Source organism: Schistocerca americana, chromosome 2 (assembly GCF_021461395.2).
Source record: "Schistocerca americana isolate TAMUIC-IGC-003095 chromosome 2, iqSchAmer2.1, whole genome shotgun sequence".
Taxonomy (NCBI): Eukaryota; Metazoa; Arthropoda; class Insecta; order Orthoptera; family Acrididae; genus Schistocerca; species Schistocerca americana.
In genome coordinates, this window is record NC_060120.1 from 525,168,024 (window position 1) to 525,240,112 (window position 72,089).

At 41.6% G+C, this 72,089-nt stretch overlaps 1 long non-coding RNA gene across 1 annotated transcript; it reads right to left on the reverse strand.

The window, feature by feature from the left end:
* Window positions 1-56,022: 56,022 nt before the first annotated feature.
* LOC124595165 lies at window positions 56,023-56,901 on the reverse strand. Its single transcript, XR_006978182.1, has 4 exons — window positions 56,839-56,901; window positions 56,631-56,738; window positions 56,251-56,540; window positions 56,023-56,163 (listed from the first exon to the last, which is right to left on the reverse strand). It is a non-coding gene; the product is annotated as an uncharacterized LOC124595165 (long non-coding RNA).
* Window positions 56,902-72,089: the final 15,188 nt, after the last annotated feature.

Genomic DNA, 72,089 nt, shown 5'->3' on the forward strand with positions numbered 1-72,089 from the left:
AACACAAGGTCCGTCGACAAGTGCAGTAGCAGCAACACTCTTCACTGGAATGCGGTTCTTCTTGTCGCCTGCTGTTGTGGCGAACTCGATGTTCTCGATGGTTTTATACACTGTCTGTTTGAAGGGCGACGAATTCTGCTGTAAGGCATCGTGGCGGCGTTCAATGCAGTTGCCTGTGCAGCAGCAGCAGCGCGAATGAGCCTCTGCGCGGCTCTCGCTCGCCACTGAAACATGTACTGCATGTAAATCAGTTACTTATTGTCTACAATACTGTAGAAGTGCAGCACTATATGAACAACTATACTAACTACAGCGTGTTATGACAATGATGACTTGATTGAAAAACAATTGTAAATTTCTTCGTATATCCATAATTGAAACGGACGACCTGGAACGTCAGCTGGTATAACATGTATTAAAAATGACGGGGAACACGCCTATCTCACCACTGACTACTAGTGTTAGACACATACGGTTACTGTCAACGAGTATGGGTCTGAAGATGATGTTGTAACAACATCGAAACTAGTTGTCAATAAAACCAACACCGTAATACAGCTGGAGGAATTACGTCACTTTTAACATAAATTGTAAATTTAGCTGAATCTATTTTATTTTGAGTATTTCTTTCACTTACGACTTTCTCGGAAGTTAAGATAAGCCTTGTTGACGGTTAACAACTTGGCTGAATAAAATTTGTTTGACTAGACCGCTCTAATGTTATAATTTAATTACTATGCCGATTACACAAGTTTGCATTGACTAGACCACTCTGATGTTCCAAGATACTTACTGTTGCGCTGGCATGCCGACTATACAACTATAATATGCTGGCTGGATATTTACTTTGCCATGAGTTACTTGCGGAACGATGTAATACTTGTCACGAAATTCAGTATTGGCACCAGCCTCTTGCTTAGCAAGCTGCTTGAATAAACTTGATCCATATTGCTTTCTCCATTAATTCCAAAAATTTCCTTGCGACCATGTACTGTGCCCATACACGAGCTGACTCACTTATATTTTGCCTTCACACAAATTATAACACCTTTTCCGGCACAATCTTCAATTGACACACATCTGTACCACAGCACAGATGCTTCGCAACTCCTTTCTGTCCACGCTCTACAGCCAACGATTTTATTGTTACCTGAAACATGTTCTTCGTGTTTCGTACACAAGTTTCCTGACGTCGCCAGTTTATTTACCTTTACGTTTTGAAATAATTATTCCTTGTTTACTCTTTCACCCCACATTACATTTTTATACACACCAACTACTGGCACAATTCTTAAATACATATAATTAAAATATATGGCTTTAAACCAGTGAATTGAAGTATCTGGAAAATGCGTGAGGCACTGGGTTGTAATTTACAAGCCGCCTGAACCCCCGCGAGCCTTAAGTCAAGTCAAAACATACAACTCTACGGTTTCAATAACTTTTGGTGACTGAATAGCTCGCCAGCATTTGCGCCATATTACATTTGAACGAATAAATGAAATGAATCTACTAGGGATGAAGAAGATAACAGAATCTGTTACATATTTTGTCGTTCATTTCCTGCTTCTTCATGAAAATTCTCTAGGAAAGTTATGTGTAACAAAAGCTATGATCTGATTTTGTTATTAAAATTTACTCTAAATCTGTAATTCTTATGCTCGTTAATTCGGATATGTAATTTCCGTTCTGTCTGTCGTAGTCGCAGAAAAACGTGGTGGTCTCGTGTTGGGATACTGTACGTCTTCAGGTGTTTTACATAAATGTCACAAATATCCAGTATCCTCTTTCTGCAACTCCCCTGAATGTAATTACATTGGTTTTCATTTACGTCGTAGCCACTACGAATCATAGATGGACACTACGAGACAATAGAGTACCATCACCATCCAGTGGAAGTATATTACCAAGCGGCAGAGTCGTTCTACGAGTCAGTAGGATTTCACTACAGTTCAGTATTTTCACGCTAGCGGCTGGTAGAGTCACGTTAGTAGACAGTAGTATTGCAATGATAGTTGGTAGAGTTACACTAACGCCCAGTAGTGGGAACAGAGAGCTGTAATTATGTTCATTGATTTTTGCAGCATTGGTAGCAGTGGCGGAGGTCCACGGGCAACCTCGAGAGTCTACCACCGCTAACATCTTGAATGAGGAACTAAGCACCGGCAATATCACGGCTGAGAATAGATTTCTGGGAAGGTCGTCCTACACGGAAGATGACGATGATACCATTTGTGTCGCAGCAGACAACAAGTTCTACTTGTATGCTAATTCCCTGAAGCTGTATTCTTGCTACAACCAGCTACCGAAAGGTAGGTTACTTTATATAAAACTGTTTTCTGTGCAGTATTAACAAGATAACATCAGACTGCTTAGCATCATATTGCTCGAAGGGCTCCACAGTGAATGTGAAAATAAGAGTGAATTCAAATCATAAAGGAAAAGTGGTTACTCCTACCTCACTGCTCAATGAAAGATTCTCGCTTTACGAAATTGCTACTCTTCGTGATTCTCCACCACAACTATTCTGAGCCATATTCTGCCCATTTTGATCTCCAATTTCCTATAATTTGTGATCCCCTTAAATCAAATACATTTTTTAACCTTCGAAAGTTTTAAATCCGAATTATTGTATGACGATTACGTTGTGTAACGTGACATGAAATTCGCTGTGGACTACAGTTTCAATATTTTACGAAGAGATATTTTAACATTCGCCGTAAGTTACCACGAGTGTCGTGATACATAGCGTGTGGTTAATTTTCACAGTGAATGTGTTGGCAGCATTGTACGTACACCTATAGACAGTAAAATACTGTGAAGCAATAGGCGGGGCACACTTTCCGTTGTATCCTGTGGAAGGCCGTCAGTGGAATTAATGTATATAAACAATGATATTAACACTTTAGGAACAAACAGAAAGAGGCGTACAAGATTAGAAAAGTTCAAAGATTACCGACCCATTGACTTTACCTAGTCGGAGACGTCATCTTGCCATCCAGTTAATGCACACACTCATACGAAGCCTAGGGACAGACATCTCCAATGTACCACCAAACCAAAATATATGCTTCCTACAGACAACGGTACAAAGTTTTACTAATCAACAGTGAAAGCATTATAAAACCATCCCGAGTTCGAGGAATTTCTAAATAGCAGCATGTCTCACATCTTGTTTGGGAGCCAGTGAAGGCTGAAACCAGAACGTGGTAATAGCAAGTTACTTAGGCCAGATCAAAATATGGACGTAGAAGGAATGTGAACTATCGTAGTCGTAGTACTGGTTGAGATTTCCATTTGGTTAGAAATTTTGTCTCCAGCTTGTTGGTCAGCACGAAAGTAACTATTACGTGTAATATGATAATGGCTTTCAGATTCACCTTAGAAGTAACTTGAGCAGAATGCTTTAGCTCAAATGTACGCGTCCTTCAAAGTTGTTTCGTGTATTTAACCACCCAAGCAGTCTTAAGAATACCAGATACCTTAATAAATAATTCTAAAATGTTTCTTTAACGGTGTCGTAGAACAGGTATTACTGAATTAGCAAGTAGCAGATGCAAACAAACACATGTGAGCACTCACGGAGCTTTACCATCGTTTTAACTTTCATGACGTAGTAATAATGAGTGTGAAGGTGGATATGCTCATTGGCTTTCGTGGGCGCTATCGGAAACAGGCGGAAGTCTGTCAGTCAACAAGTACAGTGGGAAAAAAAATAAATAAATAAATAAAAAAAAAAAATGTTGTGTGGCCAGGGCCTCCCGTCGGGCAGATTGTTCGCCTCGTGCAAGTCTCTCGACTTCACGCCACTTCGGTGACTTGCGCGTCGATGGGGATGAAATGATGATGATTAGGACAACACAACACCCAGTCCCTGAGAGGAGAAAACCTCCGACACCACGGCCGGGAATCGAACCCAGGTTCGTAGGATTGACATTCTGTCACGCTGACCACTCAGCTACCGGGGGCGGACAGTACAGTCGTCACTAACGGAAATGAATCGAATGTCGAGGCTTTCAGGTTAGCTGTACAGATACTGTCAAGTGGTTCAGCATGTCCTTATGAAGTATCACGACGAAAGCTAACGATGTGCTTACCGAAGCGCCCTTAGTCCCAGGTGCAATAATGGTTGACTACTAAACTTGTGGTCACGCAGAGCTGAAATCAGTTAACTTCGACAGAGATCGTAGAGAGTGAATAATCCTTCCAACTGTAGCAAACTTAGAATCGTCTAGAGCAGGTAAAAGTTAAAGGACTCACCTTTCATATCGTTGGGTCTCTTTCAAAGCCAGTAATAATTTGGTCATCTTGCGCTCCTCATCCATTTATAGAGGTACAGTAAGCATTCGGTGTTATTATAATTTTCAGAATCAAATTGAACAACAGGTTAACACAAATACCAAAGATCGCGTTTAATATATGCTGATATCAAATCAGCTCTGGACATAGCATCAGTCGGTGCATAAACTGACACGATGAGAGATGTGATCATGTTGATTTTAAAGAGCTCATTTGCAATGTTATCACTGCCCTTGGTAAATTTATCTGCATTTTTTTGTCTTTGTTCATTATACCTCATATAATAATGGCGCGTTACGAGGGCCTCCCGTCGGGTAGACGGCTCGCCTGGTGCAAGTCTTTGGATTTGACGCCACTTCGGTGACTTCCGCGTCGATGGGGATAAAATGATGATGATTAGGACAATTTTTTTTTTAATTTTTTTTTTTAATACAGAGGTCCACCGCCTCTCTGACCGAACAAGCTGAGCTACCGTGCCGGCACCACTTAGCTACCGGGGGCGGACATTACACCTCATCACTCCACCACATTTTTACTTGAATGATCAATTTTGCTTAGTGCAGATCGACCTTCTTTGGAAGTTCCCAGACTTCCGTAATTTTTTGTATGTTTTGTACTTATTGGTGTTATTTTCGTGTCGACGAGGAGAGTATCCATCTTAGCCATTTAAAGGCCTCAAGTGTACGATCCAAACCATGAGAACCTTATCCTATAAAGAACACTGATACATTATCAAACTGATTTTGTATTACTGTAAAAATGTTGTGTACCCTGCCGTTACTAGTTGAGTCAACGATGGAAGGAATCGAGTTTTGACTTGCCATGTAGGGACACATTATCACATGAGCACGCGCACACACACACACACACACACACACACACACACACACACACACACACACACACACACTTCTTTATTTCATATGACAAAACTTCTGTATTTCACATCATAAATATTATGTACACATGTGTTAAGTAATTGATTTTTACAGAAACTGTACAACTTTCTCATGAAACTACCGTCTGTACGGCCTCGTCATTTTATGTTCATCAGATCTCGTCTCACACTTACGTTTGTACACATTCGTCTCATCATTATATGTGGTCTCTCACATAGTGTAACTGTCCCCTGTCTCTAAATATTCATCAGTCCGTAACTGACACACATAGGACACAAGGCAGTACTATTCCCCTTCTATGTGGCTACCATTGCCCCAAGGTGCTACCATACAACTACGCGGTCACCATTTTCCCACAATGTACGCGGCCGGTGTGGCCGTGCGGTTTTAGGTGCCTCAGTCTGGAACCGCGTGATCACTACGGTCGCAGGTTCGAATCCTGCCTCGGGCATGGATGTGTGTGATGTCTTTAGGTTAGTTAGGTTTTAGTAGTTCTAAGTTCTAGATGACTGACGACCACAGATGTTAAGTTCCATAGCGCTCAGAGTCATTTGAACCATTTTTGAACCCACAATGTAGAAGAATCTAGCCTTGATGTTATGTCGCTGATATCACGCATCTGGCAGTCGTGTACCATCTTCCCATTGACATGGTGCTACTGCGTAACTGAGAGAAAAATATTACATCACCTAAACTATCTTTAGAGAAATCCAAAGAGGGAAAGAGGGAAAGAAGGAATTGGTACGGATGGAGCGCATTCCTCCGCAAGAAGCCCTCAGCACTTTTCTGGTTCTTTCGACAGCCGTTTCGCATTTCCGGGCCAAATATTTAGTGTGCGCCTTACAGGTTACGTTGCGCCCGATCAAGAGTCGCACGTATTTGACCACTAAATTCGAAGGTAGTTGTTACAGGACAAGCGCTATTTCCTCTGGAAGATACGTTTTGTGAATCGGAAACAATACGGCCTTTGATTCTGATGTGAATATAATTCGTTACTAGTTAGCCCCAGCTGGAATGCGAACGTAATTTAGACCTGACGCAAGCGGCGCTCTTCAACAGAAATGGGTAACTGGATACAAATGGAATTCAGTTGCACAACAGGTTTTACAGCGTCCACGATATTATTAAACGTTGCAGGTGATATTCGGGCATATTCTTTGAATAGTAAGGTTTGACACTTCAGTTGTCCGTATAAAGGGGAAATTTTCTGCGAATATATTTTTCCAAATGCGAAATTCTGTTTTCACAAGTTTGTCGTCGACGATGTTTCTGCAGTATGCGTTTTTAATTTAAAATCTCTTTGGTTCATTGAACTGGCTGGGCAACCGTGCAGGCGGCGGAATACGGCGGCTGAACACCATACGTAGGACAGAGTAATCGCAAGGCACCGCTTCTCGTTGGATCGTTCCAATGTTAGGGTGGTCTCGTGCCGGGCCGCTTTTCCATCAGATCGCTCACGGTTACTGGGGACACGTTGTGCTCACCACTCCCAATTTACAAACTCAGGGATCGCCAGATCAAATGTTCAAATGTGTGTGAATTCTGAAAGGACCTAAACTCCTGAGGTCATTGGTGCCTAGACTTACACACTACTTCAAATAACTAATGCTAGGAACATAACACACACCCATGCCCGAGGGAGGACTCGACCCTCCGGCGGGAGGGACCACGAAATCTGTCACATGGCGCCTCTAACCGCGCGGCCGCTCCATGCAGCCTTGCCAGATCAGTTCCCAGTAAATGAAACTGAGGTCCCTGCGGTTATCGCCATTTCACAAGTCACGGGGTACATGTGTTGCTTACTGAATGCTTCACACACCAGGAGCATTACCCTCCTAGAGGAACTTGGTTGTAGTGACATCCTGAAACTTTCGCAATGCGCCATACGTCAGGTTTACTCGCATGGTCCGTCTTCCAACTGTCTGCTGTCGTGCTAGTAAGGATATGAAAGCGGTAACATAACATGCTTGTCAGCAGTTACGATGATTACGATATTATTACGGCACTCGTAACAACATTCACCGCCTATTAAGCATGTCTTGGTAAAATGTAGCACAGAAAAAAATACTGACGGAACACCACATTCTCACTGACATACGACCATACCACAATCTTGTCACAGTGCTGATAGTGAAATTCACGCTCTGTAAAAAAGCGAAGACTTACTGTTGTCTTATCACCAGTAAATTGAAATTGCTATGCTATTTTCATAATTCCTGCCATTATTAAAACGTATTTCCTTTCGTTGCAGTTTACGTGGTGAAACAAAAGAGTCAGTGTAAACCGTACCTGTCAGACTGCCCCAGGAACTAGGAGTATTGCAAGTCTGATGGCTCAGCTTCAAGGGACTGACTCGTCTGCGAGTGAGTGAAGACTAAATGGCTGGCCTGCTGACTGAAGACATCTCATGTTTCCAGAGAAGCCCATAAACTGCAAGAGCGTTATTACTTACCTTTTTACTCAAACATGACCGGGGGAATCTACTCATCCTCTTCTATAAAGTTCCTGATTACTGCTGATTACTGCACGACATGCAAAAATAAATTTCATTACTGTAAAGATTAGTATTTAAAAACATTGCGTTTGTCTTATTTTACCTTTCTGTTGTTTCTGTAATAGCTGCATGCTACGCAATAAAATTGTAGTTTCTTTACGTCAGGTGTTATACACTCCTGGAAATTGAAATAAGAACACCGTGAATTCATTGCCCCAGGAAGGGGAAACTTTATTGACACATTCCTGGGGTCAGATACATCACATGATCACACTGACAGAACCACAGGCACATAGACACAGGCAACAGAGCATGCACAATGTCGGCACTAGTACAGTGTATATCCACCTTTCGCAGCAATGCAGGCTGCTATTCTCCCATGGAGACGATCGTAGAGATGCTGGATGTAGTCCTGTGGAACGGCTTGCCATGCCATTTCCACCTGGCGCCTCAGTTGGACCAGCGTTCGTGCTGGACGTGCAGACCGCGTGAGACGACGCTTCATCCAGTCCCAAACATGCTCAATGGGGGACAGATCCGGAGATCTTGCTGGCCAGGGTAGTTGACTTACACCTTCTAGAGCACGTTGGGTGGCACGGGATACATGCGGACGTGCATTGTCCTGTTGGAACAGCAAGTTCCCTTGCCGGTCTAGGAATGGTAGAACGATGGGTTCGATGACGGTTTGGATGTACCGTGCACTATTCAGTGTCCCCTCGACGATCACCAATGGTGTACGGCCAGTGTAGGAGATCGCTCCCCACACCATGATGCCGGGTGTTGGCCCTGTGTGCCTCGGTCGTATGCAGTCCTGATTGTGGCGCTCACCTGCACGGCGCCAAACACGCATACGACCATCATTGGCACCAAGGCAGAAGCGACTCTCATCGCTGAAGACGACACGTCTCCATTCGTCCCTCCATTCACGCCTGTCGCGACACCACTGGAGGCGGGCTGCACGATGTTGGGGCGTGAGCGGAAAACGGCCTAACGGTGTGCGGGACTGTAGCCCAGCTTCATGGAGACGGTTGCGAATGGTCCTCGCCGATACCCCAGGAGCAACAGTGTCCCTAATTTGCTGGAAAGTGGCGGTGCGGTCCCCTACGGCACTGCGTAGGATCCTACGGTCTTGGCGTGCATCCATGCATCGCTGCGGTCCGGTCCCAGGTCGACGGGCACGTGCACCTTCCGCCGACCACTGGCGACAACATCGATGTACTGTGGAGACCTCACGCCCCACGTGTTGAGCAATTCGGCGGTACGTCCACCCGGCCTCCCGCATGCCCACTATACGCCCTCGCTCAAAGTCCGTCAACTGCACATACGGTTCACGTCCACGCTGTCGCGGCATGCTACCAGTGTTAAAGACTGCGATGGAGCTCCGTATGCCACGGCAAACTGGCTGACACTGACGGCAGCGGTGCACAAATGCTGCGCAGCTAGCGCCATCGACGGCCAACAACGCGGTTCCTGGTGTGTCCGCTGTGCCGTGCGTGTGATCATTGCTTGTACAGCCCTCTCGCAGTGTCCGGAGCAAGTATGGTGGGTCTGACACACCGGTGTCAATGTGTTCTTTTTTCCATTTCCAGGAGTGTATTTACACTGCACAAGATATTTCTCTGTCTATAGCTTCACGTAAATACTGGCAAATACTGGCTTATTACTAATAACATCCAATGCATTTCATCCATTATTCACTCCTATAATCCCAATATCCAGTTCCAACCTTAACACGCTGACTGCCACGAGGACACCGGCGGCCACAGCAAAGACCGACGACTGACGTCACGGCTTGGCCATACCTGGCCTAGAAAATACGTGAAACATCCATAATCCAGAGGAATCGGTGTCATATTTCACGGTTTTGTATGGTTTTTGTATGGATTTATTGCAAGGTATTGTGCAAGATAAACCGTGAAATATCACGCCAAGATGCGGTTTCACATTATCGATGTAATAAAAGTAAACGTATACCGTCTCAGTTAGTAGTCCCTATAGATTGAAACTTAAAAACAGGGGGGCGTGCTGAAACGCAATGCCTTCGAACCTTTATATGTGGAAATTTTTAAAACTTTTTAAATAAAGCAAACTTTAATAGCTTTCTACATGAACATCAACAAAAGCAAAACAAGGATAATGGAATGCAGTCGAATTAAATCAGGTGATGCTGAGGGAATTAGATCAGGAAATGAGACTCTTAAAGTAGCAAATGAGTTCTGCTATTTGGGAAGCAAAATAACTGATGATTGTTGAAGTAGGGAGGATATAAAATGCAGACTGGCTATGGCAAGGAAAGCGTTTCTCAAATAGAGAAATTTGTTAACATCGAGTATACATTTGTCATGAAGTCCCTTTTGAAAGTATTTGGATGGAGTGTAGCCATGAATGGAAGTGAGACGTGGATGATAGCAAGTTTAGAGAAGAAGAGAATATATCCTTTAGAAATGTGGTGCTACAGAAAGATGAAGAAGATTAGATGGGTAGATCACTTAACTAATGAGGAGGTACCGAACAGAAATGGGGGGAAGAGGACTTTGTGGCATAACTTGACTAGAATAAGCAACTGGCTGGCAGGACACGTTCTGAGGCAAAAGGGATCACCAGTTTAGTATTTGGGGGAAGAGTGGAGCATGAAAATCGTAGAGGGGGACCAAGAGATGAATGCACTAAGCACATACTGAAGGATGTAGGCTGCATTTGTTATTCGGAGAGGCAAGCACAGAATAGCGTAACATGGAGAGCTGCATCAAATCAGTTTCTGGACTGAAGACCACAACGACAACGACTTTCTACACCCTTATTCTTCATGGCTTATTTCGCATCACAGTCACCATGGTGACAAAGAACTTTATCCTAACGAGGGAACAGTTTGTTGATACCGCCAGAGTAGAAGGTTTGACTTTGTTGAAGGGGCCGCAACATTACTTATGCTGGCACTGCTTCATCGCTTCAGTCCAGAACCGTGCTGCTGATAAGGTAGCAGGTTCGAATCCTGCCTTGGGCGTGAATGTGTGTGATGTTTTTAGGTTAGTTAGGTTTAAGTAGTTCTAAGTCTAGTGGACTGATGACCTCAGATGTTAAATCCCATAGTGCTTAGTGTCATTTGAACCATTTTTGAACCCACGATGTAGAAGAATCTAGCCTTGATATTATGAACTGCTCCATCACTATCCAACTGAAATAATCGAAAGTTTACTTCAAGTTTTGGGACCAGATGAAGGGATGATGGGGCCAAGTCGGGACTGTATGGAAGATGATCTGTGACCTCGTACACAACGTGTGGGGTTGTTACACATGTCGCAGCGCTCTTGTGTGCCCAGCCGTTGTCATGATGAAGGAAAGGTAGCTCCATGTCTGGAAGAACTCTTCGAATTCGTGGTTTCAGTTTCTTGAAGGAACACAGCAAGCTGTTTCTCGCGCTCTGTCATAGTTATGTTACACAGTGCCATGTTACAAGCTACATACGTAGCCGTCGATCGGCAGAGGATTGCAATTGCGTTATCGAAGCCTGAAAGTCGACAGAGTAATATGCACCACATATAATACTGTGACCTGTATTGGGAACACAATGCAGAATTCAGAGGCATAATATTTATTACGAATAGTTTTTAGCACGTCCTCGTACATCCCGTAATATCAGGTGAAAAACCATTTCGTACAAATAACTGTTAATTCCATTGGATGAAGTGATTTTTCGATTGATAGCCACTGGCTTTTGAATTTTAGTTATTAACGGCATTTATTCGATGAAAAGATACGCTTTTAACCTGCCTAGTACCACTAAAGTCATTATGATTCCATAAGCAACTCGAAACGGATCTCCCTTATTTTCGGGAGTGTTATTTTTAAACCATATGACATTCTCCCTCTGAGTAAGTTTTATCCAGCGAAGTTCAGTTCAGTTTTATATTTGCAGCACAACGAAATCTATGTCAAGTGTTTGCACTGAGGGACAATACGACCGCTGTCTGAATTTCCTTTCGTTCTTTGAATTTAGCATTTGTGCAGGTAGAATGATGCTTTATGCTGGAACAGTTGTAACGTTTTTCCATGTTTTTTTCATTAAAGTACTGTTAATTTATCCCTTGTAAATTACTTAGGGCTTTTATAATCCCAGGGGTGTTTTGTGAAACAAAAGATCTTGGTAATAGGGGGGGGGGGGGTCAAGTAGATAAGCCAAAGCAAGGAACAAAAAACAATAATAAAATGGGAAATACAAGTGATTATATTTTCGTTAACATAATCTTATAACCAACGAATAGGAACGAATAACGACAGAGAGTTGAAATTACGCATGTGTAGCATTAACGGAATCGTATACGAGGGATGAACAATATAGTGAATCACGCTAACAAGATACAATGTATTAACAGAATTTGTTTACCGTGTAAGTAAAGCAGTCGTCATTGTGGTTCTACTCTCAGCATTACAGATAATGATTTCTTTTCTTTCTTTTTCTTTCAAATTACCAAGTTATGTTTTAAATTTTGTTTCGGAGGGAAATCTGGTTATTTGTCACTGATATATGAATGTGGGGATAAGATTATCGTTGAATTCGGAACTGGTTGGTGCTTTTCTTTAAGCGTACCTCAACACTGAGTATCGGCGTAATTTACAATATTATCACATACAACAGTAATTTTTTCTTACGGAACAGTATTTAACAGTACACAATATGGATCGTCGTCGATGTTGCTCTTGCTACTCATGAGTTTTTATTTTATATATCACCCTGAATTAGTTTCTTATTTTGCCTCCCAATTTTGTGAAGGTCCACAGGAAACTAGAGAAAATCTGTCCAATCTCATGAGACGTTTAATCTATTACATTAATATTGTTCACACGTATGCCAGTTAGATGCTCTATTATTAACCACTGATTTACGCTTCGGTGGTGGTTACAGAAAAAGCTTTTTTTAATTTTGATATATTACGATTCAAATGGCTTTGAGCACTATGGGACTCAACTGCTGTGGTCATAAGTCCCCTAGAACTTAGAACTACTTAAACCCAACTAACCTAAGGACATCACACACATCCATGCCCGAGGCAGGATTCGAACCTGCGACCGTACTGATATATTACGTTTTGGTACAGTTCATTCAATTATTCTTGAAGTGGAGGCACATGAATTTACGAGTATAAGAATTTATGGGAATATCATAAGCATTATGTTTAAATCTCTTTGTTGAAATGCATCCAGTTTTGGTGACACGTTCCACTGTCGTCACATAGCTATGTACATAAATGGGACTCCACCGTCAGTCATCAAAGAAAAAAAGCAAGATGTAAAATTAATGGTGTCAAATAGTCTTATGTCAATAAACGGCAAGATACACCGAGACAGGTTACGAAGTCATTATCAGTTAGATGAAGTAAGCCATACATTAACCGTAATTTATTCTTTTCAGTAAAACATTAAATGTAAACCCTAAATTGACTAAAAAACACATCTGTTGCTTGATAGGAGTAGCCAACAACATACACGACGAAGAAGAAACTGTCACACGTCACTGTCAAGATGTGATTCCTTGTCCCACTTCAAGACAAACGTGTGTCTAGCTATCCTCAGTCCGACTCCTAAGTTTACAGAAATGAGATTTAGAAAATGCGGCTCTGGTAATGCTTTTACTGCACATAGGGTGGCTAAGAACAAGTACACTACTGGCCATTAAAATTGCTACATCAAGAAGAAATGCAGATGATAAACGGGCATTCATTGGGCAAATATATTATACTAGAACTGACATGTGATTACATTTTCACGCAATTTGGTTGCATAGATCCTGAGAAATCAGTACCCAGAACAACCACCTCAGGCCGTAATAACGGCTTCGATACGCTTAGGTATTGAGTTAAACAGAGCTTGGATGGCGCGTACAGGTACAGCTGCCCATGCAGCTTCAATACGATGCCACAGTTCATCAAGAGTAGTGACTGGCGTATTGTGACGAGCCTGTTGCTCGGCCACCACTGACCAGACGTTTTCTATGGGTAAGAGATCTGGAGAATGTGCTGGCCAGTGCAGCAGTCGAACATTTTCTGCATCCAGAAATGCCCGTACAGGACCTGCAACATGCGGTCCTGCATTATCCTGCTGAAATGTAGGGTTTTGCAGGGATCGAATGAAGGGTAGAGCCACGGGTCGTAACATATCTGAAATGTAACGTCCACTGTTCAAAGTGCCATCAAATCGAACAAAAGGTGACCGAGACGTGTAATCAATGGCACCCCATACTATCACGCCGGGTGATACGCCAGTATGGCGATGACGAATACACGCTTCCAATGTGCGTTCACCGCGATGTCGCCAAACACGGATGCGACCTGGATTCATCAGAAAAATGCCATTTTGCCATTCGTGAAACCAGGTTCGTGTTGAGTACACCATCGCAGGCGCTCCTCTCTGTGATGCAGCGTCAAGGGTAACCGCAGCCATGGTCTTCGAGCTGATAGTCCATGCTGCTGCAAACGTCGTCGAACTGTTTGTGCAGATGGTTGTTGTCTTGCAAACGTCCCCATCTGTTGACTCAGGAATCGAGACGTGGCTGCACGATCCGTTACAGCCATGCGGATAAGATGGCTGTCATCTCGACTGCTAGTGATACGAGGAGGTTGGGATCCAGCACGGCGTTCCGTATTACCATCCTGAACCCACTGATTCCGCATTCTGCTAACAGTCATTGGATCTCGACCAACACGAGCAGCAATGTAGCGATATGATAAACCGCAATCGCGATAGGCTACAATCCGATCTTTATCTAAGTCGGAAACGTGATGGTATGCATTACACGAGGCATCACAACAACGTTTCACCAGGCAACGCCGGTCAACTGCTGTTTGTGTATGAGAAATCAGTTGGAATCTTTCCTCATGTCAGCACGTAGTAGGTGTCGCCACAGGCGCCAACCTTGTGTGATTTCTCTGAAAAGCTAATTTGCATATCACAGCATCTTCTTCCTGTAGGTTAAATTTCGCGTCTGTAGCACGTCATCTTCGTGGTGTAGCAGTTTTAACGGCCAGTAGTGTAGCATTAATTCTGCGCTGTGGTGGAGCTGTCCCGTTAGCACAGTAAGACTAGAAAATGCTGTGGGGATCGAAGATTCAGACTCAATGATATTTCAAATTGCGTTTGCGCCAAACATTCTTTTCAGTTAAAGCATCAAACAGTGTCTAGTCGACGCCTCCAATTGTGCTATGTTGTGTACTCGTACATCATTCTGTCTTTACTTGAACAATAAGATGTAACGTAAACTTCTTACAGCTAAAATGACTACTTTGTTTCGTCCATGACACAAGTAAAGCCAATTGAAAATAATAGTAGACACAATAACACCGTCTGTATCCAATGAGATACAAAAAACACAATAGGTAGGGTACACCAAATTCACATTACGTTACACACTATAATTCCATTCTAAACATTTACCGTCCAGGCTTATCTTCACAGTACCGGTACATGGAAATACGAGCAAATTTCACTTTAGGAAAGGTGTTCAACTATCTTGCATTTGCAAACACTTCGCCACTAACTCGATCGTACTTTGTTGGACCCTACACAACATGTAAGCATCAACTTGTTCCTTTATCCGACTCATTTCCCTGGAAACGCGTCTATTCCAAAGTGTCACATTGCATCACCATACCGAAACGTTAGTTGTCGCTAAACAGCAAGAGAAACTTTTTAAATGCACCAAGGAACTTGTTGAAAAGGAACTAACAATGCAAGGGTTGAAAAGGAAGTAACAATGCAAGCGCGCATGCAAATTGTCCAGAAATAGTTAAGGAATCAGAAGCACTTCTCTCACGATTATACGATTATAGCCTGTAGATTTATGTTGCTACGCCACGAACACGCCATGTGCATGCGTGGTTTTTTGAGAATTTTTGCAAATTTACTGCAACTATGGCTGGAAGGTGGTAGATGATGGATCGATTGCCATATCGGATGTCAGGCGCGTGCGACGTTGACATTTGCCAAATGATTCTGGGACGCAAGTTTAGGACACCACTTGCAGGAGGGAAGGCACGGCACGGCAGGCACTGTATACAAGATTGGTGCAATCAGGGTAGCACAGGGAATTGAAGTGCTGTGAAAAACCGATACATTGCGGATAGAAGAGCGCCTAATGACCTGTGTATAGGGACTGAAGAGGACTGGAGGAAGCTGATGTTGTAATTATTAAACATCACTCCACTTGTCCACACCGTGGGAAATACATTGGAAGTGTAGGAAAATGACATATAAATAAGCGATCCCGGATGCCTAAATGGGAAGCTGTCGTGTCGCCATTATCTCCATGTTCAGAATCCGAGGCAATGAGGATTGTTTACATTGTAGGCTAACCTTGACGATCTATTGGTGATGGATTACGGCGGCAAACCGACCAGTTGAAACTACTAGCAATCCACGCTACATAGACGCGTAGTAGCTGTGGCGGGGTGGGCCATATCTTGGAGCTGTACCTGCGCGAGGCCCGAAAGGGCTGCTACCCTCCGCTCTTCGGGTGACATCGTCCGGGGAACAGCAAGCTGCCATTCGCAGTGGCAGGGAGGAGGCGCCAACTAGCAGTCTCCCAGGTGCAGAGCAGTCTGCTCTCACTCACCAAGATAACTGAAACTGCCTTTGTTTAGGAGTTTGGTGAATGTTTTAAAGAAATCTGTCCTCTGTTTATGGATTATGCTTTGTCCTTGGACAACCGATGTGTATTACTTTTGGTTCAAGATTAGCCATATCCCAGAAGGATGTGCTTCATGTGACGAATACCATTCTCATTAAGATGACGTCTTTGAGGGCATTATGTAGCACATGCACGAGCAACAGAAACAGGCTCTTGATCTGAAACACTGAGCATCAGAATGGTATTGAGATATTCATCGTTTGTGCAGTATCTCGCGAAGCTGCCCTATATAAACTTGACAGTAGCCGCCATGGTTGACCACTATGTGGTTAGTAGACAAAAACTCAGGTTAATGGATTCCACTTCAAATGACATAGGCCACTGTCATCTTATAGATCATTGTCCTGTGATGAAATTATGCCCTCATTGTAAATGACGAGAGCTAGGGGACGGACATCAAAACAGTGAAAAAGAAACCTGACGAGGATTCGATTAATGGCTCTAAGGTGGGTGCAGGTTTCATGTTTCAGACTACTCAGGAACTACGACACCTGGTATGGTTATGTGGGGTGACACACAGTGCTCTTTACATTCCGCTGCTCTACAGGATGTGACTGTGTCGACACCTCTTCGTTTTCAAGCACGTGTTTTCTAAGTGCAGCCGATCTTATTTTGATAGATAGATTTTTTGATTGGAATCTGGTTAATGACTCACATGCTAGCATTTATTCGTCACCTTGTATATTGATTAAGGAAGTTAAACGTCCAGAGTATGTAGTAATAATAACTGTAAATTACAAACGGCCACAAAATAAGAGAGTTGCTCAGTGGGAGTTGTTGTTTACGTTACAGTTTGATGCAGCTCTCCGAGCCACTCTACCCTGTGTCAGCCTCTTCACCTCAGAATATCTACTGCAACTTACATCCCTCTGAAACTGCTTAATGTATTCATCAATAGGTCGCCCTCTACAACCTTAGCCACACCGCCTCCACGTACACTACCAGTTCCCTCCAGCACTGATGTCTCGTCCTATTAACTGATCCCTTCATTTCGTCAGGTTGTGCCCACAATTTTCTTTTCTCCAAAGTCCTCTTCAGTGCCTTCTCGTTGGTTACAACCGTCTGCATTCCCTTTCGCCTACTTCATTTGCTGCGTTTTTATATCTTCTCCCTTCGTCAAATGGTTCAGTATCAGACCTTAGTGTATTGCAACGTATACAATCTTCAAAAAACTTACACAAACACATGCGGATGACATCGTGGACAACCGCCTATATTTCGACAGGAAAACACCCTGCCACTCTCATTGCCGAACTGCAGCAGGTGAGCGTTACGGAAGTGAATTTTATAGCTCGTTTTTCACAGAAAGTCCATAAAGATAGCGCACACACTGTCAACACTAGCGTCATCACAAAGTAAAATGGCTGTCGTCTGATGATATCGATAGTGAAATTAATAATCATTACGTGATAAGTATAAACCCTGTTCGGGCCTCCACAGACCTGTTAGTCTGACTATTGTATGAAATCCCACAACTGCAAAGAATAAGAGACTCCCTCCTTACTCAAACTAAGATCATCTTTTGCTGAAACTAAAAGTAAACTGACCTTCGATGATGGTCGAAAAATACATTTCACATCATATCTCCACAAAATACAACCAATCCTATCTGAAATAGTTTCAGCGTAAGACAAAAAGACCGTAGACGTTGGTGATACATCGGTATTCTCACCATTCACGCAGTGCGCAGTTGGCCGATAGCGCAAGGCAGGTCTGATGTGTCTTTCGCTATTACCATTCTGACGAAAGGCGATTTCCAGATGGACTACCTTAGCTGACAGACTCTCAGGGTCAGAGATGACATGGGTCTTATGAACCAAAGTACGAAGTTTCCCTTCAAGTTGAGCCGGATTGTGACAACTATGAAGCTGCAGATACAAGTCAGTGCGAGTAGGCTTCCTGTCAACAGCATGTCCCAACGTATCATCCACCTTCCTCCTCACCAACACATCAAACAAGGAAGACAGCCATCCTTTTCCATCTCCATCGTGAGCCGAATATTCAGGTGAATTGAATTCAAGTGCACTAAAACTTCGTTGAAATCCTCACTGCCATGAGGCCAAACAACAGAAGTGTCGTCTACACATCTGAAAAAAAACAAGCAGGATTTTTGTTGTTGTTTATTCTCATGATAGTGAGAATTTCAACGACCTTTCAGAACACATGAATTCAATCCACTCGAATATTCGTCTCCCAATGGATGTGGAAAAGGGTGACTGTCTTCCTTGCTTGATGTGTTGGTCAGGGCGAGGGTGGATGGTACGTTGGGACATGCTGTTGATAGGAAGCCTACTCACATCGACTTCTATCTCCAGACTGACAGTTGTCACCATCTGGCTCAAGGTGAGGGGATACTTCTTACTTTGGTTCATAGGGCTCTTGTCATCCCGGACTCTGAGAGTATGTCAGCTGAGTTAGCCCAACTCGAAGTCGCCTTTCGTCAGAATGGTTGTAGGGAAAGACAGATAAGACGTGCGTTGCTCTTTCAGCCAGCCGTGCACCGGGTGAATGATGACAATACCGAGTTAAAACCAAAGTCTGCGACCATTTCGCCTTACGCAAGAACTATTTCGACCAGTATTCGTCTATTTTGCGGAGATGTAATGTCAGGTGTGTTATTCGATCGCCATCTTAAATCAGTGACCTTTTAGGCTCCGTATAGGATGATCATGGTTTGCGTAAGGCGGGTGTCTCTCGTATTCCTTCCAGGTCTAGCATGTATCTATTCGTCAGACTAACAGGCCTGTGGAAGGCCGGCGTGCTGAGTATAAATAGCACAAATGCTTAGAACAGGAGAGCAAGTCTGCCAATGGAGAACCTTGTCTTGGGAAAGGGTATCCTAGGAAATATAACATCACGGAGATTCTGAAATGCACTTCCAGCTGTTAGGATAGTGATATTAAGGAAGCTGATGAAATTAAATTAGCAAGACACCTCATTAATAGACATAATGAATTTGTTCGGATTTTGCCTTGGAACCCGGCTCAGTCAAGAACAAAATGGTTCAAATGGTTCTGAGCACTATGGGACGTAACATCTGAGGTCATCAGTCCCCTAGAACTTAGAACTACTTAAACCTAACTAACCTAAGGACATCACACACATCCAAGCCCCAGGCAGCATTCGAACCTGGCCTAAAGAGCCTAGAACCTCTCGGCCACATAGACAGGCCCTGGGAGGGGGGGAGGGGGGGCGGACGGACAGATGATCGTATAATTTTAATATTTCAGTCAAACACTATATCTCGCCATTATCATTAAATAATCTGGCGTCTCCTGGTCTCTTCTACGTACACACCGGTTTGCACCTTTCTTAACCAAGTGGCAGCCTTGAACAAATTATCCTCCGTGCAAAATTCTACGAGGTCGCTTTCTTATTCATTCCCCTCTCCCAGATCACATCCACCTCCTATTTTTCTTCTCCCTTAACTATCTGAATAATTTCTTTTATCTCATCATGCATTTCTTAAATTTCTTCACCACCTGTGGATCTAGTTAACATATAAAATTGTACTATAGTAGTTTGTGTGTGCTTCGTGTCTATGTAGGCTGTTCATATTAGCTTACCAGCATTCCTGTATGCTTAATCAATTTAAATACACTCCTGCATATACTTGTACACTATTTGATTTAATATTTGTAAACCAGCATTCACCTGACCAAAAGTTCTGTTCCTACTGCCACCAAACTTCACTGATTCGAGCTATATTTAAGTTCAACGAGTCTATTTCAGTTTCTTAAATTTTCCATTTGTGGAGCGGAGGAACTAATAGTAAATATAGTATAAACTTTCACCGTCTTTTACAAGAGCGTGAAAACTATTTTTGCGCTCAGTGAGAAAGCGATGGAGAACGTACTGACCATTGTTTCCAGTCTGAAGGTCCACATTCTTATTGTGCTCACTGACAGAAATGTTTCTACTCTCTATCTACTCAGCGGGATCAGGAACTGCGATTATGAATAAAGGTTTTGTGTTGTAATTGGTTTACATTTTCAGTAAAACTTCAGAAGCACAAACATAGTTATATCCATAGTAATAATAATAACAACAATAATTTCCCTATCATAACAGAATTATGAGCAGTTCAGAGGCGACTTTTTGCAGTAAGTTCCAATTAAATGGTTCCTTCTCCGTGGCTTCCAACCATCAAAGATAACTGCTCGCCACAAAAGAGGAAAATAATGTCACCACATCCCACGCGGTTTTGTTAACGTTACACGCACCACACACACAGTTACTTCCGATATATCTAAGCGATCTAGGACGGTGTACAGTCCTTGAGAGTTCACTTCCTATTCGTATCATAAACGTGCTTTGGTAGCAGCCCGGTGGACACATCATCCGAGAGACAGGGTATGCCCAGGTTTGACTGACGCTCTCAGATTGATGTCAGAGTGCGAATTGTCCTCCTTAGTGCCTCCAGGCCGTATTCTTGTATGGGCGCAACGGATGTCCGAACGGAACAGCTACCGTCCGCTCTAAGCATCCAAATGCCGCTTTCTCGGACACATATCTTAACACTGCTGTGTATCAATTTGCAGTCTTCGTATTTTTTATGTGAATGGAGTTCGACCAGCTTTAAAGACAGAAAAAGTCTTAGTTCGACTGCGTTTAAACTTTGCTGACTAGAATTTTGAAACGCAATCGACAGTAGGATATCACCTCTGAACTACTACTTTAAGAGTCCTTCTATTGATTGTTATCTACATTAATGTTTTCAGACTTGTTATACTTTTATTATTTAATTGATGTTACTAAGCTCTCTAATCAGAGCTTTCTATCATTACTGTAAGTGATATTTAACGTATTACAAATAAGGACGTTTTAGCTCCAAATTTAGTTTTTAAAAAAAATTACTTGTAAACTGTTAGAGGTAGCCTATTGAACTCATATAGTCAATGTTTTTATACCTATTGAAAACTTCATACGAATTTTCATATCTCCGAGTCTAATATTTAGAGCCTTCAGTATTTCGCTGAAATGTCGATTTGAGCAAAATATTCCTCTGATCAAGTATACACTTGTAAGAGTTGACTTTGACGTACATTTGCACATTATGAACATTTTATCCTTTCAAGTTTTTTTATTTAGCGCCATTTGGTTTTTTCAAAAACAACGTATTTAGTAATAGATATTCATTTGATCATTCTGAGATTTAACAATTTTAATGTTGGTATACTGATACATATGCTGACAAAGTTCGGAAAAGCTACATTAGCTTTTAATTTCTTTCTTACATTATGGCGCAGTGCTTGGTATGCTACGCGCAGGCTTGTAATGATGACGTGGCGCTAGCAGCAGTTAACTGGGGTAAGTCCCAGCACACTCGTTCACCTCAGTAACTCTCAAATGATACCGCTCTTATTTCACCACACCACCCCGCATTTATTATTGTGAAAAAATTTACTTTTGTACAAAATTAAATATTAGAAGCATGGGATGTTACTATCACTGACCTCTTTTAAATGTCAACAAATTTTTCCTTAATACTAGAATAAAAAAATATCAGACACACACACACACACACACACACACACACACACACACAGATATATATGGTGTCCTATTTATCTTGACCACCCTAAATAACTGTTTGTCCGGATGCAAGTTACAAAATGTTTCAAGCAAATGTTCTGTAGCCATCAGGAGGACATCAATCAGCATGATTGCCTTTGTTGTAGCTTTGTCTTTTACAAAAATATGAACAGCGGTATGACTTTTTTAAATGGCAGCCTGTATTTTTTATTCGGTAATTCCCTCTCCTAAAGACCCTTTCAAAAATGTATCACAGTGTACCATTCACTGAAACAAAGCGTTATTAATTACATAACACAACACTCCTCCACGAACCATAGACCTTGCCGTTGGTGGGGAGGCTTGCGTGCCTCAGCGATACAGATAGCCGTACCGTAGGTGCAACCACAACGGAGGGTTACCTGTTGAGAGGCCAGACAAACGTGTGGTTCCTATAGAGGGGCAGCAGCCTTTTCAGTAGTTGCAGGTGCAACAGTCTGGATGATTGACTGATCTGGCCTTTTAACACTATCCAAAACGGCCTCGCTGTGCTGGTACTGCGAACGGCTGAAAGCAAGGGGAAACTACGGCCGTAATTTTTCCCGAGGGCATGCAGCTTTACTGTATGAATAAATGATATGTCATCCTCTTGGGTAAAATTCTCCGGAGGTAAAATAGTCCCCCATTCGGATCTCCGGGCGGGGACTACTCAGGACGACGTCGCTATCAGGAGAAAAAAACTGGCGTTCTACGGATCGGACCGTGGAATGTCAGATCCCTTAATCGGGCAGGTAGGTTAGAAAATTTAAAAAGGGAAATGGACAGGTTAAAGTTAGATATAATGGGAATTAGTGAAGTTCGGTGGCAGGAGGAACAAGACTTCTGGTCAGGTGAATACAGGGTTATGAATACCAAATCAAATAGGGGTAATGCAGGAGTAGGTGTAATAATGAATAAAAAAATAGGATGCGGGTAAGCTACCACAAACAGCATAATGAACGTATTGTACTGACCAAGATAGACAGGAAGCCCATGCCTACTACAGTAGTACAAGTTTATATGCCAACTAGCTCTGCAGATGACGAAGAAATTGAAGAAATGTATGACGAGATAAAAGAAATTATTCAGGTAGTGAAGGGAGACGAATATTTAATAGTCATGAGTGACTGGAATTCGACAGTAGGGAAAGGGAGTGAAGGAAACATAGTAGGTGAATATGGATTGGGGATAAGAAACGAAAGAGGAAGCCGTCTGGTAGAATTTTGCACAGAGCATTACTTAATCATAGCTAACACTTGGTTCAAGAATCATAAAAGAAGGTTGTATACATGGAAGAATCCTGGAGATACTAGAAGGTATCAGATAGATTATATAATGGTAAGACAGAGATTTAGGAACCAGGTTGTAAATTGTAGGACATTTCCAGGGGCAGATGTGGACTCTGACCACAATCTATTGGTTATGAACTGTAGATTAAAACTGAAGAAGTTGCAAAAAGGTGGGAATTTAAGGAGATGGGATCTGGATAAACTGACTGAACCAGAGGTTGTACACCATAAGGGAACAATTGCCAGGAATGGGGGAAAGAAATACAGTAGAAGAAGAATGGGTAGCTCTGAGGGATGAAGTAGTGAAGGCAGTAGAGGATCAAGTAGGTAAAAAGACGAGGGCTAGTAGAAATCCTTGGGTAGCAGAAGAAATATTGAATTTAATTGACGAAAGGAGAAAATATAAAAATGCAGTAAATGAAACAGGCAAAAAGGAACACAAACGTCTCAAAAATGAGATCGACAGGAAATGCAAAATGGCTAAGCAGCCATGGCTAGATGACAAATGTAAGGATGTAGAGGCTTATCTCACTAGGGGTAAGTTAGATACAGCCTACAGGAAAATTAAAGAGACCTTTGGAGAAAGGAGAGCCACTTGTATGAATATCAAGAGCTCAGATGGAAATCCAGTTCTAAGCAAAGAGTGGAAAGCAGAAAGGTGGAAGGAGTATATAGAAGGTCTTTACCAGGGCGATGTACTTGAGGACAATATTGTGGAAATGGAAGAGGATGTAGATGAAGATGAAATGGGAGATACGATACTGCGTGAAGAGTTGGACAGAGCACTGAAAGACCTGAGTCGAAACAAGGCCCCGGGAGTAGACAACATTCCATTAGGACTACTGACGGCCTTGGGAGAGCCAGTCCTGACAAAACTCTACCATCTGGTGAGCAAGATGTTCGAGACAGGCGAAATACCCTCAGACCTCAAGAAGTATATAATAATTCCAATCCCAATGAAAGCAGGTGTTGACAGATGTGTAAATTACCGAACTATCAGTTTAATAAGTCACGGCTGCAAAATACTAACGCGAATTCTTTGCAGACGAATGGGAAATCTCTTAGAACCCGACCTTGGGAAAGATCAGTATGGATTCCGTAGAAATATGGGGACACGTCAGGCAATACTGACCCTACAACTTATTTTAGAAGCTAGATTAAGAAAAGGCAAACCTACGTTTCTAGCATTTGTAGACTTAGAGAAAGCTTTTGACAATGTTGACTGGAATACTCTCTTTCAAATTCTGAAGGGGGCAGGGTGAAATACAGGGAGGGAAAGGCTATTTACAATTAGTACAGAAACCAGATGGCAGTTATAAGAGTCGAGGGGCATGGAAGGGAAGCAGTGGTTGGGAAGGGAGTGAGACAGGGTTGTAGCCTCTCCCCGATGTTATTCAATCTGTATATTGAGCAAGCAGTAAAGAAAACAAAAGAAAAATTTGGAGTGGGTATTAAAATCCAGGGAGCAGAAATAAAAATCTTGAGGTTCGCCGATGACATTGTAATTCTGTCAGAGACAGCAAAGTACTTGAAAGAGCAGTTGAACGGAATGGACAATGTCTTGAAAGGAGGATATAAGATGAACATCAACAAAAGTAAAACGAGGATAATGGTATGTAGTCGAATTGAGTCGGGTGATGCTGAGGGAATTAGATTAGGAAATGAGACACTTGAAGTAGTAGGTGAGTTTTGTTACTTGGGAAGCAAAATAACTGATGGTGGTCGAAGTAGAGAGGATATGAAATGTAGACTGGCATTGACACGGAAAACGTTTCTCAAAAAGAGAAAGTAGTGAAGGAGTTTTGCTATTTGGGGAGCAATATAACTGATGATGGTCGAAGTAGAGAGGATATAAAATGTAGACTGGCAATGGGAAGGAAAGCGTTTCTGAAGAAGAGAAATTTGTTAACATCGAGTATAGATTTAAGTGTCAGGAAGTCGTTTCTGAAAGTATTTGTATGGAGTGTAGCCAATTATGGAAGTGAAACATGGACAATAAATAGTTTGGACAAGAAGAGAATAGATGCTTTCGAATTGTGGTGCTACAGAAAAATGTTGAAGATAAGGTGGGTAGATCACGTGATGAGAAGATCACTAATGAGAAGGTATTGGATAGGATTGGGGAGAAGAGAAGTTTGTGGCACAACTTGACTAGAAGAAGTGATCGGTTCGTAGGACATGTCCTGAGGCATCAAGGGATCACAAATTTAGTATTGGAGGGCAGCGTGGAGGGTAAAAATCGTAGAGTGAGACCAAGAGATGAATACACTAAGCAGATTCAGAAGGATGTAGGTTGCAGTAGGTACTGGGAGATGAAGGAGCTTGCACAGGGTACATTAGCATGGAGAGCTGCATCAAACCAGTCTCAGGACTGAAGACCACAACAACAACAACAACAACAACAACGTGTAATGTAGTTCCCCTGCTAATTGGATGATCTTAGAATCTTACTTTGTCTCTTACAGACTCGGTCGTTTCTAACCTTAATTTCATACGTCCTTTTTCTATAGGTTATAGCACACTGTCTAGTAGACTGATATGTTCTTCCCATGTGGGTGTTGCCCGCAGTATACCATCTACATCTACATTTATACTCTGCAAATCACTTTTAAGTGTCTGGCAGAGTGTTCATCGAACCACCTTGACAGTTCTCCATTATTCCAATCTCGTACAGCGCGAGGAAGGTACGAACACCTATATCTTTCCGTACGAACTCGAAGTTCACTTATTTTATCATGGTGATCATTTCTCCCTATATAGGTCGGAGTCAACAAAAGATCTACGCATTCGGAGAGAAAATTGGTGATTGGAATTTCGTGAGGAAATTTCTCCGCAACGGAAAACGCTTTTGTTTTAATTATGTCTATCCCAAAACCTGTATCATTTCAGTGACACTCTCTCCCCTATTTCGCGATAATACAAAACGTGCTGCCCGTCTTTGAACTTTTCCGATGTAATCCGTCAACCCTATCTGATAAGGATCCCTCACCGTGCAGCAGAATTCTAAAGGAGGACGGACAAGCTTAGTGTAGGCAGTTTCCTTCATACAGGGCGTGATTCAAAAGGTTCAAGACTTAACTCAGAACTAGGAATTTGCTGGCCATTTAAGTACAGTGAACTAAAATTCTGCATAATATGATCCTTCAGCATTAACACAGCGCTGCCAGCGCGTCTTCCACTGTTCGTAGCCCTTCTGGAAGGCCTAAGGCGTCATGCTGTCAAGGGCTCTCGTCGAAGCCTGCTGGATGGCGACGATGGAGTCGAATCGCTTCCCTTTCAGGCCTATCTTGATTCGGGGGAGAGAAAAAAGCCACTTGGAGCCAAGTCGGAGCTGTAGGATGGCTGCAGCAGTGTTGTCGCGTTGAACTTGACCAAAACTTGGGTGGCGGCGCGCGAAGTGTAAGCGGGCGCGTTGTGCTGGTGGAGAATCCAGTCGCCCTTGGTCGCCGGGAGGACGCGGCGAACTCGTTCCCTCAAGCGAAGGAGCACCTCAGCGTAAAAGTCACCTGGGACAGTCTGTCCAAGAGCAATAAACTCCTTGTGAATCACTCCTTTACCATGAAAAACAATCAGTATGCACTACACACGACTTGCTCATGCGAGCTTTCTTGGGCTTCGGCGAGGAAGCAGTGTGCTATTCTGAGCTTTGACGCTTCGACTCAGGGTCGTACATGTAGACCCAGGCCTCGTCACCAGTAACCACTTTCTCCAGAAGGTTCGGTTCAACATTCATCCGTTGGAGCATTTCATGGCGAACAGTGATGCGCCGTTTCTTCTGATCCCCTTTTGGCATCAGTTTATCACACATTTTTCGCATCATCAAATTCTCCGTCACAATCCTCCACACCGTACTCAGACCGAGTCCCAGTTCATAGACAATTAATCTAGTATTAAGACGACAGTCATTGTTTAAAAGTTCCCGCACTCTCTCCACATTATGATCCATTCGGCTTGATGATGGCCTCCCAGAGTGGTCGTCGCCTTCAACATACCCACGGCCATCTTCGAAACATTTGTGCCAAGTAAAAAATAAAAAAATGGCTCTGAGCACTAAAGGACTTAACATCTGAGGTCATCAGTTCCCTAGAACTTAGAACTACTTAAACCTAACTAACCTAAGGACATCACACATATCCATGCCCGAGGCAGGATTCGAACCTGCGACCGTAGCAGTCGCGCGGTTCCAGACTGAAGGGCCTAGAACCGCTCTGCCACACCGGCCGGCTGTGCCACATGAAAACCACTGCACGATACATGGCTTCCTCCTTAAAGGCCTCTTGAATCATACCGAGAGTCTCTGTGGACGTTTTGTTCAGTCGCACTCAAAACTTAATCGCATAACACTGCTCCAAGTTCTGCTCCATTTTCGCTTCTCCCACTTTTCTACCGAGGTCAATGACACGCACTAACACTGCAAGCGATGCGCACACTCCAGGGTTCCGGAGGCACCTGCCGCCGTGTCAGTTCGTTTGCTGAGGCCCCCCGCTACCTCGCAAACCCGGCAGAACCGGTCCACGCACGCGCTCCCCTATTCAGAAATGAATCAGTCTTGAAACTTCTGAACCACACCTTTAGAGCTGTTACATTTTCTGCGTCCTGCGAATAAAACATAAATAGTCACCTCTTCTAACAACTCCTGCCCCAATATTTGAGACGTTACAGTTACAAAGGCACACCAACAAATATTTAATCCAAATGGGACTACTTCATATAGGTACGACACTCCTTCAAACAAAAAATATCTATTTATGTGATTCTTTCGCCAAGGGTGAATTCCAGTATCAACAAGCTTTGTCGATACATGTAAGATACCTGAATCCGCGGAGCTATTGTATCAGTTCGTCCATGTTTTGGGGACGGCCACTCTTTCTTATTACAATTTCAGCCACCCAGCATGCAGCCAGTGCTAATCTAACTCTTCCGTTATGATTAGACACATCAACAAATGATTATTATATTCGCTAACTGCTTGTTCAATGACACCCCATGCCAACTCATGTAGAATTTGTTTCTTTGCCGCTTGCTTTCTTGAAACATGTAACTCATAAGATTTCTTGAGAAATGCCTGCCCAGGCTTTACACCGAAACGGCATTCATATCCATTGTCTTTACCAGGCGTATTCTAAAATACATTACGTTGAGTATTTTGCTCTCTGTTTATCAGGAATTCAATTTATTGACTGTACCTTTGGCTTCTGTCTCTTCTAGGATAAAGTTACCATCTGCATTAGCATCTTGCACATTATTCAGCATCCTCCTCAAGCATCCCTTATTCCTAATTACTCCAATAGGCAGATCACGTGCTTCATTACTACTGTCTATATAACTTCTATGAAAGGTTCTTTAACTACCTGAGAGTTAGTTAACAATAGTACTAAGCGGTTCTGATCAAAATGAGTCCATCCCTGATATTTTGTTAAGATACCTGTGCCTATTAATATCTCAACACTCAAACTGAGCACAATTAAACAAGAATGATTTATTAGTATAGGTTTGTTTATAAATAAATAAATCTTCTGCTACCAGTCACGATTTTTCTTTATTTTGCTATTCGCACGACGCGTTTCGAGAAATAATTCCCATTTTCAACTGCGTATTTTTTATGTGTGTTAAGCCATTTCTTTTGATGTTGTCAGTGTGTGTGAGTCTGCTTCATTTTGTTGACTTTTACTGTAATACATAAGAAAGGCGATTTTTAGTTGGGTATCAATTCCTTCTGTGAGGTTAGTGGCTAAAGTTTGAGAACAATTTGTACTTACAGTTTTCTAATGGTCCATTTGTGTAGAGTCTCACACACACTTAACATCACACACAACTTGTACATTTTTCATATAGAAAATATATAAACAAAACAGTTACAAAGATCTTCTTACAGGTAGTTCACAGAGATAACATTATAGGTCTTCCACAGATTATGATATGCTTTTGTACAGAGGTTATTTATCTTAACAATTTGGCTCATGAATTACTTATACTGATTTTACAATTGTGCTTATTTCTATGTTTTACTATTTTTATTTAAGTATATTATCGAAACATCTGAAGAAATTTACTGATTCACTTTTAAGTTTTTCATTTAATATTTTATCTTCATATTTTCTGTAATGTGAATATATCTCCAGTTCTTCAAGCAAATCCATTTTATGTCCTTTATTTAGTCGGTGGAGTACTTTGACATTTTGCTCTATTTTTCCAAATGGGTGTCCTGTATTATGTATGTGTGTTGCTATTGCTGATGTAGTGTGTTTGTTGTGTGTGTATGCTCTAATGTGCTTTGTGTACCTGGTGTTGATATTTCTGCCTGTTTGTCCTACGTAGAACTTGGAGCACTCCTGGCATGTTACCTTGCATATTCCAGAGTCAGAATATGGATCATGATTACACTTTACATTATGTATTAGTTTTTGGTGTAGTTTATTGGATGTAGAAAACTCTATTTTTACTCTGTGATTTTTGAAAATATTTGCAATCTTCTGTGATACATTGCCTATGTATGGAATGCTAGATATATATTTGTTTTTCTCTTTTTCTTCTGTGGTGCAGTTTGTACCTGGGTTTCTCTTCACTTTGCCTAAGATTGTGTCAACCATGGAAGCATTGTAACCATTGGCAACTGCAGTCTTCTTCACTGGGTTTATTTCTTGTTGCATATTTTCCTGGTTCAATGGTATTTTTGTTGCCCTATGCAGCATTGACCTGTATGCTGCCTGTTTATGGATATTTGGGTGACATGAGGTTGCAGGGATTGTGGTGTCAGTCATAGTGTTTTTCCTATAAATTTTGAATGTGCATGTGTTGTTGTGTCTTGTAATATTTAGGTCCATAAAATAGAATTTTATAGGAGATATGTAGATGACACACTACTGTTAGTGAAAGGAGATACCAAAGACATAACAGACATTCTTATTCATTTCAATAATCTAAATGAGAAAATCAAATTTACAGTGGAACATGAGCAAAATAAAAGTATCAACTTTCTGGACCTAAATATTTATTTTTAACAAAAATCCATGCATTGATTCCAGTACTGCTAATAGTAATTATTCCTCATTAGGTAAATTTCATGCCAATTTTTGTGTTAGCTGTTGGACTACCTCGCAGTACGGTTATTCCGACATCGACGAACAGACTAACACAATTGGCGGCTGATTTTCTACGACGAAGTCATAGCTGAACATGAGCAAATTTTTTCTAGCGGATGTTAAATGAACATACGCAAAAATTTTGTCAGTATTGTGTAAAACAAAAACTAATTTTTTTTCTATTTTCTTATTGCATGAATACGAGAGCAACAAAAGCAATGCAATATGAGAACGAACAGCAGAGCATTAAATACGCCAAATTATCCACCAACGGGAGACGTAAGTGAGCTGCTTGACTACGCAGAGTAATTAGGAAGTTTGCTCAATAGCTTGGCATATTACGCTTAGTAGCGCCTCTCTTGTCATAGTTAGCTTTCTTTCCTTTTCCCTCACGGTTTCCCTAGCAAAAAATTTACTAACCGAAAGGACTCAAAAATCATACCAAACCTTGGCACATCAGTGCAGTGCAAATTATTAACGAAAATTTCCATCATTTCTGTCGTATTACTTTTTGACGCATTGAGAAGAATTTATCGAAACGCTGTTTCACAGGAAATTACAGGTTTCAGGTGCGAGATTTAATTACATAGAAATTTTTTCTACTGATTTTGATTAATTTACAAATAATAAAGTATTCCGGGCTATTATGCCTTGGTCGAAGTATTTCACTTCGAAAACCAACATTTCGTCCCCATTTGTGAAGAACATTTTCAAGGGGGATCGTAGCTTTGTTGAATGTCTGATTCAAAACAGCTATGATCCCCCTTGGAAATGTCTCCTGTAGATGGGGACGAAACGTAGGGTTTTGAAGTGGAGTCCCATAGGCCGCAGAATAATAGCTGGGTTTTATTATTAATTGTGAAGATTCTGGCCGTGATAGTTTACAATTAATTAATTTTTTGGTAATTGCTAGCACGATCAAAATGTCTGACCAAAAATTACTTATTGTTGATCGTAATACAGGAGGTGCAATCGCCCAAGACGACAGTGATTTGTGCGAAATAAATGAAAATGAAGCTACAACCGAGCAGTTAGCAGAAAGCCAACAGATGTAACAAGTGGCAGCGCAGACACACAAACAAACTGTGACGATACCATAATGATTATCGATGAAACGGTTCTCGCATCTCCCGAAGTGATATATTGCTGGCGAATGGAACAGACGAACGTGAAACAGCAATGTATTTTGACAACATAGGACGGACACCGACAATCGGTAACCCGAATATTAATAAGCAAAGTACAGCTGATAGTAATGGTAATTATACTACCAATGCGCTGTTACAGCAATACTGACAACTGAGAACACTAAATTCCCTGAAATGAACACGAAATTCTGTACAGCTTTGTAACAGCTTAGTAACTTGAACATAAAATGTGACGATTTGTCATATGATTTTGAGATTTCAAAACAGGACAAAAACAGGTGTTGGAAGATTTCCAAAACAAAGTCACACAAAAATTCAACGACCTGACAGAAAATCTACTCACAGAGACAAAAAACAATTGAAATAGGGCGTTATTTCTGACGTTAAAGAAAGTACTGATGTTTTGAACGAAAATGTAGCAATCAAGAACACGTAGAAAATGAATTTAAGAAAATCAAGGACACGAATAATTGTATAATAGCAAATCAAAACCAAATGGGTGATACTATAAAGAAAGTGACCACTACTGTCAATAAGCTACACAAGGACCATGAAGATTTACCATTGGCAGTAGAAGAGCTAACACTGAGAGTAGAAAGCTTGTAATTAGATTCTGAATGTCATAAGAAGGAAAGAACTCAGATAGGGAAAAATTTAGATGATATAACCAAAAGAGCAGAAGCAGGTACCTTAGATCAAAGTAGTACATTAGCGCAGAAGATAGCATCTGAAAGCAGAGTATATGTAGACGTTTTAGAGGAGGCCAACGAGAAAATGGAAACAGAATCATCAAATTAAGTAAGTCAGGTTGCTAATATTAAACTACCTGTGCCCAAGACTGATGCATGTAATAGTTATCCACATCTTGGCACAAGCCCGATAGCGAGCGCAAGTGAAGATTTTAAAATTCGTAATTTATCTGCAGCAGTACCTACAACACATGTGCAATTACAGCATATTGCTCCACACACTTGTAACAACACACCGATGTCAGATATTGCCTCATGTTTAACATTCATCTTCGGTGATGAAGGGTTACTTTCCTCAACAGATGGGAAGTGAATGAACGAGGCAGTTTTTAACAGTTCATTCCGCAACGCATTTCCGGGTAACTGAACAGATTCTCAAAATATAAGATTTGTTTTTGGTTACACCCAAGGTGACGTTCTTTTGTGGCCCTGTGATATAGCAGAACGTTGCCACAGTTACGAGGAATTTAAGCGTGCTTTCTTAGACAGGTACTGGTCGGACGCTGTTCAACAGAGATTAAGATATCAAGTCTTTAACCTGGCTGCACCTAATAGTAAGCAAGGAAACTTGTGGGGTTAATTCGAAAGTATTTAAATAAGACCAGACATTGGACCAATCCTATATCACAGGTGGATGTACTGAATATCCTAAAGAGACGACTTCCGCCACATAGAAGGGAAAATTTAGTAACCACACCAGAACACCACACTGAGTGCTTTTTGTCAGTTTTAGATTCTATTGATCTGATTTGTGGAGAGGCACCATGGCAACATAAAGCAACAGATAAACAAACACCTCAACCCGTCCTTGGAAACCAACCTGTAAATAATAATGTTACTACACAACAAGCATGGCAACCATATCCGACACAATACATACAAAAAGGGAATGGAAATAGTAATGAAAATGGGAAAAAAAAGATTTAAGCGAAGTTATCAAAACAACAGGAACAATTAAAACGAACAAGCGAACTAAGGTCCACCAGTAAAAGGCAATCCAACGCCCGTAAGTGGTAACTGCCAGCTGATGCAATGGGAAGTGGTCGGCAACAATAAAATGCCGTACGCTGTGCCGCAGCCTTCCTTTGGACAACATAATAGCGCGAACTATAATTTTGCAACTACCACAATAATTTGCATGAAGATGGGTCACGTGCAGCCAGTGACACGAACTGCCGTAACACAACACACACTGTACAGCTCGCTGAAATTTCTTCGGACATCGGAGTCAATGCTCCTCCATCGGCGGAAAACTCCAACTGGTCGCAGGGAGGCCCCACACTGCTGACTAATTAGGGAGAGGGGGCAATGCAATTATAAATACATGATTTATGAGATACGACAAACAAGGTGACATGAAAGATGATTTATACCGACATGAGGAGGAAGTCCAGGAAAACTTGTACGAAGAGCACGTATAGGCAGTTATAAAGACAACGATATTTGACGTGGAAGGACACTAAGTTGTATACACATGTGCAATGACTAACTTAATGTCAACTGAATTTTTTTCGAAAATTAAGGAAAATAGGTGAAATTCCCACGTTCCCAGCGCAGAATTGTAGCATACAGACGGCCACTGGAAACAAACCAAAGTAGTGACGTTACAAGTACTTATTCCTTTGTAAGTAGCGCACTTTACTGACAAATGTTATTTCCTCATCACTGAGAAATTAATAGAAATTTTTTGGATTGGGATGGACACGTTTAGAACTTATAAGACGCAAGTTGACATAGGAAGTGGTAACTGCTATTTCAGTGTACACGAACAGATATTTTCTGTCGATTTAATAAAAACGTCAAGCAAGAAGGTCAAGTAGGAGGAGAAGCACGATGTGACAGTTCAATTTGTAGTTCCTACTCTATTATTTGTAAACACTCACTACAATCGAAAACTGTCAGAATCAGATATAAACTATGAAATGAAAGAGCAAAAGGTAAGAGAGTCCAGCACCTTAAATGAACAGGAGAAACAGGAACATACTGATCTGTTATTTAAGCATGCACATGTATTTGGAATAAAACCCAGAGCTTTCAAGGATTTTTAGTAAAAAATGGATGTTTACCCACACGAAACTTTTTGTGTGTCATCTATTCCATTCTTTGTACGAGAAGAGAGGGAGTATGAGAAGATATCAGTAGAATGATTAAATGGGGGATCATTCGACCTTCCTTTTCACTTTATTTTAGTCAGATATTGCCCGCATGTAAACCAGACGGATCGCTACGATTGGTTCTGGATGCTCGAAGTATTAATAAGATCCTAGTACCAGTTCGAATCAAGACTGACAGCCTGGATGAACAACTATTGAAGTTCCATAATACCTGGTATTTTACGATACTGGTCCTCCGAGCGTCCTCCTAGCTAATTAAATTCCATCCGTAAAGTAGAATGTACACAGCTTTTGTATGTAGTGGTAGAATCTTTGAATTCTGCGTCCTGCCTTTTGGCCTGAATATAAGTGCAGGTGTATTCATCGCAGCGGTAGATAAAGTACTTGGACCCAAGCTACTCAGAAAGGTTAAGGTCTATATTGACGACTTGTTAATCGCCACTTCCACTTCGTCAGAACACATTCAGCTGACTGAGAAAGTTTTACAACGTTTTTAGGAATACAGGGTGACAGCCAATTATAGAAAGTCTGACTTTGGCAGGGAGAAAGTGAAATTTCTTGGTCACGTTATCTCCGAACAAGGTATACTCCCTGATCCTAACAAACCCGATACCGTACGCAATTTGTTCTGCACCTAGGAACAAGAAACAACATAAAGTTTATATAGGATTAGCGCCATTCTTCAGTAAATTCATACCCATACAAGTGATGTACAGTGACGCACTGCTACATGTATAACGTAAAAACAAACCATGGTTGTGGGGTGACAAGTGCCAAGAGGATTTCAATAATATTAAAGAGATATTAGTGAATGCAAATACACGTAATAACCCCAATCCGGGGAAGGCCTTCTGTCTGTGCACAGATGCCTCCTCGCAGGATCTGGGAGCATGCCTGTTCCAAATGAGAGGGGAAGACGGTAAGATATTGCCAGAGGTAATTAGTTTTGCTAGCCACACATTAACTAGGCCAGAAATATCACACTCTGTATCAGAATTAGAAAGTTTAGCAGTAGTCTGGGCATTCAAAAAATATGAGTATTTTTTATGGGATAAGAGCACAAAAGTATATTGCGATCGCCAATCCCTTTCATTTCTGTTGACATGCAGATTACTGCACAGGAGACTGGCAAAGGTCTGGATGAATTTAGTGAATTTTTGGAACAAGATTCTGAGGACTCTGCTTATACGAAGTAAAATACCGCAATCTGACTACAATAAGTTTTTTAAACAAATGAAAACCATGCAACAACAGGACCTAAGATGGAGCAAGGCCAAACAAAAACTAACGCAGGAAGGCAACTAACAGACAAAAATGTGGTATAGGTAATATAAAGGTGTTTTTTCCACTACAAACAACCTGACTCAGAGCAATGGTGCGTTTGCCTTCCTGAGAAGTACGTTGAGGAGTTCGTAGTGTACACCCATGAAGTTTGGGGACGCTGTGGGGGAAGTAAATGTACCGAGAAGATGGGTAAACACTGCTACATTACAAATTTGAGAAGACGAGTACGCTAAGTGCTACGTAAATATAGTGTGTCACGAGGCAAAAGATTCTACCTCTTCTAAACATTCAGACCTTCACCCGATTGGAGTAAGATACTTAGTAGCACTGTACGATGTTTGTACAAAGCGTATTAAGATGTGAGCTGTCCGTTGTGCAACAGCGACCCCCATCAGGAAAGGGATCAAAGAAGATTACTTGAAGAGGATAGGAAAGCCACGAGCGATACTTAATGATAATGTCTCATATTCTATAAGACAGAAATGGAAGCAATTTAGGACGTCACATAGCATAAAACACATCTTAGTATCAAGATCCACCCCGAGGCATCGCCCATGGAAAGAGTATTCAAGGAATTTCATCGGTTCATAACAACATAAACACCGCACACACACAAAGTGGGTAGAATATGTAACACCTTTCATGCAAGTAATTAACAATCTAACAAGTTCATCCACTGGTTTAACACGAAATGAATTAATGTTTTACACCAGACAAAAGGACGAATGGGGGTGAACCCTAACAAAAGTATCAGTGGTGGGAATGATATTGGAGGAGAAAACTGAACAAGCAGTAATCACACTGGAAAACAGGGCTGGATATGGAAAGGAAATCTATGATCGGAAACAGAAGCAGTTTACACAGTTCTGTTACAAACACACCCTAAGTCAAAAAAAGTAGGAAAGATAAAAAAGAAGTGGCAACTAGTTTATTCAGGACCGTATATAATTTCCAGAATCCCATATCCTGTAGCTCATACATTTATTTACGAGAGGACAGGTCGAGACAAAGGTCTCTACCCTCCACAAGGAATTGAAGGCATTTGTGGAATAAACATTTTTGACACAAGTATTGTTACTGAAAAGACTGTACATAGTGTTCATAATAGTAATTTAATTTCTGTTTTCTTTTGAATACTAATGTCAAGGAAATATGTTTAGATACATAAAGTAGCAAGTAATTGAAATTGAGAGATATGTAAACGATACAGTGCTTCGTTTGACGCGAGGAGCGCCGAAGTAGAGAGGAGCTTGCGACTCAAACTGTGGTCTAATCGCAACGACGACCTACGTCAGCAAACGAGGTGAGGGCAAAGACCTGCGTATGGAAGCGTATGATAATGGAGGAGTGTCGGAGCAATAAGTACAAGAATTCTGTTCAGAAAATTTCGGCAATGCAGAGGGATGGAGTCAGGATGCATCCCGTAACCAGCATACGCTCATGTGCATGCGCAAACTGCAGGCTTATTTACCATCAAACATTCACTCTTCCAAATTGCAAGAGACGTTCAGTTAACACCAATTCGCTTCGGCGTAAGCATATTCCAATACAACGTACATACTATTGAAGACTATCCTGCAGAATGTGTTCAATCGACGAGTTATTGGTGTTTGATCGCGATGAGTTTAACAGCAGTGTAGTTTGCAAGCATACAGCCGATGACTGCCCCCATAACCTCCTACATGCTTAATGGAAAAGTGCATTAATCCTGGAACATATGAATAAGAACAAGAACACAGTGCTCCAAATAAATTCCCTCCAACGAAATGCTTTAAAAATGCATTACTCATCTCATGGAACATCTCCTACTGTTGGAACTGTCTACCTTTTCTAATGCCTACATATAAGCTCCCAGCCCACAAGAGACGACTGCCTCCGATCCAGCAGGGCGACGAACTGATCTAGTTCACGAGTTCTCCGCTAGAGGCCACTTCGATAGGTCACTTGTTCACCTCATTCAACCAATAGCAGCAAAGCATCATGATATATAAGGAGCACTCAGCAGCTCCTCCATCTCTGTTCCAGTCGGTCAAGATGAAGCGTCAGTCATCACCACAGCAGAATAGGAGGAGGAGCGAGCAGCACCAGAAAAGTAAGTCCACAAATTACTATTATTATTTCCTTCACTTTCTCAGACGTTAAGTCCGGTTAAAAATGGAGTGACGCGGACCTTGATCAGCGTCACTTCCTTTTAACTGTACGGTATGTGTTATATTGCATTTAGGAACTTTCGGGTAATTAAACATGTATCAATAATTACGGATATCTGTAGTTGTATATATATGTTTGGATGTAGCTGTATTGCATTGATGTACTGGCGGATATTGTGTGGTATGACTCCTGTAGTTGATAGTATAATTGGTATGATGTCAACTTTATCCTGATGCCACATGACTTTGACTTCCTCAGCCAGTTGGATGTATTTTTCAATTTTTTCTCCTGTTTTCTTTTGTATATTTGTTGTATTGGGTATGGATATTTCGATTAGTTGTGTTAATTTCTTCTTTTTATTGGTGAGTATGATGTCAGGTTTGTTATGTGGCGTTGTTTTATCTGTTATAATGGTTCTATTCCAGTATAATTTGTATTCATCATTCTCCAGTACATTTTGTGGTGTATACTTGTATGTAGGAACGTGTTGTTTTAAACGTTTATGTTGTAAGGCAAGCTGTTGATGTATTATTGTTGCGACATTGTCATGTCTTCTGGGGTATTCTGTATTTGCTAGTATTGTACATCCGCTTGTGATGTGATCTGCTGTTTCTATTTGTTGTTTACAAAGTCTGCATTTATCCGTAATGGTATTGGGATCTTTAATAATATGCTTGCTGTAATACCTGGTGATTATTGTTTGATCCTGTATTGCAATCATGAATCCTTCTGCCTCACTGTATATATTGCCTTTTCTTAGCCATGTGTTGGATGCGTCTTGATCGATGTGTGGCTGTGTTAGATGATACGGGTGCTTGCCATGAAGTGTTTTCTTTTTCCAATTTACTTTCTTCGTATCTGTTGATGTTATGTGATCTAAAGGGTTGTAGAAGTGGTTATGAAATTGCAGTGGTGTAGCCGATGTATTTATATGAGTGATTGCCTTGTGTATTTTGCTAGTTTCTGCTCGTTCTAGAAAGAATTTTCTTAAATTGTCTATCTGTCCATAATGTAGGTTTTTTATGTCGATAAATCCCCTTCCTCCTTCCTTTCTGCTTAATGTGAATCTTTCTGTTGCTGAATGTATGTGATGTATTCTATATTAGTGGCGTTGTGATCGTGTAAGTGTATTGAGTGCTTCTAGGTCTGTGTTACTCCATTTCACTACTCCAAATGAGTAGGTCAATATTGGTATGGCATAAGTATTTATAGCTTTTGTCTTGTTTCTTGCTGTCAATTCTGTTTTCAGTATTTTTGCTAGTCTTTGTCTATATTTTTCTTTTAGTTCTTCTTTAATATTTTTATTATCTATTCCTATTTTTTGTCTGTATCCTAGATATTTATAGGCATCCGTTTTTTCCATCGCTTCTATGCAGTCGCTGTGGTTATCCAATATGTAATCTTCTTGTTTAGTGTGTTTTCCCTTGACTATGCTATTTTTCTTACATTTGTCTGTTCCAAAAGCCATATTTATATCATTGCTGAATCCTTCTGTTATCTTTAGTAATTGGTTGAGTTGTTGATTTGGTGCTGCCAGTAGTTTTAGATCATCCTCGTATGGCAAATGTGTGATTTTGTGTGGGTATGTTCCAGTAATATTGTATCCATTATTTGTATTATTTAGCATGTTGGCTAGTGGGTTCAGAGCAAGGCAGAACCAGAAAGGACTTAATGAGTCTCCTTGGTATATTCCACGCTTAATCTGTATTGGCTGTGATGTGATATTATTTGAATTTGTTTGGATATTAAGTGTGGTTTTTCAATTTTTCATTACTATGTTTAGGAACTGTATCAATTTAGGATCTACTTTGTATATTTCCAATATTTGTAGTAACCATGAGTGGGGTACTCTATCAAAAGCTTTTTGGTAATCAATGTATGCGTAGTGTAGCGACCTTTGTTTAGTTTTAGCTTGATATGTCACCTCTGCATCTATTATCAGTTGCTCTTTACATCCTCATGCTCCTTTGCAACAGCCTTTTTGTTCTTCATTTATAATTTTGTTCTGTGTTGTATGTGTCATTAATTTCTGTTTAATGACTGAAGTTAATATTTTGTATATTGTTGGTAGGCATGTTATGGGGCGATATTTAGCTGGGTTCGCTGTGTATGCTTGATCTTTAGTTTTCAGATATGTTATTCCGTGTGTAAGTGTATCAGGGAATGTGTATGGGTCTGCAATGTAACTGTTAAATAATTTAGTTAGATGTGAATGTGTTGAGGTGAACTTCTTTAACCAGAAATTTGCAATTTTATCATTTCCATGAGCTTTCCAATTGTGAGTAGTATTAATTGCTTGGGTGACTTCATGTTGCAAAATTATCACTTCAGGCATTTGTGGTATCATCTTGTATGTGTCTGTTTCTACTTGTATCCACCATGCATGCCTGTTATGTTGTACCGGGTTTGACCATATGTTGCTCCAGAAGTGTTCCATGTCTGTTATGTTTGGTGGATTGTTTATTTTAATGTGTGTGTTATCTATTGTCTGGTAAAATTTCTTTTGGTTTGTGTTGAATGTTTGGTTTTGTTTCCTTCTATTTTCACTTTTTTTGTATGTTCTGAGTCGTTTGGCTAATGCTTGTAATTTCTGCTTCTTTTCGTCTAATTGCTCTGTCGCTTCTTGTTGTGAGATTTTGCCTAACCTTTTTCGTTTTTTTTCCCGAGATTTCATTTCTTATAAATTGTGTTAGCTGTCCGATGTCTTTTCTCAGTTTTTCTATTTTGATCTGTAGCCTGTGGTGCCATGCTGGTTTTGTGGGTTTCTTCTGTGTGTTGGTTGGTTCTGATCTCTGTCTAGTGTGTATATTTAGTGTAGTGAGTGCTCCTATATAAACCAGTAGTTGTAACACTTCCATAGTTGTGTTTTCATTTATTTTGTTGTGTATGATTGTGTTGATAGTTTTTATTGTTGTTTCGACTTGTGGGTTATTTGGTGGTCTATGCAAGAATGGTCTAATGTCTGTATTTGTGTCTTTGTATTCTATGTATGTTAGCTGAAATATTTCTTCTATACCTAACATCTGTGTCACTTCGTGTTCTATTTGTGCTTGTTCTAGTGGCTGTCTTAAGATTTCGTTTTCCTCTGCTTGTTTAATTGGTGCCTGTTGTTCTTTGTTTGTTTGCTCTGGGATGTTTGAGTCCATTACTGTATTTTCTTCTTCTTCTGATTGCACATTATTTTGTTCCAGTATTTGTTGTACTTGTTGTTTGATGTTTCACAATAAAGGATGGCAGCCAAAAACAGTTGCAGGATAGAATTTATTCATCTTTATTGTGAAGAATTTTAACAGTTGCTGCTGCAGCCATGTTTAAAATCTTGTTTGATGTTTTCTAATTCTGACTGGGGTATCCTGTTATTTTTTATTATTACACGGATCTGATCAGCTAGTCGTTGTCCTGTTAAAAATTTTAATTCTGGGTATCTGGTAATAAATGTTGTGTATACTTGTGATCTGTATCCAGTTGTGTTGGTTCCTAGGTTTGTTGCTTGGTGATAACAACATGAGGTGTCGATTAACTTCATCTGACCATCTCATCCTCTGTCGTTGTTTTCCTTCTAGGGTGGTTGCAGGAAGCATATCCTGCAAAACACCTCTATTTGGATTTAAATCCTTTTCCAGTTGGCTAGCAGTGTCGTTACCATTGTGGGCGGGCATAGGGTTCAAGCGTCGTCCCCGACCCTGACGGCGCTTGTCCGAGGCTTCTTTAGTTCTGTCCGGAACCAACTAATCACACTAAAAGGGGGTTTAGCCCTATTAGTGGTTTGTTCTTTTCGTCGCCTTTTACGACTGGCAGAACATACCGGAGGCCTATTCTTTTCCCGGGCCTCCACGGGGATTATAATAATAATTATTTTTATTATTATTATTATTATTGCTACTATTATTATTTCCCTACCAACATCACATGATTTCTTATGAATATTCGTCTTGGTCCTCCAGAAGCTTCGCCCGTGACGCCAGCATCAGCAGGTCCCAGCATGTCCCAGTCCACGCACGTGAAGGCCTCGGACTCGTCCACGCAGGATCCTGTTGCTCAGCTTCTCATCATGCTGGAGCAGGATAGCCAGGTGTTAATGTCGGTGCCAGAGGCTGCACTTGACGGGGCTTCACAGTACTGGACTCCTTCGTACGCACCGTCCACTGATCATAATCTCACAAGGGACATCCCACCACCAGTGCAAGAGCAGCAGGCTAACCGCGCTGATGTGGATGTCGTGGACGAGAAGATACCGAGCGCCGCTTCACCTCAGCCTTCACTATTCGCCTCAAGCGATGTGTTAACAGTTAGTGGTTCAAAACGTATCCATGTAGGACTTGAAGTTTCACAATACGGTAGCCTCTCAACTCTGTTAGTGCTGGAAAATGTGCTCAAAAATATTGAAGTGAAATTTTCTGACTGCGAGTGGGGTGAACTGTGTCGTTTAAAAACGCACATCAAGAATCATATGACTACCGAATACTACCCGTCCCACTCCTACCAGGACATGTAGTGTAGCAGTCTAACTGAGAGTATTCTATCAATGTATGATGATGCTACACTAAAAATTAAAAGTGCTGATGGTTATAGTATTTCCATGCATCACCCCACTGTTGATAACTTGTTCAATTTAGACATGGCTCTAACTAGTACGATAGGGAGACTAAGTAGATGGTCCCCATATGTTCAGGCAGTATACACCGACATCATTAACTGGCTTCACACATGTAGCACCCACATAAATGATATAGAACATTGTTTTAGTATGTGTATAACACCAGTGCCCAAGTCTTGTGCTCTTCCTAGAATAAGTGTTGAAAATGTCGAACTCAAATTTACTGACGGAATACCGGACTATTGTAATTCACCCATAACATTACGAGATTTACGCGCTTAGCTTCAAGCATACAAGAAGCAGCTATTTACCAAATACTGTACTTCTGCTTGTAACAGCAACTGTACATATAATAATTCTTTTTTCTTCTGATTTTCGATAAATTAGTGTAAGCAATGTTTTGATTTAATTTCTTTTTCTTTTCGAGTCATTATGTTAAAGAAACTGTAAGCAACTTTCGAGGTGAATATTAATGTTTATGTCAAATTTCAAGCTATGCTATAACAAAATTGAAGTGTAACCCACGTTGAATCTATTGTAATATGTTTAAAATTGTAATTGTGCGTCTGGTCCATACGTAGGCAATGTAATAGGATATGTGGAATGTAAAACCTTTGGTGAATACCCTGTCTGCGGGGGAGCGGTAAAAGGTGGATGGCAGGCGAGCGCGGGAAAATGCACACAGGCGCGGCACGGCATAGCGGGCTCGGCAGTAACAGTCGGAGTTGGGCATCGGTCTGAGGAACACGTTCCGGATCGAGGAGGCTATCCTGGAAAAAGTGGTTTCATTGAGCCTCAGATGTGCCGTTTCCGACGACTATACAGCATGGCTATATTCTATAGGCACTGAATTTAAAAGGATTGCGACGCTAAGAAGAAGCAAAGTGCCGATACAGCAAGAGCCATAGCTGTGATTGTATGTGTGCTGTGCGCCTCGCCATCTCGCTGCCCGCCAACCGCCGCATCGATTCGAACAGGTTGAATCTTTAGAATTGTATTCGTGTGGACCAGTGTTAATTGTGTTCCTGACTATTCAATAATAACTTAACTTTTACCAGAATTGCCCTATCAATTAATTATCCTCATCACTAACCGAGACAGGGTCCTTTCCACATGTTGTGCAATCCGAGTGTCCCGAAATGAAGATTTAAAGTTTATGTTAATAAGAATTACCTGCAGACCTATCTATGCTAGAAAGATGTTTAAGGAGCTTTATTGTTAATGAAAATATAAGCAAAGAACAAACAAAGTTGGAAGATAATTTTGGAATTGGTTTAGTAATGAAGCTTAAATAATTTGAGACAAAAATAATGGTAGTTAAATAAGGAAGTAATAAGACTAAAAGAGTAGTAACTCATATTTTGTAAATCTTGAGTGCTTAATGTTTCCAATAGTTAATAGTTTCAACACAGTGATCATAACAGTTTCAGGGTCCCCCCCCTTCCACTCTTTTGTTTTCTATTCATTTAAATTCTGGAGTGTACTGAACTGATTTGACCTGCAAAGTTAAAGTCAACATAAAACCTAAATTTATCAGTGTTTACTCTTATTAAAATTGACATTGTATGTGTGTTTCAAAAGTGCTATTTCTAGGGTAATCTATGCCCGATTTCAGTCGGATCAATAGACAAAATGCAGTTTGTAGTAATCATTGTAGTGTAATGTTGTGTATTTACAGCTTGTCCAAATTAGTACAGAAAGGGAAAATATTAATTCAGTAGATTTTTCTGGTTCTAAGATTTACCATATAATGCAGTATTACTACGTGTTGTTATGCTTGTGCGTACATCCACTTGTACAAGGAAAAAACTCACTTAATGCCTAATTAGGCTGGCGACCGTATTATTAACAATTGTTAGCATCTGCTGTGTATGTTTCTTGCCCGTCCTAACGTGTAGTTGCACTCTATACTTGCTTGACGTATTATTGTTGTTACTGAGTAGGTGAAAGTCTGATTTTGCCTCCATTCAGATACACGCGGTCAACATATTTACTAAAATCCTTTATTATAAGGTGAAGCCCGTCAACTTATTATAGTACAGGCTTTAAAGAGTTAACGTACGCCAGAGCGTAGACGTTACATGCTGCACCGCTTAAGAAAGAATGTACTGATTTTTCCTCATGCTGATCATATTTTTAAATATTTCAATAAATAAATATATTATTTTATACTATTAAATTTGTCATTGGGTGTTTTTTATTTGTCAAGACAAAATGTCACCTACGTTAATCTATATGACAGCCTTCCATTTAAATATGCCACCTGGAGTTCATTCTATTGTGTACCCATTGTAGCTCAGTTGGTAAGGTGACTGCGCTATAGTGATTACACACAAACACATATTTTTAATCATACAAAAGCTTATTCCACACCTTGACCTACCACAGTGAAACACGCTCGCCTCAAGGGCTTTGTTGTATGTGACTGGTCCTGTGACGATGACCAAGACCAGAAGACCAACAAGAATCGACAACTCCTTCCTGACAGCATACGAGCTATGATTGTATGTCCATCCAGCTGCGGTAAGACAAATGTCCTCATGGCTCTGTAAACGCACATAGACGGAGTCCGTTTCGAGCACCTTTTCATCTTCTCCAAAACACTCTTTCAGCCCAAGTACCAGTTACTGAAGAAAATATTAGATGGAGTAGACGGTGTAACGTACAGAGCCTCCAGTGAAAGCGATGACATCCCCCCAGCTGAAGAGGTAAAGCCTAACACTACCTTCATATTTGACGAAGTCGCTGTTGAAAAGCAAGATCAAATCCGTAAATATTTCTGCTTTGGCCGTCATATGGGTGTTGATGTATTTTATCTGAGTCAGGCGTATTCCAGGATCCCAAAGCAGCTGGTGAGGGACAACGCTAATCTCATTATAGCATTGAAACAAGACAACCTCAATTTAAAGCACTTTTACCGTCCTCAGATAGGGACCGACATGTCATACAATGAATTTGTAATGATATGTGCTGATTGCTGGAACCACTCACAATACGGCTTTCTCGTTATTGATAAAACCCGTAAACTCAATGGCAGTAGGTATAGCCGGAACTTCCAAGACTTTCTCCACATATAAACGTACGAAAATACCTCATCCCTTCAGTTAACACTTCATCATGGACAAATTCGCACACATGGTCATTAGGTCATACCTAATCGCAGAATTCAACAACCAGTATCCGACCGTTAAGATAGATAGAACATTTGGTGTCAGCGGGGCGAGACCGTACATGCCAGGCTCTCAAACTATAATTTTATCCGATAGCACAATACGCATTGGGGATACAGACTTTAAAAGAACACCTGGCTTAATGAACCTAATCTTCTTAAGGCCATCAAAAACTTAAAATACTCTGCCGATGATCGCAAAGTCTATCGGGAAATACTTAACTTGACTGATCTGTATAAAAATCCCGACGGAACACTGAAAAAGCCTGAAAACTCTAAATACACTACCATTATACAACCTTTACTCAATGAGCAAGCAAAACGTGTCGGTGAGGGTGTAGACTTTCAGCATAAAGGAGTGAGCAATCAAGTCCCGCAGTATATATATCACGATGACCCAGATGAACTAATAGACAGACTTCGACTGTTGATGGGTTTGGCTGCTGCGGGCAATACAGCTCATTCGAATGAGGTTGTATCCATAATCTCCGAGCTTCGAGAGAGAGGTATCATCAAATAAGTATGGAGAGCGTGGTTCGAGAACTGCACAAGCCGGCACGCAAAACATACCTTCGTAGGCATGTCATGATTAAAGGGCTGGATGACATGTGGCAAGATGATCTTGTAGATATGCATCGATATTCACCTCATAATAAAGGATTCAAATACATTTTAATGGTTATTGATACATACTCTAAATTCGCATGGGAATTACCTGTGAAAACGAAAACCGGTAGAGATATTGCTGTGGTGTTTGAGCGTCTGCTGCAGACAGGAACGAATCGATGCCCGGCCAATCTTCAAACCGATCACGGTGGGGAGTTTTACAATGAACATTTCAAGACTGTGATGGAGCGGTATGGCACACACCACTATTCCACGTTTACCCACCTTAAAGCTTGTATCGTCGAGTGGTTGAACAGAACAGTCAATGCTCAAATGTGGATGCAGTTTAATCTTCGCGGATCATACAAGTGGGTAGATATCCTCCCACAGATAATTGAAAAGTGTAATCGAACCAAACATAGTACAATAAAAATGAGACCGATCGATGTTCGCGATAATTCACTCATGGACACAGTATATATCCGGATTAAGATGCTCAAGCCTCGCAAAGAGGGGTTCAATATAGGCGACTTAGTACGTATTCCAAAACACAAGACAGCGTTCGAGAAATCGTATTTACCAAATTGGTCGGCTGAGATATTCACAGTATCCAAAGTGCAGTGAACTTACCCTAGGACATATATCTTAAAGGGCGGCAAGGGCGAAGAAATTGCAGGATGCATTTACACGGAGAAATTGCAGAAGAGTTCTGAACCAGATGTATTTCTCATCGAGCGCATAATAAGACGTCGTGGGAATAGAGCACTGGTTCAATGGCTAGGATTTCCATCACCAGAAAACAGTTGGATCGAAGCTGACAAGTTAGTATAAAACAGGAAGAGTAGACCTCTATCTCCTCAGTAGCGTACCATGTACGATAGGAGGCACATCATAATAAGAGGTGGTGTTCTCGACAAGTTGCCTGTTGAATTGCACATTCCCGGATATAGCTTCTGTGGGCCTGGAACAAAGCTTCAGAAGCGCCTGGCACGAGGTGACAGTTGTATTAACCTACTTGACGAAGCCTGCCTTGAGCACGACCTCGCATACGCATACGCATACGCATACGCAGCAAATAAGGATCTCCCAGCATCCCACGTCATCGACCGGATATTAGCAGAAAAAGCCAAGCAAATAAGGTGAAGAAAAGATCTCGGAATAGGCCAACGAGGCGCTGCATTCGTGGATGATAAAACCATGCATGGAAAAGTGAAGTTGGGCTTGGGTGCGATGAATTTCAAACGAATTATGAAAGCAGCGCGAACAGCTTTGCGAGCGAAGAAGAACAGGATGAAGAACAACAAACACGGTAGTTTGAAAAACAGTATTCTCACTTCGATGTCTGCAGCTAAACGTGTGTTGAATGGAGGGAACAAGAAGAAAAACACGACTTCAATTAAACCACCTAGGGTCCTACCACTACCAAAGACTACGGGCGGAATTATCCCGTTCCTCGTTCCAGCCCTTGTAGCCCTCTCCGCTGTAGGTTCAGTCACAGGCGGGGCCGCAGCTGTCGCCAAAACGGTCAAAAACGCACAGAGTGCACAAGCCCAACTAGAGGAAGCCAGAAGACATAATCGCGCTATGGAAGCAGCAGCTATCGGTAAAGGTCTCTACTTGAAACCATACAGGAAAGGACTAGGTCTCTTCATAAATAAAAAAAAGTCCGTTAGTTATCCTACCCGACCGAGCGCTCACGAATAAAGATCTAGTTATAATTCTTAAACAAAAACTTCACATTCGTGGATTCCGCGGCGTCTTTATGCGGAATACATTACCGAAGACCATGTGGCGGACTAATGAGTAAGGAATTGAAAATTTAGATGTTGCTGGGGGTCCAGGGACCCATTGAATTACGTATGTTAAGAAAAGCCCAAATACAGTTCAGCATTTCGATTCATTCGGGGATTTACAGCTGCCTGAAGAATTACAACGCTACTTCACCAGCGAAAGACGGGTCTTGTACAATTTCTGGCGATATCAGAACTTTAACACATATCTCTGTGGTCATCTCTGCGCCACGTTCCTCATCACGGCAATGGCGAACCCCCTCTAGAATGCGTTATCGTCAGATCATGTGCGTGACGTATAAAAGACCTGTCACTGAACACATGACCATCATTTGATGTTTAGATGCAATGTCGTACACTCTGACTTTAAAAGAGCGAAGATCAGTATTACGCGCAAATTACTTTCCGCCGATTGATTTGAGTGCAGGAGACTGGAGTATTACAGTGATTGGTCTACAGACATATAACAGCATTCCAAATATTACACAGAGCAACAATAAACTACATCTTGAAATTGACGGCCGGAAGGAGATTCTACAAATACAACCTGGTGCCTACGATATTGATTATTTAAACAAACTCTTAAAACAGTCAGGAAAAGGTATTGAACTACGGGCAAACATTAATACCATTAAATCTGAAATGCGGACACAGAGACATTCAATTGGTCCACTTCTAGGTTTTGCGAAGGATCGTGTTTTTGTGAAGGACGGAAGTAAATTTTACGCATCAGATCATGCTGTAGATATACTCCCAGTGAATAAAATCCACGTTAAGTGTAATATTGCCACAAACTCATACCCGAAAGATAAATTGATTCACTCATTTTACGGATTCTTTCCTACAGTCGGCACAGGGTATAAAATTGTTCAAGCCCCCACAAACGCTATATATCTCCCGGTGACTGTTCAGACACTGGACTACATTGAACTGCGTATTGTGGACCAGAAAAATCAGCTTGTTAACTTTAGGGGAGAAGACATCATTGTACGCCTGCATCTAAGGCGAGATGGGAACAAGGTATAAAGCTAGCACACCAGGCTCACAACCCGTCAGTGCAATGCAGAAGGATAAAGTGATAACACGCCTTAATTACGAATTCCTCATTTCAGCAGGTTTAAAACCGCAGAATGACATCGCTTAACGTAACTCAGTCAGTAGAGTATGATGACCAAATTATTCGTCATGAATACCACTCACACAAACCCTACTCTTCAAGCACATTTAACAAAAATGATGAAATTAGGATTGTTATGCAGCATCAGGACGCGGTAACACTGCCTAGCAAGAGCTTCCTCTATCTGGACTAAACATTTAAGAAAGCTGACGGGGCTGCCGTAGCGCTATCGAAGCTCACTCAAAATGCCGTAGCATTCCTGTTTCAATAGATACACTATGAACTCAATGGAAATGAAATAGACCGCACACGCAATGTTGGTATTACATTAGCCCTTAAGACGTACGTTTCAGCCTCACCCTCTGATTCAAACAGTTTGGAAAATGCTGGGTGGTTCATAGCTGCAGTGGATGGGGAGGGTGGACAAAGCCGATTTACCACGTGCGTGCCACTAAAAATACTTATGGGTTATTTTGAGGATATGCAGCGAATAATTATCAACGCTAAACAGGAACTTATTTTGGTGAGAAGTGCAAGTGACGTGAATTCATTCTCTCAAACAGCTGCAGAGAATGTTCAAATCAAGATTAATAGCATATCATGGGAAATGCCTCACATCATCATTGCTGACGAGGAGCACTTGAAGCTCTTTAAAGTTATGAATGCTGGCACCTACCTACCACTAACTTTCCGATCATGGGACCTTTTTGAATTCCCAGTCCTACCTACAGCGTCCACATATACTTGGGCTATTAAATTATCAGTGCAGTTGGAAGCACCTCGATTCATCATACTCGCATTTCAAACTCAAAGGCGTGCTAATGTATCAAAGGACTCAACTGAATTTGACCACTGCAAGTTAACTAACGCCAGAGTCTACTTGAATTCAGAATACTACGTATGAGAATCTACATCTACAGTGGGACAGCAATGTATACAGTCTGGCATTTGAAATATGTGCAAGATTCCGAGCATCTTACTACGAAGGTGTTGAAAATGAAAGATACCTACTCAGCCCACAGAGTTTCAAGTAGCTAGCGCCAATAATCGTGATTGACTGTTCAAAACAGAATGAGATAATTAAATCAGGACCTGTAGATGTACGGATTGAATTTGAATCTTTAGTAAACTTCCCTGATCAGACTTCGGCATATGCTCTCGTTCTGAAGATCGTCTCGTTAACTACTGTCCGCTCACTGGTGTAGTGCAACGAGTTGTATAAATTAATACGCACTCTGCTAGCTCTAGCGTAGATCACGATGTTACCGGAAGGTGTGAAGATCGTAGCTGACGTTCAAGGATTTTACTATGATGAGTGCAGGCGTTTCATAATTAAAGACTGTGCATTGATAGCATTCACGCAAAGTGATGGAGTAATAGGAACATTTGTATCAAGAGTTGAATCGCTGAAACCATTTAAAGACGTCAAGTGCAATAAGACAGTCAGAAGCGCGATGTGCTTAACAAAATTCTATCATGGGATTATGTGGGATGACCCTGGCATCTTTTATAAACATTTGCTGCAATTGCTGAGAGTATTTGATCACAAGGAGACCATAATCTACGTTAAAGGCAATGAGAAGAGTAGCTGGCTGCGTCGAATCTACAACTATGTTGCTATCCAGAACCTGGAGTACTACGATTGTCCACCTATCCATCAACTTAGACAGCAAACGTGTGAAGAAGAAAAAAATAGTTTTGTGTCTGCATCTGAAAATGTAAAATTACTTATAAAATGGCTCACAAATAAATAAATAATTTTTTCTCCATAAGAATTATTGTTGTCTTCTTTCTGTGACACCTACTTCCATAGAAGTAAGTTTATTGGTGATACTGTGCGTGAAGCGCACTCCACTGGAGCTGTCTGAGCAGTTTATCTGCTTCCAGCTCGCCAGCGTGGCGATGAGTCAATCATTGAAAGTGACAGGATCTGAAAGAGAGACTGCTAGGGTCGGCTTCGCCAGATGCCCGCCGTTTAAAGTGACAGGACCACAAAGAGAGCGGCGGTGTCTGTTTGTGACCGGAGGACGAAGTCCAGCACACGTCATTCAGATTTCATCTCTGTCTCTAAATCAGTAAAAAACTTATCGGTCTCTCTCTGTGCCAGTGCAATGTATATGGATCATGATTGAGGGTGAAATAATAACAAACTCGGGTAATTTTTTTTACAATAAAATAATTGAATTTATTATTCAATTCAGATTTTTTTTTTAAAATGTTGTTTGCGACATATCAGTTTACAGTAAAATGATTCACTCTTTTTTTTCGCATTATCTGAGTTTACAGATACATTATTTGTCTTCATGTAAAAATATGAAAGTTCTGATCTTTGCAGATACGTGTTTTTACATTATTCATAAATATATAAGCATTGTGCAGAGATAACTAAACTAAAGCAGAGGTACAAGAACGTAATTATAGTATCTTACAAGGTAAATAATATCGCTGGTGAAGTTCCAACGGAAACACTTTTTTAACTAATGGCAAACGTATTTTTAGTTCAAGATAGTGGCTCTAAAACATTTTCCACTAGCAATTTAAATTATATTTCATTGAAGTAAGTGGCTCTAGACATTTTCCACTGCAACAATCAGGTGAACACATATTTCTCGATAAAGATTTTTTTCCACAGTCAAGTTAATATATATATATATATATATATATATATATATATATATATATATATATATATATATATATATGTGTATATATAGAATTTAATTGGTGGAACTCACATTCTTATAAAACTAGTTCTGACTGGATGGCTAGCGGCAGATGAATCCTACAGCTACTAAGATCAAAGCAGATACGAACTGCGAAAATTGTATTTTCGTCTTCTTCTATTTGATTATAAGAGTTGTAAAATTTTTATCGTGTTCAGTCATACAGCCATTGACTAGTAATAGTAGCGAAAAAATATACAAATATATATAAAGACATTTTTATAAATGAGTTTATTTTAGTTTTTTCTGTTTTTTATGATTTTTTTGTTTTTTCTTTGATTGAATAAATAATATTAACACACATGCACACTAAACACTGGCTCGCACACATTCACACACACTCAGACATACATGGAAGTACGCAAGCTGAACACACTACAAAACACTCTCATCCAGTATTTACACTATGATAAAAGGGTCATACTACTACTCTGCAGACTCACTCGCCGTCTCTCTCTCTCTCTCTCTCTCTCTCACTATCTCTCTCTCAATCAGAGTCCCCCGCCCCTTCTCTCGCTAGAAGTGAGTAGTGGGAATACGGGCGAGTTTCATTGCCGTCATCACAGATGACCCTTTTACTGTCATGAGGCGACAGACCGATTTTAAACTGCGGCACAGTGTACACCTCGTGCGCTATCGATCGAACACTAGTTTGCCGTACCGTATGCGGCGGATGCAGCTCAGCACCGCGAACACAACCACGTAGGCACTGCAAATAGTCTTCGATAGACAGAGCTCGTGATGCCATCCGTCGTACCCCCTTAGCCCGTCTCTGAGTGGGACCTTCCAATGTGCGATATGCATACATCTTGGACCGAAGACCTGCAAACTCCACAATCAGCAATCCATTCGACTCGTCTTTCATGAGACCGATAACCTGTTTTGCGTAACAATACCATACGGATTATCGGTTGCATAAGAAGACGTGTCGAATTCATTGGCTTGGTACCTAATTACTTCATATGGATTGCAGTTCTTCACCCAATACATGAAACTGTCTGTATCCATATAAAGTAAATTAGGATCTGCAAAATGAGTTTTCGCGAACTCATAATGAAAGCGGTACATGTGGAGTTTGGATAGGTCTAGTATGCACATCCCCACATAGATAGGTTTAGTAAACGCTACTGCAGTTTTAGCCATCTCCACAGCAACAAAATTCTGATTGAAAATGGTGACCCGTTTAAAATTCACTCGGGCAATGCATTTTCGTACGCCATAACGCCCATCCCATTGCGTTCTAATAAAAATTTCAGATCTGTCCCTCAAATTCTGCATAGTTTTTCCGAAAATTGAATTATTCATTAATTTATAAAAATCTTTCTCAAAGTCACATGACGCGGAAGTTCTCTGTCTCATATTCAGATCAATACACTCCTTCAACCAAGGGGACTGCTTGAAGGAGATGGCCCGGGTGATTTTAACCAACTCCATACCCAAGCTGAGGCATTGCTGGAGGTTAAGATAGTGAATGATGTACCTCTGCTCGTCCCCCAGCGTTGTCATCAGTTTCGGTGTGGAACTTCCTCGCGGAACTAGTTGCTCTGGACACAGTGGCAAATCGGCCTGCGCGTCATGCAAACTAATAGAATATTTGAGTTCTGCCTCCACAACATACCCTACATCAGAATCGGCGGTCATACCCCCCGCCCCCTTCCTGATTTTTCAACCTAATCCCTTGCATTCATCTTCGGACAGCCACGTAAACTCGCCAATGGCAGACATTGCTTCATAGCGTGTCTGTATAAGTTATTCACATCAAGATACAATAGATAACTTGAATCGAGGGATGCGTTAAACCTGTCACCCATCCGTGGGTTATTTGCTTTCGCGTGTCTATGAATACATTGTCAGAGCCCCCCACGGATCCCTCGCTCAAAGAAAAGAAGCATGTCACGATCGGTCAATAATTCGATACTGCACTTCGGGTTCTTGAGCACCGCGTCCCAAGACAACCCAGGTGCCGTGTAATAAAAGGCAGCGTCCACAGAACATGTGGTCATACATAGACTCTGAAACTTCTCGGAAACGTCTGCAAGCCAGTGCACGTCTGTGTCCATGTAAAAGACATGCGTACTCTCCTAAATTAGGAATATTGAATTCCCGCCAGACATTCACGGCATGCTCATAGTCTGCATTCGTTATCGTGTCGCCTGTGAGGTTGCTGGAGAATGCAGTTATGTCGGGTAGCCTGGTTTCATCGAGTTTGGCCATACTATTCACATACTCGTATGGAAAAACCCCTTTACTAGTCACAAGTTGAAACTTTTCCTCGTCGGGAAATGCATATCCGCCGGAGGTAGAGTTTCTGTAGTGGTGCCTGCATAAAACGTAGTGTATCGAGGAAGCGCAGCGTAATTCTTAGCGTCATTCGTTTGGAAAATGATATATACTTCTCGACGCTCTCAGGTAGGACACTGACCTGATTTTTCTCCAAACCGAAATCTGCCAAGTGCTCAACTAGAAAATGAGCATCACACCCACTTAAATTATGAAAGAAAACTAGTATGTGCCTAGGTAATAGGTACTTCAAATTGCACGCATTGTGAGCTGCGCCACGGAATTTCCCTGTAAGATGACAGTGGTCCCTATGAGGAGTTTCTGCTTTTCTGTCCATCGGCAGCCCACAAATATGACACTCGGTGGCTTTATTATAAAAATCTTCGTTCTCCTTCTATTTGGTCATTGAAACGTTGCTGCTGTACAGCTTATCAACATCCAGTGAAAATTTTTCAAGCTCAGAGAGCAACCAAATCGATGGATTATAGCCGACGTAAGATTTGTATCGGTTAAGGTTGGTGTCATATGACGATACAGTTTGGTACGCTGCCGCATAAGGTACGTGTTTTTCTGTAAACGTGATGTGGGAGGTCGTAGGATGGCCTTCACAGCGGGTCACAGGAGCAAGGAGGCACTCAAAGTCGGCGTACACAACAAACGAACATCACTCCTGGTGGTGAGCATTCCTAAACTTTATGAATTTGCTATCCTGGGTAAGCATAATAACACGTACCGCATCGTTGGAGGTACAGTCTACTAGATGCACAGCTAATGAGAAATGAGATGAGAAATAATTGAGGCACGTTAAACAAATATGTTTTACATTATGATCAGCTGATAGTTGGGATGAAAGGAGTTGGGACATGTCCTTGATCCAGACATAGTGATAATTGTCACCTTCAGAAAAGAGAAGCATATTTACATGCAGCTCTCGCTCACCGTCAGGTTTTGAGAAATGGGGGGGAACGACTACGATATGCTTGTCTTGCTCATCTGACTTGCTTTTCATCTTCTCCAGGCCATAAACGTGTACCGATATTCCGGTATTTTGCGCCCCGAATTGAGGTATGTTCTGGATCTTGACGGGGAACTGAATACCACTGAATTTATAACAGGAGTGAATATTATCACCTACATGGTATGTACTCGGACGTTCAGGATGATCTCTTCTATCGTAATTCCTCTCACAAGCCAGGCTTGACCATGCAAAACAAGCCTGGTCTTTTGTATTTTGGACATTAAGGCATGCCTGCTTATTAGCTATATCTTCAGGGAGCTTGATATAGCTGGACCCTCCATTGAATGGATCGTGGACATGAATATGGACATCCAGGTGTAGAATTCGGCTGAGTGCCTTAGGTGAGCCGTTGACTTCCACCTCGGAAAACCGGCCCAAAATGACACTCAAGGTGGATATACGAAACCACTCGGCGATCGATGTGCTCCACGTTATCACGCCATTATCCCCCCAAAGATAATGGATTCTGGTCTCTCCATCACCAGACTGATCTTTGGGGGCGGAGGGGGGGGGGGGGTTGAGATAACTCAATGCAGAGCACTGCACTGCACTTAACGGCGGGATAATGCGCATGTTGGACAACCTTGAGGAGCTCGGTTTCTAGGACAGAGAGTCACGCGTTTAAAAGTCCAACAGGATCGCGGTACCCCCCTGCCGGGTTTTCGATCCTAGTGACAGAGATATGCTCCTAGAAGGCGTCGGGAATCACCGAGTACTATAACTGCGGGATGGTGTCACCGACCTGATCTACTTCACTAAAAAGGCGGGAGGGAGAACTGCCATTAGCCACATGATCACTAATACTAGAGCTATAAATAGGTGAGGTGCACTGTACCTCACATGATGGAGGTGATGCACGTGCTGGCCGCTGTGAGGAACCAGCGGGCGTGCCCCAGTTTGAGCAGGTGGGGGCGGGGTACGTGATGGCAGCTGACACACGTGGTGGCCTGGAGGAAGTCCCAGCGGGAAGCGGTCAGGCACAGCTTCGATGGCCTTGACAGAGGCGGCAGCTTTCCGTGAGGCGACAAGGGGAGTTTTGACTGGCGATGAACATCTCCGGGGGCACTGCTGATTTGCCGATTTAGCCGGCACGCGCACAACCGCGTGCTGAGAGTCGATCTCTGTAGAGATTAAGTAAATAAGTACGTTGTATACGTACATGAATTGTAATGATCACACACGTGGTTATAAGGAGAGGGAGTAATTACCTTTTTGGCACTGACTCTAAGGCGTGAACAATTCATCAGGGCAGTCTACTGCTCCCTCAAAAATCTCATTGAGCCCATCGTCCATTAATTGTTTATAATCATCTAGAACAAACAAATAAGATATTTAAAAATTAAAATGTTAAAAAAAAGAAATAAGTATATTATTATTATGATTACTAAAGATTCGTTTTTTTTTAAATAAAACTTTCGAGTGGGCTGCTGTTGTTCTATTTGCCATTGAATGGTCTCGATCTTATGATCAACAGCTATGAGATCATCAATCGGGTTTCCTGTAACAGAACGAAATAAAAATTTTAGTTATTTTTTTCTTAAAAAAGGGTAGATAGAGTAAAAGAAGACTTAATTTTCAGTATACTCACATGAGTGGCGGTGTTCTGGAGCTGGGCGCTGAACCCAATTATGTAGGGGGCTACGTGGGACAGCCCCGAGCTCTGCTCCTATCTCGAACTGGAATTGCCTTAAGTGATCTAGAAACAAAGAAAAAATATAACAAGTACGAAATAAGAAAACAAATTTTTAAATGGTTAATATAAACGATGAACAAGCTAGAATTAAAATTATACTCACAAGGCAAGTCAGGCTGTCCGTCGAGCACAGGGGGCTGGGGCTATGGAGCCTGTTGAGCTCCAGACCGTTCCTCGCAATCGAGGATAAAATGTGCGAGGTCCACTATAACATTGAGATAGATAATTAATAAGAAGAATAGATAACATATACAGGAAAATGGATAATGAAAAAATAGAACTTATTTACTTACTTGGTAATGCCGTATCGTGGACCCTGGACCTCCGGGCTGATGAGGCCATGCTGGTAGAGGTAGTAGCTCTCTTCATCTTAACAAAACAGATACAGCACACACACATGAGAACAAACGCACAATGCGGCGGACAACTGAAGAGTGAGAAAGATTATCAGGGGGTGACTCCTTATATAAATGTGATGACTTAGTATCACATGATATTACGATGAACGAATGGCTGTTGAGAATTCTGTGGGGGTGGTGAATGAGTTCACTAGCGCCCCTAGTAGCTGATAGCGGAACTAGTCAGATGGTCCCCGGACATGGTGAAGGGTTGAGCATATATAAAATTATCGAAAAATACTCGTAATTGATCGTATTTAGAAAGGAGAGTGCATTGAGGATTTGAGATAATATAGTGTGTTAGGATGGGTGATTTATTATTAAAAGTATGTTATATAGGTGTAATTGGATGTTGATGGTGTTAAGAATGGCGCTGAAGGAAATGTTTTTAGAGATGAATATTGTTAGCTGTTTCTTTTTTCTTGGTAAAGAGAAGGTTAAGTATTTGTGAGCAGATATATTGAATTTGGAAGAGTTCTTATTTTGTGCAGATGGGGGTTTGAGTTGCGAACTTCGCGTGAGATCGACTCGCAGTAGTCGCAGTTAACTACATGTGCAAAGAGCGATGTTGTCGGCGTAGGTACTGGAAGGCGTGCTCTGCCCATGTCCTAGGTGGCGTGGATTGAACAACCGTATTCGGTTCATAGTTAGAATATGTACAGAGGAGTATGTGGGACGAGAGTATAAGGTGGAGACTGTGACGTGGGCGGCCTGGAGCTCGTGGCATGTGAGAGAGAGGCAAAGGTGACTTAGATTAGCGTCTTTGTTTGCTACAAGTGGAGTACACATTAGTACATGTTAGTGAATAAACAAGGATCGGTAAGGGGATGTAGTTGTCGGTAGAGAATTTAACTATTTCATTCGAAGTCGAGGTGGACGAAAATTGATTCGAAGTCGATGTGGACTTTGCATTTTCGAACAAAGAGGTTAATTAATTGGTCGATTTAATTAAGTAGTGATAGGCAATTTGTGTTAAATTAAATTGATTGCGCACTCGACTAGGGGCGTGTGATCGCTCATGTGTACGGTCAACGAGGTCATTAGAGACGGAGCACAAGCTCGGATTAGGGAAGGATGGAGAAGGAAATGGGCCGTGCCCTTTCTAAGGAACCATCCCGGCATTTAGGGAAATCACGGAAAACCTAAATCAGGATTGCCGGACGCGGGATTGAACCGTCGTCCTCCCGAATGCGAGTACAGTGTGCTAACCACTGCGCCACCTCGCTCAGTTCATGTGTACAGGAGTGTGTTGGTAATGGAAGGATATTGTTTGGATAATGAGAATAGGGTGATGAGTTAAGTTGGGGCCGACCACACCTGCTGATGTGGAAGTTTTCAGTCTTAAGGAAACAGCTTTTGGCGGGAAAAGCGTGGCAGTGCGTTCTTTGTCCGAGAAACACACGTGGTAGATGGTGAATGGTTGGTCTTGGCAGGTACTAACTTGTTAGGGAAAAAGAATTTTGGCGGGAAACGTGTAGACAGCATCTGTGAGCAAAACAAGTTTTTACAAGGGCAGTTGTGAGATAGATATGGACAGGGTGCAACGTGTCCTGCAGGAAGAAAATTGGCGGGACACGTGTGGCATGGCTTTCTTTCTTTCGTCGAGATGTGCAGGTTTCAACGTGCTGCTTTGGGGAGGGGGTGGACTCCCCTGCCCGGGAAAATATGTTGATGTTGTTGACGAGAACGCTGGACCGGCTGTGACGTGGGGGTATGCAGTCGCTCCCTTACCTGCAGTGACTGTGGTGGGTAGGAGTAGGTACCTCTGCTGGCGACGATTTCAACTAAACCAGTTCTTGTGTGAACATTGTGGTGAGCGCACAGGGTGCTGCTGCCATCTCCAAGATGTGTGTACTAAGTGAGATGGAGAACAAGTGACGACCGTACTTACTGAAATAAAGACTTCCATCCTCTTTTCCTGCCAATTCACAGAAGGTGACTTACGTTAGTTCAAGTGCAATTTATTATTATCTGACGCGATTTTGACATGTTAGCAGCGAAAAAAAAATATAAGTGAGTGGGAATGTGGGCTATTTCGTACATGTGATAGATTATGGTGTTGGAATTTGAAGTTGGGACAGACTTTTGTTGTGGGTGTAAAGGAAATTGTTTTCTGACTGCAGAAATCGGACATCTTGATTCTGTGTTAGTGGAGGCAGGGAAATAATAATAATAAAAATAATAATAATAATAATAATAAATGATAAATAATAAAAGAGAAGTACGGTTTTGCATTAATTATCCCATTGGAATTTGAATTTGGCGCCTATTTCTTCTCAAGGCTTAAGTTAGTGGAGGTAGCACAATTGGCCTATTTTCCCGCCAAAATCCGCCATCTTGGATGACGTCTAGCGCTGTTGCCAAGTCTACATGTCGCCATCTTGGATGACGTCATCACCGCCATCTTGAATAAATTTGGCAACCATGGAAAGTGGGGCTGCACGAAGGATGTCCCTCTACTTACATGTAATTTTGGGGCTGCACGAAGGTTGTTTCTCTACTTACATGTAATTGCTTCACATACCTTGGCAAAGAGAACGCTCACAGTGAGAAGGAATCAATTGGAGAGGACATCGTTCTGCATCTCATGGAGCCATTCGTGAGTCAGTTAAGAAATGTAATGACAAACTGCTTCTTTAAGTCTCTTCTAATTTATAGTGCTCAAGAAAAAGACAATGAACAATGTCGATGTTGTTGTGGTCCTCAGTCCTGAGACTGGTTTGATGCAGCACTCCACGCTACTCTATCCTGTGCAATCTTCTTCTTCATCTGCAAGTACCTAATGGAACCTACATCCTTCTGAATCTTCTTAGTGTATTCATCTCTTGGTCTCCCTCTACGATTTTTAACCTACACTTTGCCCTCCAGTACTAAACTGGTGATCCCTTCATGCCTCAGAACATGTCCTACCAACCGATCCCTTCTTCTAGTCAATTTGTGCCACAAACTTCTCCCCAATCCTATTCAATACTTCCTCATTAATTATGTGATCTACCCATTTAATCTTCAGCATTCTTCTGTAGCAACACATTTCGAAAGCTTCTTTTCTCTTCTTGTCCAAACTATTTATCGTCCATACTTTCAGAAACGACTTCCTGACACTTAAATCTATACTCGATGTTAACAAATTTCTCTTTTTGAGAAACGTTTTCCGTGCCAATGCCACTCTACATTTCATATCCTCCTACTTCGACCACCGTCAGTTATTTTGCTTCCCAAGTAACAAAACTCATCTACTACTTCAAGTGTCTAATTCCCTAATCTAATTCCCTCAGCATCACCCGACTTAATTCGACTACATTCCATTATCCTCAGTTTGCTTTTGTTGACGTTGGTCTTATATCCTCCTTCAATATCCATTCCGTTCAACTGCTCTTCCAAGTCCTTTGCTGTCTCTGACAGAATTACAATGTCATCGGAAAACCTCGAAGTTTTTATTCCTTCTCGATAGATTTTAATAACTAGTTCGAAATTTTCTTTGGTTTCCTTCACTGCTTGCTCAGTATACTGATTGAATAACATCGGGGAAAGGCTACAATCCTGTCTCACTCCATTCTCAACCACTGTTTTCCATTCATGTCCCTCGACTCTTTCAATTGCCATCTGGTTTCTGTACAAATTGTAAATAGCCTTTCGCTCCCTGTACTTTACCCCTGAAAACATCAGAATTTGAAAGAGAGTATTCCAGTCAACATTGTCAATTCTACAAATGCTAGAAACGTAGGTTTGACTTTCCTTAATCTAGCTTGTAAGATAAGTCGTACGGTCAGTATTGCCTCACGTGTTCCAATATTTCTACGGAATCCAAACTGATCTTCCCCGAGGTCGGCTTCTACTAGTTTTTCCATTCGTCTGTAAAGAATTCGTGTTAGTATTTTGCAGCCGTGACTTATTAAACTGATAGTTCGGTAATTTTCACATCTGTCAACACCTGCTTTCATTGGGATTTGAATTATTATATGCTTCTTGAAGTCTGAGGTTATTTCGGCTGTCTCGTACATCTTGCTCACCAGATGGTAGAGTTTTGCCAGGACTGGCTCTCCCCAGGCCGTCAGTAGTTCTAATGGAATGTTGTCTACTCCCGGGGCCTTGTTGCGACTCAGGTCTTTCAGTGCTCTGTCAAACTCTTCATGCAGTATCATATCTCCCATTTCATCTTCATCTACATCCTCTTCCATTTCCATAATATTGTCCTCAAGAACATCGCCCTTGTGTAGACCCTCTATATATTCGTTCCACCTTTCTGCTTTCCATTCTTTGCTTAGAGCTGGGTTTCCATCTGAGCTCTTGATATTCCTACAAGTGGCTCTCTTTTCTCCAAAGGTCTCTTTAATATTCCTGTAGGCAGTATCTATCTCACCCCTAGTGAGATAAGCCTCTACATCCTTACATTTGTCCTCTAGCAATCCCTGTTTAGCCATTTTGCACTTCCTGTCGATCTAATTTTTGAGACGTTTGTATTCCTTTTTGCCTGCTTCATTTACTGCATTTTTATATTTTCTCCTTTCATCAATTAAATTCAATATTTCTTCTGTTACCCAAGGGGTTCTACTAGCCCTCGTCTTTTTACCTACTTGATCCTCTGCTGCCTTCACTACTTCATTCCTCAAAGCTACCCATTCTTCTTCTACTGTATTTCTTTCCTCCGTTCGTGTCAATTGTTCCCTTATGGTCTCCCTGAAACTCTGTAAATCTCTGGTTTAGTCAGGTTATCCAGGTCCCATCTCCTTAGATTCCCACCTTTTTGCAGACAATATGAGTCGTCAATTGCCGGATGATGTCAGGATACCTGATGCTGAAAGACGTTTCACCACCACGATGCACCATTGTGGCAACAGAGACAGCATAATGACTGTATGTCAAGTAAAGAATAAAAATCTCAGTCTTCAGAGTGCTGGATAGTGAAATAGCAATAAGCTACGAATGAAGGAAGAAACTATAAACCATAACATTCTATAATACAACAAAGTTTCTGGTGGACGTGTTAGATCAAGTAATCCATAAATGCCCTACAATGATTGCATGTAGGAGGTAGCCCATGGTGTCTTCTGTAATATTTTCGATATGGAGGCATTAAATGAATGGGTCATCCATAGTATTGTGATGAATGAGGAAAAGGAAAGGAAGAGGATCATACTTCAGCTGGTGAAAGAAATCGAGGGAACAAAAGTGTGAGAACACCGGGAGAAGGAAGAGGATAGGGTACTGAAATCACCTAGAATGCGAAGGAATTTGTATATCAGCCACTGCAAAGGTAACAAGCCAGTGAAATATGTGTAAAGTGCCACAAGTGGTGTACCGAAATCGTGAGTGTAAAACAGAAATCCCTTGTGCTATGTGTGTCTCACAGATTCCAATGACTAGCGTGAAAAGTATACAAAGCCGTGCCTAGAACACTTCGAGAGTAATATGCACGAAATATACTAATTGTGTCTAAAAAATTGTACAAATAGTCATTTAATGAAAATCTGCAGCTCAGGAAACTTGTTAGCTTAAGCAACAATATATGTGAAAATATTACGTTGTCGAAAAAAATAAGTAATTGTTAAACATGTTAAATAATGACTGACACCTAAAAAAAGGTGTAGATTAATAAATAATAAAACAAATTACTTGTTTAACTCAAATATTTTATGTGAAACTCCGCCGTACTCGGAAGTTTATTTTCCACAGTGCTAAGTTCAACCATCTCAGTCTTTATAATGACAGCTTCACTAACTTTATTGCCTGACATTTCAATACTATCATCATCGAAATTCATGTTGTTTTTACCGAGTGATCCTACGTTAGGAATCTGACGGTTGAATTTGCTTAGTTTGCCAAGCAGTGCCATGATGCTAACGTACTGATATTAAATACTCATAATGCACTTTTAGTGTCAACAGTACGATAATCTACTTTCTCAATATTAATTTAAATTATACTAGTATCACCTTCATTGTCTGAATCAACATGCACCGTTTTGTTGCTAATCTTATTCCGCCCGTCAGGCACAGAATAAATACACGAGAGCTGATTTATACGATTTGTGCTACAAGTTTCATTGACATTACTTACTGCTCTATCGACATTGTTAACTTCCGTGCACAATGGCATGACGGCTGTTATTAAACACACTTTGCTTATCATTAGCTTTTCTAAGTTCATAAGCTCACTGTTCACTGTAGCCTGTATTAGGATCTAGTTGTTCATTATCGTTGTTCATCTCATTACAAGTGTCAACTTGATCACTTACGCTACCGTTCACTAAAGTGAAGTAACATTTAGTGAAGTAACATTTGGTGACGTAACATTTAGTGAAATTCATGCCTAACGCATTCGTTTCTAGTGAAAAATTTTGGTTTTGCTTTACTACAACATTATATTCCACACTAATCGTTTTGTCAGTCAAAAACTCAGCTGACGCAGTGTCATATTTTAACCTATTCAGTCTTTATTTGAAATGTCGTATATAGATCCGCTGTCCCCGCCGTCGTCATTTCAATCGAGCGAGCCACACTGATCAGGTGCGACACATTCAACATTTTCTTTGTTGTAACTTACCGTTAAATCTTCGATTTTACTGTTGTCATTATCAGTTGAATATACATGCTCGTTGCATTCATTTGTGACTACTTCCAAACATTCCTGAGATCACTGGTAAGGAAATTAACTCTTTCGGTTTCCTTATTAGTTTCTGTTAACCTAAGTCACAAACTCTTTATATGCTCCAGAAAATATTTTTGGCCTTTTAAAAGTATATTAAACCATTGTCCTTGTATTGATATTCTCATATATTTCAAAGGTTTTTACCGTTCACAGTTCTCGCTAATAATTTCAAGCCTCGCATTATACAAAGCAAGGAATATAAGGAAGTAACCACACTCAAATTTGATCTCCTTAACCTTCTCTGTGTTACTAAAGACGCCAGCTTCATATCATGCTGACTGACTTCGCCTACGGCAAATAATATTTCGATGTTCTGGTTTGGTAGTTCTGCTTGCTCTTCACAAATCAGTAACTAATTACTCACAGAATTACCAATGAAATAAAAATTTAACATCCTTGTTTTTTAATGTACATATGTTAAATCTTAATATTTTAAATCCAAATTACTCACCACATCTAACAAATGGTTCAAATGGCTCTGAGCACTATGGGACTTAACTTCTACGGTCATCAGTCCCCTAGAACTTAGAACTACTTAAACCTAACTAACCTAAGGACATCACACACATCCATGCCCGAGGCAGGATTCGAACCTGCGACCGTAGCGGTCGCGCGGTTCCAGACTGTAGCACCTTTAACCGCTTGGCCACCCTGGCCGGCCCACATCTAACACTGTACTCTTTCATTATCTTCGAAAATTCCTTGAAATGCATCATCTTTGTAAGTGATAGTTCCTGAATTGAAGAAGTCAGTAACACAAGTACATGAACAGCCGTTAGTTAGTTTTCGATTCTGAATGGAATCGGTCGCTTCCTTGGCTAGCTCCATTTAATATTGTGAGCCACAATAGTAATCGGTCGCATCTCTTTAGTTTCCATCTGGGATACTTATTCGCAAATTTATGGTCCACTGAGAACTTCTTGCCTAAAAGAAAGAATGTTCAGATATACAAAAGGCACGTGGGGGAGGAACTATAATGAGGGGCGGCCATCAGAATGTTAAAGAACTGGGGACGTGATATTTGTCTATGATTTCTGAACACTGAGTAAGGCTTCAGAAACAATAACCACACAGGTTAATTACAATTCTGAAAGTCAAGAATTTCTGACACCATTCAACGTCCGTTAGCAGCTGGTGGAGATGGGGAAAGAAATCATGGCGCACTTGACTCATAGAAATGTGTTCTCAGAGCTAATATCTGAATTCCTTAGGCAATTTTTGTAATAGCGGTACTTTGGCTACAGTCTCTATCGATACTGAAGTAACGTCTCTGGCTGAAGTGAGGCTTTAGCTGCGCCAGCGTAGCGGTAGAAGCAGAGAAGTGACTCGGTACAGCGACAGCAAGCAGGAATTTGGCGTCTCGATGTATGCACCGCCAATGCATATAATTTTTTTTTTCCTTGGCCCTAGACGGAAGGTGCTGGGCGGTCTCTTACTGGATGTCGTCATTGTGTATGTTGGTCACGAGTGTACTGATTACAGAAGTTCGTGAACGAATAAATCGTGTAGAAATTGTCTACCGTAACAGTGTTGGAGAACCTGTATTTTCAGGTATTGTGTCTCAGGTTACGAGTTCATGCTGTCAAGTAATGTAATTATTCTTGAAGCCATTTCTAGATCTTTTGCCACATGTGAGACTTGGACTGTAGACGCATTGTTTGACTCGTTGTGCTCCCGTTATAATCTCCACGGTGGGTGGCCAATATGAGTAACATGGATACACGGTGTGTTAACTACTAATTGTACATGTGCCGTTTATTCATTGGTAACAGTTGCTGAGAATGCATTAAAACATGTACAATATAATTACTTGATTCTGCTGATCTGCTTATTAATATTAAGTTTCCCCTGCGTGCATGCATTAGTGAAATATTGTAGTCATTTTTCTGATGTTGCATTGTTTCTGCTCTACTGTGAGATATTTTGATACTGCATGAAGGACCTGGATGCAAGTGAATCAAGTATTTGTGTCTAATGAACGGTACCAGAAAATTAAACGAGCATTGTGAAAGGGAAGGAATCGTTTCGTATAATTTTGTCTGAACATAATAATTTATAATGTAGATCCAGCTGCCAGTTGAAGTATTTTTGAGAAGCCAGCAATATGGGATAAGAAGGAAAGAAGTCACTCCGAGAGGAACATTGTGGAAAAATTTTGTGCAGAAAGCAGTAATGCAATGTAATTTGATTATTAACAGTCTTTGATTGTTATTTTGTATTTAATATATAAAACAAAGTATTTAAAATACTCAGTTGATTTGTTGTTCGATTTCTTCACAATCGAACTTAATTGTATGGTACATAACATTTGTCCTAGTGTCTCACAGTAGTTTACTGGAACCTAAAGAAGCACATCTTAGGCGAATTTTATGTAATATCTCTACTTTCTGAGTTAGTGCTTTTGTAGTTCTCGCTTTATGTACTTTTAGCCATGACTATTTGTTTCTACGTCTCCATAACAAAAGGGTGTATGTCTCTGACATTTTTGTTGTAAAGATTTTCAAGTGTTCCAAAAGGCCTTTCTCGCCCCAAATTTAATTGCATTACTCCATTGAAAAACTCTTTAATTATTCATATATCGGCGTCGGTAAGAAAGTTCTGTATGTTAACCATTTGACAACATAGTCTCGTCCTTGTGTGCTACATTTTGTTAAAACTTCGTACTGGCAGCTGTGGCCGAGCGGTTCTAGGCTCTTCAGTCCGGAACCGCGCTGCCGCTACGGTCGCAGGTTCGAATCTTGCCTCGGGCATGGATATGTGTGATGTCCTTACGTTAGTTAGGTTTAAGAGGTTCTAAGGGACTGATGACCATAGATGATTAGTCCCATAGTGCTTAGAGCCATTTGAACCATTTTTTTAAAACTTCATTTTGATATTTCAAATCTTTTGTGAGCTGTGAGAAACGTTGTGAATATTCCTTTCTGACTATATTGCTGATGCACAAGATCAGAACTGATAGCAGTACATAAAATCCGTTTTCTGATGTGTGGAGATAAATATATGCTCATACATTGAGGATAATGCAGATACATGGTGAAACAACGCTCTGTTGGGTGGTTTGCGGGGTTTAAATCACCTCGGGGTATGACCATACGGTGCATTTGTCCTGCGGTCGTCGCACGATGGCGCTGGGAGCAGTCTACGCAGACGTGTGTTGGTGCATGTCAGAGTACAGTGCAGCGAGTAAGTGTGCAGACGTTTACAGACGTGCTAATGGTGACTGTGTGTTGAAAATGGCTCAAAGAACACATATTGATGACGTTATTGTGGGGTAGAGTATTAGGGTGATTGGAGGCTAGTCTAACACAACAGGTCGTAGCACGGGCCCTCCGTGTGCCACAAAGTGTGTACTCAGGATTATGGCAATGATTCCAGCAGACTGTAAACGTGTCCAGGTTGTACATTACGGGACGTCCTGAGTGTACAAAACCACAAGAAGACCGATATCTCACCATCAATGCCCGCAGACGGCCATTGAGTACTGCAGGTGACCTTGCTCGCGACCTTACCGCAGCCACTGGAACGGTTATCTAAAGACACACAGTCCACAGACGCCAGAACAAACGTGGTTCATTCGCCCGGAGACCTGCACGGTGCATTCCACTGACCCCTGGTCATAGGAGAGGTCGTAAAGCCTGTTGTCAAGAACACAGTACATGATCATTTGAACAGTGTTTCCAGGTTATGTTCACGGACGAGTCCAGGTATAGTCTGAACAGTGATTCTCGCCAGGTTTTCATCTGGCGTGAACCAGGAACCCATAACAACCCCTTAAAGTCCTTGAAGCGGACCTGTATGGAGGTCATGGTTTGATGGTGTGGGGTGGGATTGGTGCACGTACACCCCTGCATGTCTTTGACAGAGGAACTATAACAGGTCAGGTGTATTGGGACGTCATTTTGCACCAGTGTGTCCTCCTTTTCAGGGGTGCAGTGGGTCCCACATTCGTCCTGATGGATGATAACGCACGGCCCCACCGAGCTGCCATCGTGGAGGAATACCTTTAAACAGAAGATATCAGGCGAATGGAGTGGCCTGTCTATTCTCCAGGCCTAAACCCCATCGAGCAAGCCTGGGATGCTCTCTGTCGACGTATCGCTGCACGTCTTCAAACCCCTATGACACTTCAAGAGCTCCGGCAGGCACTGGTGCAAGAATGGAAGGCTATACCCCAGCAGCTGCTCGACAACCTGATCCAGAGTATGCCAACCCGTTGTGCGGCCTGTGTACGTGTGCATGGTGATCATATCCCATATTGATGTCGGTGTACATGCATAGGAAACAGTGTCATTTTGTAGCACTTGTGTTTCGGGACGGTTTTCTCAACTTATCACCAATACCGTGGACTTTCGGATCCGTGTTGTCTGTGTCCCCTATGTGCCTATGCTATTAGCGCCAGTTTTGTGTAGCGCGACGTTGTGTGACACCACATTCTGCAATTATTCTTAATTTATGAGCATGAGTGTAGATGCAGGCGCCCATCCAACACCACTCTAAATGAAAATTCAAGATGTAAGCTAAATTTCATATGCTGTATTTTGTGATCTAATATGTACTAAACGCAAAATCATAACGAGCCATATTTTTCATTGCAGTTTTTCCATTTTCACGCAATGTATTCCCTAAATGTGAAATGAAACAATAAATACGATTAGTAATGCAATGATGGGCAATTCATCATGAAGGTGACATATAAATCTATGAGTGACGCCAAAACCTAGTTATTTACAAATAGCGGCTGTAAACTCGTGGATCTGCAGAACTAACGGCACACAGGTCGACGCTTTACTCGTAGTGGCACTGGTGCAGTTTCACTAGCTGGTAACCAGCATTCTCTGTGTGCGCCCGTAGGCATGTGTAGCAGCGCTGAGAGGGGCAGCAATTTGCAGGTAGACTACCAGATTTCGTTGTGTTGCCAGAGCAAACCGCGGAGTAGGTATGCTTATGCCAAACGTTACAGTTACCAGGCTTTTCGTTGAAGCTAGAAACTCTGATGAATGTTAGAAATACGTGACGTACGCCGATCGTAGGCGTCACAGAGAGAAGTTTTACTATTTAAGCATCTGCAAAGGTGAAGACTAAACAATAAACTTTCAGTACAAAAGGATGGAAGAGCTGTAATATGGAGTTTGGAATACGTGAAGCTGCCTTCAGAGACTACTTTCAAGAAATACGAGGCCATTTTAAGTCTAGTTTTAACCAAACATTTTCAAATTCTTAGACCATTGCCTATGTAAAATGTAAGTTTAACATTAATTCTTCTACGTATGCATATTTAATGGTTTTGGAAAAATCAAACTGGGAAGATACAGAAGAATTGTTAGTGATAAGTGGGAACTGGCATCATGGAAAACTGCAGATGTGTGGGCATATATTGTTACGACACGCAAGTCAAAGACGTCACGTTATTAACATATGATTAAACCGAGAACAATGAAATAAAATTTGTATTAGACGTCAACACATAGAAACTAGGGTCGTTTGATAAGTCAGGTAAATTTTTTTTTTTTTTTGGTCCCTCATGTTTGGGAAGCTTGGTTCCTCCAACGATCGTAGAAAGAATTTCATTAGTGTACAGCATACAGGTCGTTCTTGACAGCCATCTGAAACACTCAGTATGTCGAATGTGTTGGATAGTGGAGAAAACAAGATTCGTTTAGCTACTAATAAATTTCATTTGAAGAGTTAGACTGCAGTACAGATCAGAAGAGATTTTGATGAATTTCAAGCGGACTCTACACCAATGCGCAAGACCATTTACTTTTGTATTAATGAATTTAAACGTGGTCTACGAGCACCGAAGTCGAATCGCGATCTGGCCGACCAGCTTAGGTCACCACACAGGAAACCGTTGACGAAATACATGATACGGTAATGCAAGACTTTGGAATGAAGATCCGCGTGATTTGTGACATTGTAGGAATTTCAGCAGTGGGAGTGCATAATATCTTGCACGAATAATTGGCTATGAAGATGCTGTGTGCGAGGCGGGTGTTACGATTTCTCACAGGCGACCAAATCCCCATCCCATTTAATATCATAATAATTTTTGAGTGATTTATCGGGGTGATGAAACCTGGATCCATCATTAAACAGCGGATTCTAAACGGCAGTCTAAACCATGGGTAAATGATAGTGAAAGTGCACCGAAGAAAGCGCACTCTATTTTGTCAGCTGGTAATGTGGTGGACACTGTCTTTTGGGATTCCCAATTTCTAATCCATATGGTTTGCTTGGAAAAAGGCTGGACCATAACTAGACCATTACGCTTCACTGTTGGAACGTTTTAATCTGGCGTTGGCTGTAAGAAGACTAAGTTTGCCGTGAAAAGAGTGCACTTCAACCAGGATAACGCACATCACACACATCAGTGAGAACAATGGAAAAAGTGTGTGAATTGGGCTTTGAATTGATTCTTCAACGACCCGCTTTACCAGACGTAGCCCCAAATGACTTCTACCTATTCACTAACTTGAAACTTTGGTTTGCTCGCAAGAAATTTTTGTCAAATGAGCAAGTGATCGTTGCAGTCAACAAGTATTTTCCAGAGTTTGATAGAACCTGCTCTTCCGAAGCGAGAAAAGGTCGGAGGATCGCTGGACCAAGTGTATACCCCTCAAAGGAGACGATGTGGAGAAGGAATTGATATTGTTCTTAAGGAAGTCCCAAAGTAAACAGGCGAAAGAAGTACAGAGCCAAAACTCTTTCTTAAGAAACGTAGTTCATAACTCTCGTATGCTGTAGGGGGAAGAGAGGGCATTACACATCTCAGTATATTTCCATGGGAAAGACTAAATGGGAGTTTCTGACATTGTGTTCGGCTGTTGGACCACGATAGAAAACCACATATGTGCCTCACGTCGAAATCTAGAATAGTGTGCAATCTTGGGGAAAACAACGAAATGACCGCACAGTAGCGTTCCGTGTGGGGCAGATGCCACGAAAGAGGAGATCCGAATTAGAATCCAAGTACAAAAACGAGTTTCTTAACGTCTCAGATTCAAATAAAATAAGAGCCGTGTTATCTTAAATAGCCATTGGCTCATAAAATAAAATGATGTTCTTAGTGTAAGAAAGCTCACTGGCGACAGAGTTTATGTTTGCCAAAACTTACGCCTCTCCTGTAATGCAGCCTGACGCAGCTCTCTCCCAGTTGGTAGCGAATGGATATGACGTTTGTATTCAGATTCTGAGCTACGGTGCAGAATGACATTCTTCAAATGGCAGTACTAGAGATGAAGTTGTTCTGTTCCTTGTATTTGAGACACATGGTGGAAGCTCGAATGGATCTCGTTCCTCGCATCTAAGAAACTAGAATCAATGGAACAGACAGCTGAAGGCCACACTTGCCATGCACATGACCGTAGCATAATACACTCCTGGAAATGGAAAAAAGAACACATTGACACCGGTGTGTCAGACCCACCATACTTGCTCCGGACACTGCGAGAGGGCTGTACAAGCAATGATCACACGCACGGCACAGCGGACACACGAGGAACCGCGGTGTTGGCCGTCGAATGGCGCTAGCTGCGCAGCATTTGTGCACCGCCGCCGTCAGTGTCAGCCAGTTTGCCGTGGCATACGGAGCTCCATCGCAGTCTTTAACACTGGTAGCATGCCGCGACAGCGTGGACGTGAACCGTATGTGCAGTTGACGGACTTTGAGCGAGGGCGTATAGTGGGCATGCGGGAGGCCGGGTGGACGTACCGCCGAATTGCTCAACACGTGGGGCGTGAGGTCTCCACAGTACATCGATGTTGTCGCCAGTGGTCGGCGGAAGGTGCACGTGCCCGTCGACCTGGGACCGGACCGCAGCGACGCACGGATGCACCCCAAGACCGTAGGATCCTACGCAGTGCCGTAGGGGACCGCACCGCTATTTCCCAGCAAATTAGGGACACTGTTGCTCCTGGGGTATCGGCGAGGACCATTCGCAACCGTCTCCATGAAGCTGGGCTACGGTCCCGCACACCGTTAGGCCGTCTTCCGCTCACGCCCCAACATCGTGCAGCCCGCCTTCAGTGGTGTCGCGACAGGCGTGAATGGAGGGACGAATGGAGACGTGTCGTCTTCAGCGACGAGAGTCGCTTCTGCCTTGGTGCCAATGATGGTCGTATGCGTGTTTGGCGCCGTGCAGGTGAGCGCCACAATCAGGACTGCATACGACCGAGGCACACAGGGCCAACACCCGGCATCATGGTGTGGGGAGCGATCTCCTACACTGGCCGTACACCACTGGTGATCGTCGAGGGGACACTGAATAGTGCACGGTACATCCAAACCGTCATCGAACCCATCGTTCTA